General features: G+C 41.8%; 1 long non-coding RNA gene across 3 annotated transcripts; it reads right to left on the bottom strand.

The window, feature by feature from the left end:
- Positions 1 to 26,334: 26,334 nt before the first annotated feature.
- On the bottom strand, positions 26,335 to 37,313 carry LOC116550310. Of its 3 annotated transcripts, none has more exons than XR_004268324.1 (3): positions 36,906 to 37,313; positions 35,448 to 36,343; positions 26,335 to 26,768 (listed from the first exon to the last, which is right to left on the bottom strand). It is a non-coding gene; the product is annotated as an uncharacterized LOC116550310 (long non-coding RNA). The 3 variants fall into 3 exon arrangements; XR_004268328.1 differs by having other exon boundaries at positions 36,229 to 36,343; positions 36,906 to 37,303; XR_004268325.1 differs by lacking the exon at positions 26,335 to 26,768 and having other exon boundaries at positions 34,309 to 35,566; positions 36,229 to 36,343; positions 36,906 to 37,303.
- Positions 37,314 to 72,089: the final 34,776 nt, after the last annotated feature.

The following is a 72,089-nucleotide window of genomic DNA, read 5'->3' as shown; positions in this document are numbered from 1 at the left end:
AACAATTACTTTTTTTCTTTTTCTTTCTTTTAGAGACAACGTCTTGCTATGTTGCCCAGGCTGGTCTCAAACACCTGGGCTCAAGCGATCCTCCTTCCCCCTCTGACCTTCCAAAGGGGCTAGGATTGCAGGCATGAACCACCACAACTGATCTAAAAATTTCATAATAGACCCGCAGATTATTGGCCAATAAACTCCTTCTTCCCACCTACACAAAAGATGTAGAATACAAATATTTCAAACTTGTTTTCTAAATAAGTGAATTTATGAATGTAATAATGAGTTGATATTTTATGTGATCACTTTTAATTTTTTTCCTTTTATCTCATCAAATTCCTTTTTATCATAATTTTATTTTTAAAATGGTGATTTCAAAATGAAACAGTGCAGAGTGAGAGATTAGTGAGCATCATAATGGAACAATATAGGCCAACTACCCTGGAGTTACTGATGTTACTACTTGGGAATAGCGATGATTTTGAAAAAGTTCAAAGACTAACTTTGAAAGTATTTCAAAATGCCTATTTTTGGCTGGGTGTTGCTTCACCTTCAGAGATAGTGTGTTTAAGCCTGAAGGCTGGTGAAATAATTTTTTTTTTTCTTTTTTTGGTATAGCTCTTTGGGTAATTCTGACACAAAGTCACATTGGGGAAATATCACTCTGAAATAAAGAAAATTTATAGAAACTTGATTTTATTTTATAAACAAACTTCTAATTATTAAAAAAACAAAACAAACAAACAAAAAAAACACAGCTGGCCAGGTACAGGGGCGGACCCCTGTAATCCCAGCACCTTGGGAGGCCAAGGTAAGCAGATCCCTTTAGCCCAGGAGTTCGAGACCAGCCTGGGCAACATCTCGAAACCCTGTCTTACAAAAAATACAAAAATTATCCAGGCCTAATGGCACATGCCCGTAGCCCCAGCCACTCCAGAGGCTGAGGTGAGAGTATCAGCTGATCCTGGGGAGGGTGAGGCTAAAGTAAGCTGAGATCCCACCACTTCACTTTAAGCCTGGTGGAGAGAGTGAGACCATGTCTCACTATAAAAATAAAAAAGGAAGACGGTGAACATGGTGAAACCCCGTCTCTACTAAAAATACAAAAAATTAGCTGGGCATGGTGGCGCATGCCTGTAATCCCAGCTAGTCAGGAGGCTGAGACAGGAGAATTGCCTGAACCCAGGAGGTGGAGGTTGAGGTGAGCCGAGATCACGCCATTGCACTCCAGCCTGGGTAACAAGAGCGAAACTCCGTCTCAAAACAAACAAACAAACAAACAAAACAAAATTTAAAAAGGAAGAAATAGAAAAAGAAAGAGCCGAATGGTGTTGCACGCCTGTAGTGCTACCTACTGGAGAGACTGAGGCAGAAGGGTTCCTTGAGCCCAGCAGTTCGAAGCCAGCCTGGGCAACACAGCAAGAGTTTCTTTTTAAAGAAAAAAATAAAATAAAATAAAAACAAAGAAATGTGTCTATATTAATATACAGTTAAAGCAAATAATATATAAAAGCCAAATCTGGAAATATTTTTCCTTCCATCAAAACGTAAACATCAATTTTAGAACACAGTGCTCTAGATTGTAAGGAGTCCTAGAGTCTACGTAGTATAATGTCTCACATCCTCGTCCTCTTGCTAGTAGTTTTCAAACCTAGGTGTACCTAAGATTCACTGCTAGGTAGTTGGGTAGTTGGCTAATACGATGAATTATTTCTAGGCACCGCCCTGAGGACAGGTGCCTCCGTGCCCCCACCCTCCAGGACATTCCGAGTCTGTAATGGGACGTGAGCTTCAAGAATCTGCATTTTTTTTTTTTTTTTTTTTTTTTTCTACCGTGGCGCTTTTGATGCAGGCGACTCCTGGTAAAGTGGAAGAAATGCCGCTGTACTGCCGCGCTGCAGATTGAACTCCGGGGAAGAATAAATGAGCACGATCGCTCCTGAATACAGGTTTTAACAGTCAATCTAAATCTGTCTCTGGAACTTTCAAAGGGGCCTGGCAGACCGAAAATGAGCATGGCATCTAATCAGCAAGTGGGGTGGCAGATAAGAACGCCTTTATGAAGGCCCCAGTTTTTACAGTAAGTCCCTCACTGCCCGCACGCGATGATGCCAAGTTCCAACCTGATTTGCGTCAACACAGTTGTGGGTTTGCGCCAACGTTAGTTATCAAGCGTGGTGAGAAGATAAATTCACAAAATTAGGGACGAAAATAAGACGAGAGCTGCGTACAACGGAAGTAAAACCTGGGTGGAGGTCACCTCGAAGTCACAGTGGAAGGGCGATGTCAGGTATTTGTCCCAACACGCTTTTGATGAAAGAATTTGATAAGAGGACTATTGCACTCTTAAAGGCAAAGGAAACCCAGCAGGGCAGTGGCCCGCTCGGCCGGGATTCAAAAGCAGTGAAAGCTGGCTTGCTCTGTTTAGAGCGACGGGACTGCTCTGCTGTGCAGGGAGGACTAAGGAGGCAGCGCTCTCTGCGAAGTCCTGAGCGCTCCCGGCTACAGGCGGAGCGCGAGCAGCTGACGGGGGAAATCCACTGGCAGCGAGTCCGATGAGTCAGCGCTGAGTCACGCTCGCTCGGCGCTACGTGCCGGCCAGGGCGGCCGCGGCCCGGGGCCCGCAGCCGCGGAGGCAGCCGAGGTCCGCCGCTTCCTGGAAGACCCTCCCTGCGCCCGAGGGAGGGGGCGGCGCCGCTTTCTCGCGCCGCCAAGGCCCCCCGCAGTCACACACTTGCCCGCACGCACGGCCTCCGCGCTCCATCCTGGGGACGTCCAGGATTCACCCCGAGGGGAAGAGTCCCATGTGACAAATGGTTAGAGCTCAGGCGGATGCTTTCATCCCATGTGTTTCCTCAAAGCTGAGATTCCAGTTGCTCTTGCTTTTTTCGTGTTGTTGTTAGGTTTTCAACTTTTTTCCCCCGCTGTTTCCTGGCAGAGGGTTAACGCGCTGATCTTTTTATAGTTTCCAGTATTTTAAATGAAGCACAAGAAGAATGGATTAATAAAACGTGTTGAAACTTATGCATCAAATCGTCCCACTGCTCTGGGGTCTACAATGACCAGAAAGTGGCTGCAGTAGAAGCTTTGAATGTTGGGTAGCTGGGAACGAAAAGTAACGTGATTCTGATGTGCCGTTTGTTAATGAAAGGCAAATCTTTGCTATTTGTCCAATCACCTTTATGATAACTAAATTTGTCTAAAGACTGGAGACATATTTGGTAATAATTAGATAGTGAGTCACTAAAGAGCAGGGTAGCCATGTCTTTGTGTTTTTTGTGTCTTAACTAACATCCTGTTGTCCTGATATGCAAACAACACATTGTTGGTTTTTAAAAATATTATGGCAATGTTTATATCCATGCTGAAAGTTAATAGCAGATATTGTGTCACCAAGTACAGCTAGTTAGTGAGATAGTCCTGATACAGGTGGGGTAATTATTATTTAGGGACAACTTGAGGCTGTTTTTCAAGATAGACTGGGTCTTTAGAAGTTGTGCCAGCTGTTACCGGTGGTTCTGCTTCATTGGGAGAATTATTTCCCTCCTTATCCCTGTGTGCGTGTGAAATGATGCAAAACAAAAGAGTGTTCGTGTAGTTTGACTGCTGTTCTTGCAGGGAAGGAGACTGAAATAATTAGAGGTTGAACTGACTCACCAAGTTTACTGGAGAAGCATGACTACTCAATTTTGTAAAGGAGAGAAAAGCCGTCAAACAGATAAAATTAGGAAACATGAAAATAAGAGAGACGATCAGAGCCCAGGAAAGCAAAATGAGTAATATGAACCAGAAATGGAATCTCATTTACTTGAACTAGTTGTAATGGAAGGTATACTTAATATGCTAGCCTTAAAAAAAAAAAGTCAAATTATTGCATAAACATTTAAAATGTTAAGTAATTACATACATCATTCGATGTTTTAAAAGCTGTGCCTGATTCTGATTCATTATTCTTAGCATATCCATATTGATATTGCCTTGGCACTTACAGAGTTCAAAACCCAAGTTCATCTTATAACAGTGTGAACTTGGGCTTGACACCTAGCTTCTCTAAGCACATTTTCTCCTCTGTAAAGTAGAGATTATAATCACCATTTCAGTTGTTTGCAAAGCAGAATTAAATGAGATGATGCCTATAAAAGGTTTAGCACATTTCCAGGCAAAAAATTTATCAATAAACGAAGCTTGTATTGTGCTGTCAGTATTACTGAACTTGACTAAACTATCGATCAAGTCACAATGAGGTAGTACAGGTATTTTGTCCAGATCATAAAACTAATAAAAGCTTTGGGAATGTACATCACAAACGTGGTGGTTGTGGTTTGGCTCTGATGTGGTTTGGCTCTGTGTCCCCACCCAAATCTCATCTTCATTTGTAATCCCCAGTGTCAAGGAAGGGACCTATAATCCCCATGTGTTGAGGGAGGGAGGTGATTGGACCACAGAGACAGTTTCCCCCATGCTGTTCTTGTGATAGTGAGTGATTCTCATGAGATTTGATGATTTTATAGGTGTTTGGTAGTTCCTCCTTCATTCTTCTCTTTGGTGCCACTTTCTGAAGAAGGTGCTTGCTTCCCTTTCACTTTCCACCATGACTAAGTTTCCTGAGGCCTCCCCAGCCATGTGGAACTGCACGTCAATTAAAAAAAATTTTTTTAGCCAGGCACGGTGACTGACGCCTGTAATCTCAGCACTTTGGGAGGCCGAGGTGGGCGGATCATGAGGTCAAGAGATCGAGACCATCCTGACCAACGTGGTGAAAGCCCAACTCTACTAAAAAGTACAACAATTAGCTGGACGTGGTGGCGCACGCCTGTAGTCCCAGCTACTCGGGAAGCTGAGGCAGAAGAATTGCTTGAACCCAGGAGGCAGAGATTGCAGTGCGCTGAGACTGTGCCACTACACTCCAGCCTGGCGCCTGGAGACAGTGAGACTGTGTCTCAAAAAAAAACACAAAACTTGTTTTTTTCTTATAAATTACCCAGTCTCAAGTATTTATTTATAGCAGTGTGAAAACAGACTAATACACCTGGGCAAGTACCAATGTTCTTTGATTATAAGAAGAATGCTGAAAAAAATAAAGGAAATCTAAATCAAGGGAATGCCCTACAATCATCAGTTGGCCAGAAAAGTGGTAAGTGATGCAAAACAACCAGCCAAGAACCCTTTTATCCTATCCTCAGAGAGAGCTCTTTGACAAAGTAGCATAGCAGTCACTGGTCAGAGAGGATATACTTATTGTACTATTGCCCTTTAAGTTATGGATCAATCCCCTTGCCATACAGAAATACATTATTTCGCTGAGACAGAAATGAGGTCTGTGCAGGTATAAGGCTGATGAGCTTAGCTATTGATAGAGGTTAGTGACCAATCACCCATCAACTTCCCCAGGCAGCTCATAAGAAAGAAGTCACTAAGTCCCCTTTTTTTTTTCTGAGACAGTGTCTTGCTTTGTCATCCAGGCTGGAGTGCAGTGACACAATCTTGGCTCACTGCAACCTCTGTCTCCCAGGTTCAAGTAATTCTCCTGTCTCAGCCTCCCAAGTAGTTAGGACCACAGGCACACACCACCACACCCGCTAATTTTTTGTATTTTTAGTAGAGGCGGGGTTTCACCATGTTGGCCAGGCTGATCTTGAACTCCTGATCTCAAGTATCTGCCTGCCTCCACCTCCCAAAGTGTTGGAATTATAGGTGTGAGCCACCGCACCTGGTGATAAGTCACTTTCTTGAAATAGTATTTGTCTTAGTCAGCTTGGACTGCCATAACAAAGTATCACAGACTATGTAGCTTAAACAATAGAAATACACTTCTCACAGTTCTGGAGACTGGAAAGATCAGGGTGCCAGCAAGCTAGGTAGGTTTTATTCTGAGGCCTCTTCTCTTTGCTTGTAGGTAGATGCTCAAATGACTTCTTTGTACATACACAGGATGGTGAGGAGGGGGACAAGGGGTAAATATTAGGCTTCAATATATGAATTCTGAGGGTGTTAAAAGACAAAATTACAACAAATTTAGTTTAAAGATCAAAATGGCTTTTATTTGGGACTCTAGAATCGGGCAGCATTTCATTCTATAAAATAGTGAGTGCTCTACTGGGTTTAGCAAAACAGTTACTTTTTTGTTTTTCACTTTTTTTGAGACACGGTCTCACTCTGTTGTCCAGGCTGGAGTACAGAGGCATGATCAGGGCTCACTGCAACAGTTAGTTTTTATATGGGAACAAGGAAACAGAAATATTGAAAAAAAAGCGGAATGGTTAACATCAGGTTACTTCAGGCTACTTATAAAGTTTAAAGCAAAAGGAACTTCCTTATTAGGGTGACTCATGTTGACTGGACCTTTTCCAAGTGATGGCTGTAAACCTCTTGTTTTCAAGAAAAACTGGTGTGTTTGGGGATTTACCTGCTTCCTTAAAGTTTTAGCTTGTTTATGTGGTTTGGTCTACTGGGCCCAACTATGGGAGCTCAGTCCAAAACAATGGGCTCCCATAAATTTTATTTACCAGGAGGGACATGACTCAGGCCACAGCAATTTCTTTTTATTCTTTCTCTTATTTTATTCTCTCTTTTCTTTTCCATTCTCTAATGCGCTTCAGAGAAAGGGATTTCAGCTGGCACAGTGGCTCATGCATGTAATCCCAACACTTTGGAAGGCCAGGGCGGGAGAACCTCTTGTAGCCAGGAGGTTGAGGCTGCAGTCAGCCATGATAGCACCACAGCATACAAGCGTGGATGACATAGTGAGACCCTGACTCAAAACAAAACAAAGAAACAAAAAAACAACAGAGAAGATATTCCTTTCAAAATTATCCCCCTCCAAAAGAAAGCAACTCCTTTGTAAATGAAACAACAGACTGCATACATGATGATGGTTCCATAAAATTATAATGCAGTTGAACATTTTCTAATGATGTTATAGTCATTGTAAGGTTGTAGCACACTGTTACCTTTTCTATATATAGATAGCAAACACAACTGTGTTACAATTGCCTATAGTATTCAGTACAGTAACATGCTGTACAGCTTCATAGCCTAGGAGCAATAGGCTATGTAAACCAAAAAGTATCAGAAAAATCTCAATCAATTTAGAGGCTTATTTTGCTCAGATTGAAGATACACCAGGAAAAAGAGACACAAGTTACAGTAGAATCAGTGCACTGTGTTTTTTCTGAACAGTCTTGAGGACTTTAGCTTTTAAAGGGGAAAGAGCACACAGGTGGGGAAAGAGGAACAGTCAATTACACATTCCTTTTACGAAGTAAATCTGCATTTTACATAGTAAAAACATAGAGTAGAGAACAAAGTTGTATTAGTCAATTTTCATGCTGCTGATAAAGACATACCCAAGACTGGGTAATTTATACAGGAAAAAAGTTTAACGGACTTACAGTTCCACAATGGCTGGGGAAGCCTCACAATCATGGCAGAAGGCAAGGAGGAGGAAGTCATGCCTTACATGGACGGCAGCAGGCAAAAAAAGGAGCTTTTGCAGGGAAACTCTCTCTTCTAAAACTGTCAGTTCTCATGAGAGTTATTCACTATCATGAGAATGGCATGGGAAAGACCTGCCCCCATGATTCAATTACCTCCTATGGGGTCCTTCCTAGAACAGATAGGAATTCAAGATGAGATTTGGGTGGGGACACAGCCAGACAATATCAGAAGTCAAATATGCATTTGTCTCAGGGTGGGCAGAGGGATGATTTCCAATCTTGTCTTTGTCCAGTACCTGTGAGGTAAACTGTTAATTTACAGTATCAGGATGTACTGTACATCCTGATATATAGTACTGTGCAGTATCAGGATGATTCCGCAGAATTCTGTTTTAGGGTGAAGACTTTGGGGCCCACAAGGAATTTCCTTGTGAGCAAATTGTGAGGGAGGCCACGTGGGGAGATGTGTGGCCCTCTGTGTTGCAGCTATCTGTTTAGAAGCAAAAGGAAGGTAGTTTTTGCATGACTCATTTCCCAATCTTAACTTTTCCCTTTGGCATAGTGAGTTTGGTGTTCCAGGATTTTATTTTCCTTCCACAGCTATGCTATATAGCCTAGGTGTGAAGTAGGCTATACCATCTAGGTCTGTGTAAATACTCTGTGATGTTCACACAGTGACGAAATCACCTGTGGATCTGTTTCTCAGCAACAGATCTCCATCGTTAAGCAACGCATGACTACGTTGATAGACTCAGAAGGTAATGTGAGTACTAAAGTACTTTAAACTTTATTTCCTTTCATAAATTCATTCAGTAGTCTCTGCAGTTTTCAGTATTAAATCGTGGGACACTTAATGGTGACCATCTCTATCTCTGTACTTTTGCATTAGTTCAAGGCACATGATGTCTTCCCTTCTCCTGTCTGTATTCAAATCCAACTCAGCCTTAATGCATAGATAAAACTCCTCTTTTTTCTCTTTGAAGCCTGATCACTAACACCTCAAGCCAAATGGACCTCACTCTCTGCAGGACCTTGTGGCATACATTGCTGTTTATGTCTAATCCTTTTGACATTTGAACTTCAGCCATGCCAAGTGGTTATGTCACTGGTTTACATGTCTCATAAGTGTCTATATAAATGTCTCTCCAACTAAACTCTAAGCACTCTTGGGACAAGAGACAAGTTCTTACATGCATGTTATAGCATCCACAATAGGTAGCAACATTCTCTGAACAATAAATAGCAATACAATCTTTGGCATTTTTAGATGGATACAGAAACTTTGTGTTTATGTGGTTTAATATTTCATATATTTAGTAAGTAGGAGAACAGGTCACAAAGAGACCTATCCCAGACCATGGAACTCGTGAAAGCTTTGGGAATGTTCATCAGGAGCATGCTAACTCAGTGTCTGTGGACAAGATCCTTCACTGCTGGGGCTCCATTTTTCTTTTTGAAAAGTAAAAGGAGTCCATGCAGGAAGGGGTAGGGACACAAAAGAAAAGCAAAGAAGAGAAAAACGGTTTATATTTTGTGATCCCAAGTTCTTTCCAGATTTTTTTTAAACCACGGCTTAATGAATATTATTATGAGCCAGATAGATACTAAACTAAGCACTTTATCAACATTTTAAAATTTGATCCATGTAAATACAACTTTGTGAGGTGAGATGGTATCATTCCTATTTTCACAGATAAGGTAACTGAGAAATAAGAAGTTTAACTTTCCCAAGGACACTCAACTAATAAGCAGCAGAAAGGAACTGGATTGGAATCCAGGCCTGTCTTTGCAAAGGCTGAGATCTTATGCATTCTGCCTCATTTCTGCACTCTTCATATTTATAAAGAGACTGTAGCTGAAAAATGTTAAACATTTCACCCAGAATTTCACATCTAGGAATTGGTAGAAGTAGGACTAGATTCTTTTTTTCTTTTTTTTTTCTAAAAAAAAAAAAAAAAGAAGAAAGAAAGAAAAAAGAAAAGAATGAAGGAGAGGAAGAAAGAGAAAGAGGAAGAGGGAGAGAGAACGGGGGTGTTGCTTTATTGCCCGGGCTGGAATGCAGTCTAAAAATGGGTATGCCTATAATTGTGCTTAATAATAGAGACATGAAAAAAAAATGAGGGAAGAAAATAACAAACAAGCAGCCAACCAATATTTCATTGAAACCTGTAAATAGATGTGATGTGGTACTGATAAGAGTGTATATTTTGTGTATTTAAAGTGGAGAGTTCTACAAATGTTAATTAAGTTTACTTGTTCTGGATCCGAGTTGAAATCCTGGATATCATTGTTAATTGTCTGTCTCATTGATCTGTCTAATATTGATGTTGAAGTCTCCCACTATTATTGTGTGGGAGTCTAAGTCTCTTTATAAGTCTTATATATCTGGGTATTCCTGTATTGGGTGCATATATATTTAGGATCTTTAGCTCTTCTTGTTGCATTGATCCTTTTATCATTGTGTAATATCCTTCTTTGCTTCTTTTGATCTTTGTTGCTTTAAAGTCTATTTTATCAGCAAAATTTGCAACTCCTGCTTTTTATTTATTTATTTATTTTTGCTCTCCATTTAGTTGGTAAATCTTTCTCCATCCCTTTGTTTGAGTCTTTGTGTATCCTTCCATGTGAGATGGGTCTGGACACAGCATACCAATGGGTTTTGGCTTTTTTTGCCTGTCTGTGTCTTTGGATTGGTGGATTTAGTCAATTTAAATTTAGAATTAATAATAATATATGTGAGTTTAAGACTGCCATTTAATGTTAACTGGCTGTTTTGCCTATTAGTTGATGTAAATTCTTGATTATGTGGATGCTCTTTACTTTTTGGTATTTTTTAGAAAGGCTGATACTGGTTGTTCCTTTCTATGTGTAGTGGTTCTTCCAGAAGCTCTTGTAAAGCAGGCCTGGTGGTGATGAAATCTCTGAGTGCTTGCTTGTTCACAAAAGATTTTATTTTTCCTTCACTTATGAAGCTTAATTTGGCTGGATGTAAAATTCTGGGTTGAAAGTTCTTTTCTTTAAGGATATTGAATATTGGCCCACACTCTCTTCTAGCTTGTAGGGTTTCTGCTGAGAGATCTGCTGTGAGTCTGATAGGCTTCCCTTTATGGGTAACCTGACCTTTCTCTCTGGCTGCCCTCAGTATTTTCTCCTTCATTTCAACCCTGGTGAATCTGGCGATTATGTGCCTTGAGGTTGGTCTTCTTGAGGAATATCTTTGTGGTGTTCTCTGTATTACCTGGAGTTGAATATTGTCCTGTCTTGCTAGGTTGGGAAAGTTTTCCTGAATAATATCCTGAAGCGTATTTTCCACCTTGGATTGATTCTCTTCGTCACATTCAGGTACACCTATCAAGCATAGATTAGGTCTTTTCACATAGTCCCATATTTCTTGGAGACTTTGCTTGTTCCTTTTTATCCTTTTTTCTCTAATCTTGTCTTCTCGTTTTATTTCATTAAGTTGGTCTTCGACTTCCGATATCTTTTCTTCTGCTTGATCGATTCAGCAGTTAAAACTTGTGCATGGTTCGCGAAGTTCTCGTGTTGTGTTTTTCAGCTCCATTAATTCACTTATATTCCTCTCTAAATTGTGTATTCTTGTTGACATTTCGTCAAACCTTTTTACAAAGTTTTTAGTTTCTTTGCATTGGGTTAGAACAAGTTCTTTTAATTCACAGAAGTTTCTTATCATCCACCTTTTGAAGCCTGCTTCTGTTAATGGAACACACTCGTTCTCCATCAGGCCTTGTTCCATTGCTGATGAGGAACTGTGATCCCCTGTAGAGGGAGAGGTATTCTGATTTTGGCTATTCTCAGCCTTTTTAAGCTGTTTTCTTCCCTTCTTTATAGATTTATCCATCTGTGGTCTTTATAATTACTGTCTTTATAATTGGGTTTCTGAGTGGACGTCCAACTTGTTGATTCCCAGCGCTAAAATCTGAGCAACCCACTGCCCCGGCCAAAACAGCGGCGTTATGATTGATGGTGCTTTTCTGACTCTGCACCAAGAACCGCCGCACCAAGGCAGCGGAAAAACCTCCTCGCCGGCCACAAGAGTCACGCTGGCGACCCGTGGGGCTCCTCCGCTGGGAATCTCCTGGTGCGTGAGCAACAAAAATTCGTCTGAAAGTGTGGCGTCCTCTCGTTCCCTGCGCTTTCACTGGGAGTTACAATCCCAAGCTGCTAGTGATCAGCCATCTTGGATCTCTGTAGAAGTAGGACTGGATTCTAAGACTAGCTCTTTTTCTCTAATCATATGCTTCAGGTGTCTATTTTATCAGTAACAATTCAGAAGGGGAGTGTTTTAGTGATTTCAGTGAGTTAATTTATGTTGAATATAATTCAACAGTGAATGTAGTTGATTGTGTTTGTTGAATAAATAAATGAATTTATTTTCTAGTTTGGAAAAGTTTTCTGCCTGGGCACAGTGGCTCGTGCCTGCAATACCAGCACTATGAGAGGCTGAGGTGGGAGGATTGCTTGAGACCAGGATTTGGAGGTCAGCCTGGGCAACATGGCAAAACCCCATCTCTACAAAAAATTAAAAAATTAGCCAGGTGTGGTTGGGCATGCTTGTAGTCCCAGCTACTCGGGTAACTGAGGTACGTACAAGGATGGCTTGAGGTCAGTAGGTCAAGGCTGCAGTGAGCCATAAATGTGCCTGGGCAACAGAGCACTCCAGCCTGAGCAATAGAGTGAGATCCTGTCTAAAAAAAGAAAGAAAAGGAAGGAAGGATGGAGAAAAGAAAATTTTTCTGACATACCTTTTCTTCACCAATTCTAAGTAAAAGTTGGTGAGAAGGTTGTTAAAGATTTCAATAATATATATGTAGAAGCACACTAGGGTGTGAGGGGTGGCAATCACTACAATATATGAACCAGCCTTTGTAGGCATGTTGTTGAGAAAAGTAGAAGAATATAAAATATATTGTCTTTTAATCAAATCAAAAGAAATAACGACACAATTCACATCATCACTACCTCTGTCTTGAGTTCACATTATAATTTGAATCCTTGCAGAACCCAGTTTTCCTCAGGGAAGACTCTCTGGAGGTTTAGCCCATGAACTATGTAGAAGAATTGCCCTCGCCTCCTGTCTACAGGAGTTTGTTTTCTACTTTAAGGAACAAAGTCAAGAGAAATTCTAGGGCCCAGTGGGACAATCTTTGCATATGTTCTTTCCTTGAATAAGCCCCAGAAATGTCCTTGAGGGGCACCGTGTGGAGCCAGGCAGGCCTCGACCCATTAGGTGATAAGGGTTTTCCCGAGAGCCCTTTGTGGAAAAGAAAAAATATGGATGGGCAGGATCTACACTGGAAGGATGATGACGTTATCCTAATTATTTACCCCAACCAAGCTATTCCTAGATGTACCCTGGGATTTTCCACAGCCAGACCAGAGCATAAAGCTGGCATTCATCCCAGTAGATGAAAACTTAAGCAATTCCTCAGCAATTCCGTGGACCCTGAGGAAACAAGTAATAGAAAAAAAAAAAAAAAAGCCAGACACCAGACACTTTCCCATGGCTTCAAATATCAGAGACTTACCTTAAAGTGATTATTTACAACCTTGTATGTGTTTATTCCATGAATGTGCATAATGCATGTCTTTGTTAAGTGTGATGGGGTGAATGATTCACTAACATTTCTAGATAAGTTCTGCAGAATACAGGAACTTTTGGGTACTGTTAATACCATGTGTACTTGCCAAGGAACATTTCTTCTTTTTATATTAATAATTGTAAGAAAACACAGTATGCTTATTAATACTTGCCAAATGTTGATGTACATACTGCTTCTCTTTTCAACAAGATAATCAGATTAAGTAAAAGATCTGTGTGAACCAGGGCAGGCCTAATTCAGCTGAAATTTGGCCATGCGCATCTGGCCTTTTTAATCTAGCTAAGCCTGTGCCTGCCTCTAAACTGCCTTGTGGGAGAGAACTTCCTTCCTAATGGAAAAAAAGGATCTTTGCTTCAGGACCCAGGAATGAAAGACTCAGAGACCCAAATGAATTAAAGATGTATCTGGAGTCCAGGCATGGTGGCTCACCCCTATACTCCCAGCACTTTGGGAGGCTGAGGTGGGCAGATCACAAGTCAGGAGTTCGAGACCAGCCTGACCAACATGGTGAAACCCTGTCTCTACTAAAAATACAAACATTAGCTGGGTGTGGTGGTGGGCACCTGTAATCCTAGTTACTTAGGAGGCTGAGTCAGGAGAATTGCTTGAACCAGGGAGGCGGAGGTTGCAGTGAGCCAAGATCTTGCCACTACACTCCAACCTAGGCGACAGAGCAAGACTGCTTCTCGAAAAAAAAAAAAAAGATCTATGTAGAATAAAATCCAGGAGTTGCCAGCCATGGTGGCACCCACCTGTAGTCTCATCTACTTGAGAGACTGAGGTTGGAGGATTGCTTGAGCCCAGTTCTGGGCTGTAATGCCTATGTATGCCCATCAGTGTTGACACTGGAACTAGGGCCTACCTAAGGTTGCCTAAGGAGAAATGAACGCACCCAGATGGGAAACAGCAGGTAAAAAGTCTCATGCTGATTTGTAGTGGGATCGTGCCTGTGAATAGCCACTGCATTCCAGCCTGAGCAACATAGGGAGACCCATCTCTAAAAAATAAAAAGTAAAAATAAAAATCCAGAAGTTTACTGTTAAGATGCTACTATCCAGACATTATATTGATGTAGGGAATGGCTGTAGTAAACAACACACAAAGCAGTTAATGGTTTTATTCATATGATGAATTATTTACATTCAGTTAACCATTATCTGAATAATGATATTCACAGCATTTGCATAGTTTGCCCTTCAGCCTGTATTTTTATGTTTATTTTTTTGTAAAGTCAGGGTCTTACAATGTTATCCAGGCTGGGCTTCAACTCCCAGCCTCAAACCATCCTCCCATCTTGGCCTCCCAAAGTGCTTGGATTACAGGTGTGAGCCACCACATCTTGTCTCAACATATAATCTTTAGCTTTATGTAATATCACTTGAGGCAAACTATCACAGTATCACTATCCCCCTTATACAGATGGATTCTTTATTTTTTGGATGCTTTTCTGAGGCCACCCAGGAATCAGGAAAAGACTTTATGCCTCTTCTGCCAAATACAGCATAGATCACTAGAGCCTATGACTGAGTTTATCACCTGGGGATGGGGATTCCTGTAGGCTTTTCCCCTTGTTAGTATAGAGGGTGGAACTAGGATTGCCAAACCACCATTTAGGCCAGAAGTACCTTGGAATAATCAAAAGGAAGCCCCAGAGATTTTGCTGTAAATACTGCTATTGTATCAGAAATGTTCAAATATAATAACTACTTGGTTACTCCATAAGGGCTGTTGCATTAATAAACCACCTCAGGACCAGATGTACTACAGGAGCCTTGCATGAAGCATTGCTCTTCAATGAATGCTAGGTTAAGAACCAAGTGTGCAGCACCTCTGAAGACCTTGGCAAAGAGGAAAGAAACCTCCCTTACCCACCGATCCCAGTTCCACTTAAGTGATGAGAAGTGGGGCTGGGTAACAGATTTTACGCATTTAAAATTTAAGTTTATATTCTGGCTCAAAAGAAATTTTACCTTAAATTTCCCCAAATCTAGAGGTGCATATCCCTCCCTGAGAGCAAATTCTCAAAAATAAAGAATTAAACATATAAACAAAAATATAAAAGGGGATACATCTTAAACACTGACATTAAAGATCTCTCATGAATGTCCCCTTAGCCTCTAAGCATGTATAATATTGGTAGCTGAATGTGACATGCCATAAGCACAACAGGTAATTGTATCCTACCAGTCAAAAGTTCAGCCTCACTGTCAAAATAAGCAAACATACAATTATAATAATTATTATTTATTCTACAATTATAATAATCATGATCATAATAAATAACATATATTAATGGCTTACTATGTGCCATGTCATTGGGTAAACTCTGTATCTCATTTAATCTTTACAAAAACCCTCTGAGGCGCTATTCTCATACCAGTTTACAAAAGGAGAATCTTGGATTAAGAAGTTTGCCCAAAGCCATCCAGCTATTAACTGCATAAACCAAGATTTAAGCTAGGTCTGTTTGCCTCCAGGGATTATATTTTAAAAAGACACAGACACACTTAGTCATGCATGTATCTGTGTGTGTCTACACAGCAGGCATGGAAAGTCCAGACATAGACTCAGGTATCCGCATATGGCTCTGTTTCTCTTATCATCGACCTTAACCGAACTCTAAAGCCCAGTTTCCACTGCCAGTGGAAAACTGCATTTTACTGATTCAAAACTCATTCTCTTTTGGGTAATTCTCACTCAATTTGGGATTACCCTTTCTCTGCTTTCTTCCATCCCCCTTTTGAGGGATGAGATAATAGGGAGAAGAGGAGAGAGAGGATATGTGTATCATTCTGATAACAGGTGGAACGAGGCCCTTGGCCTTCCATCCTTCCTGATCCCTGCTGATCTCTGTTGAAGTAGAGGCAACACTTGGCCCTGCAGGCCTCCACTGCGCATGTCACAGTCCATACACTGCAGATGTAGATGGAACCTCCCTAGTGTACCCCAAACTCCTTTGGGTCCCTTAGCTACTCTCAGCTACCCTGGTGCTCCTCTTAAGAACGGTGGGATCTGAGATACCCTCCTGCCCTGTGAAGGTGTTACCGGAAAGAGGTCTCCATCAAGACATCAAGAGAGGGTTCTTGGACCTTGTGCAAGAAAGAACTGGGGACAAGTCCATGCAGTAAAGTGAAAGGAAGTTCATTAAGAGTAAAGGAATAAAAGAATAGCTACTCCATAGGCAGGCATGAGCTGCCCAGCTGCTTATGCTTATTGTAACTTCTTGATTATATGCTAAACAAGGGGTAGATTATTCCTGAGTTTTCTGGGAAATGGGTGAGCAATTCCTGGAACTGAGATCTCCTCCCCATCTTAGGCCATATGTGGTCAATGCCATGGCATTTGTAAAATGTCATGGTGCTGGTGGGAGTGTCTTTTAGCATGCTAATACTTTAAAATTAATGTATAATGAGCAGTGAGGACGACCAGAGGTCACTTTTGTTGCCATCTTGGGTTTGGTGGGAATTAGCGGCTTCTTTATCTCATGCTGTTTTATCAGCAAAGTCTTTATGACCTGTATTTTGTGCTTACCTCCTATCTCATTCTGTGAATTAAAATGTCTAACTTACTGGGAATGCAGCCCAGCAGCTCTCAGCCTTATTTTACCCAGTCCCAATTCAAGATGGAGTTGCTCTGGTTTAGACACCTCTGCCTCTGACACAGGGGTGAGGCTCCTCTCAGTTCCACCCACTCAGATATTTCCTCCTCCGCTATGCTGGACAAGGCATTTCTCTGAAACACTTGGAGTTTCCTCTGGCTATGCAATGGGAATAGAGACAAAACTCTCCAGATTCTCCATCTTCTTAAAGCTTTTTGGGGTTCCTGCTGCCCATCTCTGGGATGCAAGCAGCATGTAGGCACTAATCAGGTCTCTTTTGATCCCTCCTTCCTTTAAGCTGGAGAAACTTTTATCTCCCTTCTTAGTAGGTGTAAAAATTAACCATTTACCCACTCTATGATAGAAACTCTGGTATTCCAGCTGTTTCAGGTTCTTCTTAGTTTTATGCAACTTAAAAACCCTTTCTTCTCTTGTAAGTGTTGACTTTCAGGATGATTTTCTCTACCTTAGCCTTCGGAAAACCTATTGAGTGCTTTGATTTACTTCTTTAGCCCATATCCTCTTTCTTTGTGGAGCCATATTTTCTACCAACCTATGGGTCAATGAGGCTAAAAAAGAAATGTAGGAAAGTAAAACCTAAGACATTATCCTAAAATAGTAATTCACAATACTCCTGTACAGAAACGTGTGTATTTATGAGTGTGAACTATAATTTTTTATAATTATCTTCTCTAAGAGCAGGGTCTTAACCTCAACTTTTCCCATCAGTATGAGTTCTAAAGTCACTTTTCACCAATATTCAAGCTACATCATCTGCTGATGAAATAGAATGAACGTGTTAGAGGATGTTATAATTTTACGATTTGCTGTTACACTTTCTTTAGCAGAAAAGCAGTTAATGTGTGAAAGCACATCTTTTTATGTGTCAACAACTAATCAGGCTACCTTTTTCACACACATCATAATTTCCTTTTGTGCTAACCGCAGTGCAAATGTGAACCACAAAATTTCAGCCACTGGGAAGTTTCATTACAATTTCATGGCAGTTAAATCATTGAAATCTTCAGCTGGATCATGTATTACAAATGTATTCACTATCTGGTTAAAAATCAGTCTGACATTGGACTATGCCAGGCCCTGAAACCCAAGCACCTGTGTCTTGGCTGTACGACTTGTATTTGAAAACCGCAAGTTTGTTGTGTCAGCGGCCAGACCCCTGCTGCATTGCCTGAATGCCACAGAAAGCTCTCCTGTCATGAGGTCGCATGGAGCCAGAGCATGGGGCAAGCCTCGGAGCGGGGGTAGGGGGTAAATTTACATCTGGCATCTCTTCCAATTGTCATCTGCACACACATTTTGACAGGTAAAAAGAACATTAAAATCTCAGTTTTGTAAAAACAAAACAAAACAAAACAAAAAACCTAAAAAACTCAGACATACCTACATACCTAATATTTGCACATATTTAGAAAAAGTCCAAAAAAAAAATCACATACACATTAAATTGTTCACAGTAGGCCAGGTGTGGTGGCTCAAGCCTATAATAATCCCAGCACTTTGGGAGGCAGAGGTGGGTGGATTGCTTGAGCCCAAAAGTTTGAGACCAGCCTAGGCAACATAGTAAGCCCCCGTCTCTACAAAAATTTAAAAAATTCACTGGGCACGGCAGAACATGCCTGTCCCAGCTACTTGGGAAGCTGAAGTGGGAGGATCACTTGGCCAAGGAGGTCAGGGCTCCCAGGTTCAAGAGATTCTCCTACATCCTGAGTAGCTGGGATGACAGGTGTCTGCCACCACACCTGGCTAATTTTTATATTTTTTAATAGTGGCGAGGTTTCACCATGTTGGCCAGGCTGGTCTTGAACTCCTGACCTCAAGTGATCTGCCCATCTTGGCCTCCCAAAGTGCTGGGATTACAGTCATGAGCCACTGCACCCAGCCTGGTCATATAAGTGTTCTGTGTTGAGTGTGAGAGTAGAGAGAAAAAAACTGCTTTTCTTTTCCATTTACATCTATCATTATAGTTTTCTAAAAACTTATGTTTATTAAAGAGAACATCAAATGCCTGCATTATAAGGGAATAGATTATGTCAGAAGTAGAGATTGGGATGTGTTTGCCTCTTTCTGATGCAGTGTGGGAGCCACTGCTATGAAAGCGTTTGGTTATGAAAAAGAAGCAAAGGAAGAGGCCACTTGCTGTGGTTCACGCCTGTAATCCCAGCACTTTGGGAGGCCCAGGCGGGTGGATCACCTGAGATCAGGAGGTTGAGACCAGTCTGGCCAACATGGTGAAACCCCGTCTCTACTAAAAATACAAAAATTAGCTGGGCATGGTGGTACATGCCTGTAATCCCAGCTACTCTGGAGGCTGAGGCAGGAGAATCACTTGAACCTGAGAGGCGGAGATTGCAGTGAGCCAAGATTGCACCACTGCACTCCAGCCTGGACAACAGAGCAAGACTCTGTCTAAGAAAAGAAAAAAAAAGAAGCAAAGGGAAAAACATGAGCACATGAGCTCTTTATTCTGTTTTTTTGTTTGTTTGGTTTTTTTTTGTTTTTTTGGGGGACGGAGTTTCGCTCTTGTTACCCAGGCTGGAGTGCAATGGCGCGATCTCGGCTCACTGCAACCTCCGCCTCCTGGGTTCAGGCAATTCTCCTGCCTCAGCCTCCTGAGTACCTGGGATTACAGGCACGTGTCACCATGCCCAGCTAATTTTTTGTATTTTTAGTAGAGACGGGGTTTCACCATGTTGACCAGGATGGTCTCGATCTCTTGACCTCGTGATCCACCCGCCTCGGCCTCCCAAAGTGCTGGGATTACAGGCTTGAGCCACCGCGCCTGGCCCATATTCTTAAGAAAGATGAAACAAAAGGGTTCATTTCCAGGTACATGGAGACAGAGGCCTAAAATCTACAGGCCACAGCCTGACTTTTATCTAATATATGCCTCCCAAAGCTGAGATAATAGACCCAGCATATAAATCACATCTTGATTCTTTCTCAATGGTGTCTCTGCCCAGTCACCCAGAAATCCACTATATTAATGAAGTGAAGGATGTGTGGCAAGCCCAGCTCTGCGGTTGGGACACAGCCCTGGCACAGCTCCTGCTGACATGTGCCACTCCTGGAATGCTGGGCCACTCCACCCTCAAGCTAACTTCTGGCTGAACTGGGGGTAACCTTCAGCAGAGGAGAGGCGTCAGTCCTGGTTTTCACACTTGAACTTTTGGTTCAAGAGCAAAAGCCAAAAAATGCAACCTATCCCAAGCAACAGCCAGGATGTTGATGCTGCCAGGCAATTCCTGGCTCACTGGACCACCACCTCCTACTTTCTGGACCAAGAGGATACACCAGAGACCAACCTCCTGTGATTCAGACCTTGCTGACAAATCATTGATTCAGCCAGCTTTCTTTCTTTGCTTAAGTTACTACCTAGTAATGAGCTGTGCACTTTGCAAAGGGCATTAATACTTTTAGACTAGCAAGATATAGAAGAAATATTGCAGTATGTATGAAAAATGGTGGCCTTGGAGACTAGAAGAACTTTAGAGGAGGTAGGATTTTATTTTTAATACCATATCTGCTCTAATAAGTTTAACACTTCATATAATAAGATTCATCATATTGTCATCTATTGTCATCAAAATTCTAGTGTGATGTTCTTTCTCTATACAGAAGTGTTAAGTGCATAGGATTAAAAATGCTGTGATAGAGCTATAACCTGAAAAGGGTGTGATCCGGACCCCAAGAGAGGGTTCTTGGATCTCGTACAAGAAAGAATTTGAGGCAAATCCATAGCGTAAAGTGAAAGCAGCTTATTAAGAAAGTAAAAGGCTGGGCGCGGTGGCTCGTGCTTGTAATCCCAGCACTTTGGGACGCTGAGGCAAATGGATCACTTGAGGTCAGGAGTTCGAGACTAGCCTGGCCAACACAGTTGAAACCCCCATCTCTACTAAAAATACAAAAAATTAGTTGGGCGTGGTGGTGCATACCTGTAATCCCAGATACTCAGGAGGCTGAGGCAGGAGAATCAGTTGAACCTGGGAGGCAGAGGTTGCAGTGAGCCAAGATTGAGCCACTGCACTCCAGCCTGGTGACAGTGAGACTACGTCTCAAAAAAACAACAAAAAAGGTAAAGGAATAAAAGAATGGCTAGTCTATGGTTGCCCATATTTATGGTTATTTCTTGATGATATGCTAAACAAGGGGAGGATTATTCATGCCTCCTCTTTTTACATCATATAAGGTAACTTCCTGATGTTGCCATGGGATCTGTAAACTGTCATGGCACTGGTGGGAGTGTAGCAGTGAGGGCGACCAGAGGTCACTCTCATCACCATCTTGGTCCTGGTGGGATTTAGCTGGCTTCTTTCTCGCAACCTGTTTTATCAGGTGCTGACCTCCTATCTCATCCTGTAGCTTAGAATGCCTAACTGTCTGGGAATGCAGACCAGTAGTTTTTAGCCTCATTTTACACAGCTCCTATTCAAGATGGAATTGCTCTGGTTCAAACTCCCCTGACAAGGCCATAGCTGTATAGAAGAATAATTCATAATCTAGGTCCGGTGTTGTGGTTTATACCTGTAATTGCAGCACTTTGGGAGAGACCAAGGCAGGAGGATTGGACATAGTCCTGGCTACTCTAGGGGCTGAGGCAGGAGGATCACTTGACCCCAGGAGTTCCAGGCTGCAGTGAGCTAGCCAGACTTGGGGACAAAGCAAGGTGACCCTGTCTCAGAAGAAAAAAAAAAAGGATAATTCTTAATCTATATGGAAAAATTGACTATGACTCAAAGTAAATAAACATTTTGTTGCGCCCATTAATACAATGTAATATAGTAAAGATGAGAAAAATCTAAGAATATTGGGAGAATACATAGTGATGTGTACTACAATAATGAAGACTGTCTTAAAGGCTTGTTTCTGGAACTGGCAATTATACACTTAATTTGACTTTTATTTCTGTATAATCTATTTATACTACTTTGTATTTAATTGGCTAATTTACTTATTTAAATAGTTTTATTTTTAATTGCCAAATAATAATTGTACAGGTATATATTTATGGGGTAAAGTGTGATGTTTCCATATACATATATATGTGTGTGTATATATATATATATATATACATGAATGAGCAAATCAGGCTAATTAGCATATTCATCACCTCAAATATTTATCATTTCTTTGTGGTAAAAATATTTTAAATCCTCTCATTTAGCTATTTTGAAATATACAGTACATTTTTTTTTTCTTTTCTTCTTCTTTTTTTTAATAGAGACAGGGTCTCACTCTGTTGCCCAGGCTAGAGTGCAGTGGCACCATCTCGACGCACTGTAACTTTCATCTCCCAAGCGCAAATGATTCTCTTGACTCAGCTTCCCAAGTAGGCGGCACCACAGACATGCACCACCATGCCTGGTTAAGTTTTATATTTTTAGTAGAGATGGGGTTTCACCATGTTGCCCAGGCTGCTCTTGAACTCCTGACCTCAACTGATCTGCCTGCCTTGGCCCCCCAAAGTGCTGGTATTACAGGTGCGAGCCACCATGCCCGGCCTAATTATTTTTGGGAAAGAGTCTTGCTCTGTTGCCCAGGCTAGAGTACAGTGGCACAACCTTGGCTCACTACAACCTCCACGTTTCTGGTTCAAGTGACTCTCCTGCGCCAGCCTCCCAAGTAGGTGGGATTACAGGCACGTGCCACTACGCCCAGCTAATTTTTGTATTTTTAGCAGAGACAGGGTTTTGCCGCGTTGGCCTCAACTTATCTGCCCACCTTGGCCCCCAAAAGTGCTGGGATTACCGGAGTGAGCCTCCATGCATGTTTTATGTAAACAATCTGCCTCAAAGCCAGTCATTTCCAGACAATTCTGTTTTATCATTGATATTCTTTTTTTTGAGACGGAGTCTCACTCTGTCACCCAAGCTGGAATGCAGTAGCATGATCCCAGCTCACTGCAACTTCCGGCTCCCAGGTTGAAGCAGTTCTCTTGCCTCAGCCTTCTGAGTAGCTGGGACTACAGGCATGCACCACCACACCCAGCTAATTTTTGTATTGTTAGTAGAGATAGAGTTTCACCATGTTGTCCAGGCTGGTCTTGAACTCTTGACCTCAGGTGATCCACCCACCTCGGCCTCCCAAAATGCTGGGATTATAGGTGTGAGCCACCACGCCTGGACTTATTGCTGCTATTCTTAATGCCACTTCAGAACTTTCTTTTCTCCTTGACAATCTATTATTGCTTAACTATGTATACTGGACCAGAAATGCTCTTCAACAGAGGGTGGAAAACATACAGAATCTTGGAGACAGTGAGTGGGTTGACTGGTAAGTACCAGCGGAGATTCTCGTAGGTGCTCATTATAGGTGCTCAGATTGGTGAACATAAAAGAACAATAATCTTTTTTCTTATTCATAATTATGTTACCCGTTTCATAACATGAGAGCACATACTTTATATCTGGGACTATAAGAGATTAATAGCTTTATTTTTATATCTTTCAATCTAATTAGTTAATTCTTTTTTGTGGGGGGTGATGGGGTCTTGTTCTGTCACCCAGGTTGGAGTACAGTGGCCCAATCTTAGCTCAGTGCAACCTCCGCCTCCCCAGATAAAGCTATCCTCCCACCTCAGCCTCTTGAGCAGCTGGAATTACATGTGCATGCCAGCACACCTGTCTAATTTTTGTATTTTGGGAGAGATCGGGTATATTAGTTCATTTTCATACTGCTGTAAAGAACTACCACACAGCCAGGTGTGATGGCTCATGCCTGTAATCCCAGCACTTTGGGAGGCCAAGGCAGGGGGACTGCCTGAGGTAAGAAGTTTGAGGCCAGTCTGGCCAAACTGGTGAAACCCCGTCTCTACTAAAAATACAAAAAAATTAGCCGGGCATGGTGGCATGCACCTGTAATCCCAGATACTCAGGAGGCTGAGGCAGGGGAATTGCTTGAACCAGGGAGATGGAGGTTGCAGTGAGCCAAGATCATGCCACTGCACTCCAGCCTGGGCAACAGAGTGAGACTCCATCTCAAAAAAAAAAAAATATCAGCTGGGCATGGTGGCATACATCTACTAGTCCCAGCTATTTGGAAGATTGAGGCATGAGAATTGCTTGAACTCAGGAGGCAGAGGTTGTAGTGAGCTGAGATTGAGCCACTGCACGCCAGCCTGTGTCTGTGTGTGGGAGTTGAGGAAAACTGCCTGGGACTGGACAACTTATAACAGAAAGAGGTTTAATTGACTCATAGTTCAGCATTGCTGGGGAGGCCTCAGGAAACTTACAATCATGGCAGAAGGCAAAGGGGAAGCAAGGCGCCTTCTTTACAAGGCGGCAGGCAGGAGAAGTGAATGCAGGAGAAACTACCAACCACTTATAAAACTACCAGATCTCATGAGAACTCACTCATTATCACAAGAACAGCATGAGGGAAACTGCCCCCATGATTTAATTATCTCCACCTGGTGTCTCCCTTGACATGTGGAGATTATGGGGATTACAATTCAAAATGAGACTTTGAGTGGGGACATGGCCAAACCATATCATGAAGCTTCTCCATATTATACAGGCTGGTCAGCTCCTGGATTCAAGCTATCCACCCTCCTCGGCCTCCCAAAGTGCTGGAATTACAGGCATAAGCCACTGCACCTGACCAGTCTTTTCATGTTGAAAATGTGCTGCATCTTTTTACTAACTATAAAAGGTTTGCAGCTAGGCGCAGTGACTCAGGCCTATAATCCCAGCACTTTGGGAGCCGAAGCAGCTGGACCACTTGAGGTCAGGAGTTCGAGACCAGCCCGGCCAACATGGTGAAACCCTGTCTCTACTAAAAATACAAAAATTAGTTGGGAGTGGTGGCAGCCTCCTATAATTCCAGGTGCTGGTAAAGCTGTGGCAGGAGAATCGCTTAAAACTGGGAAGCAGAGGTTGCAGTGAGCCGAGGTCGTGCCATTGCACCCCAGCCTGGGCGACAGAGAGAGACACTCCGTCTCAACAACAGCAACAAAAAAAGTTTGCAGTCATCATGAGCACACTGACTACAAGAACTTTGAACACTGTCAAGCAAAGAAAATTCAATTTCCCTTCATTTCTTCCAAGTTTGACTTTGAAGGAAACAGAAAGTTTTATTAGGCATTGTTTTTGCTCATGTGCTCAGATAGAGCAAGCTAGTAAATCTGTCAGAGAAAACTACATTTCCCAAGAGATTCAACATTCACACCAGCCAGCAGTCCCATCAAAGAATATGAATACATCAATGTACATATACTTGAAACTCTACAGTTGTTGTTTCCAGTGTTTTAAGCTTTAGTTCATGTGCTTGGTGACATATGAGAGTGTTCCCTTTTGGAAGTCCAAACAGATTGAAAAACAAATTGTGAAACCACAGGACAGCACTAAGGAGTATTGCATCACTGTTCTCCCTGCCTCAACAGCCCTACTCCCATTTTCTGTCTGGAAAGATTTCCTAACATCTGAGAGCATCATCAGTGTAAGTTGGCATTTAAAAAGACGGAAATGTTTTTTAAGGCTTCCAAAGCATTTAGCCTTAAAAATCATATATGGTGCCAGGTGTGGAGGCTCACACCTGTAATCCCAGCATTTTGGGAGGCCGAGGTGGGTCGCAAGGTCAGGAGTTTGAGACCAGCCTGACCAAGAAGGTGAAACCCCATCGCTATTAAAAATACAAAAATTAGCCAGGTGTGGTGGCACGCACCTATATACCAGCTACTCAGGAGGCTGAGGCAGGAAAATCACTTGAACCTGGGAGGTGGAGGTTGCAGTGAGCCGAGATTGTGCCATTGCACTCCAGCCTGGGTGACAGAGCGAGACTCCATCTCAAAATAATAATAATACAAATAAAAATAAAATAAATTCATGGAACAAATTTACCACTGAAAGTTAATCTCAAATATGTTTGCGTCTTTTTTTTTTTTTTTTTTTTTTTTTTGACATAGTGTCTTGCTCCGTTGTCCAAGCTGGAGGGCAATGGCATGATCACGGCTCACTGCAGCTTCGAGCTTCTGGGCTCAAGAGATTCTCCCTCCTCCGCCTTAAAAGTAGCTGGGACCACAAGCACACACGACTACACTCGGCTAATTTTTAATTTTTTGTAGACACGGTCTTGCTATGTTGCCCAGGCGGGTCTCAACCTCCTGGCCTCAAACATTCCTCCCACCTTGGCCTCCCAAAGGGTTGGGATTACAGGTGTGAGCCACCATACCAAGCCTGTTTGTGTCTTACTCCATTTGAAGCACAACTGAAAGGAACACTGTTTTGTCATCAAAACAATATTAAGATGGCATTTCTTTTATGTTACATGTTGTTTTTACTATTTTGGTAAGTAGGAAACAAAGTAAAGTTGGTTCTAGTGATTTAAAACTACCACAGGAAAAGAAAATTGCAATGCTCTCAGTTCCAGCGGTCTTTACAGGAAAAGCGATCATAATTCATTCTCATTGGTGGGTGCATCGCCAACCAAAGGCAGGCCCAGCAACAGCTTCTTCTGTTAGAGAGGCCCAAAGCTGGAAAATTTCAGATAGATTAGCTATATTATAGTCAATGGATGCAGCCCCAAAGACAGTGCTGGTTCACACTGAATTTTGACATTTCACTCAACAAATAATTATCAGTACCTGCTATATTAGCTATTATTGTTATTACTATTGTCAACTTTGATGATTATTATATTTCCAATACAGAGATGAGTGTTCAACACATAGAAGGCAATCTGTAAGTATTTATTAAATGAACGAGTGGATGATTTAATCAAGAGTTAAAAATTACTAAAGAAGAGTAATTTTGCCTTTATTTACTATGTGAAAACAGCACTTGATAACTAACTATACTAAACGTATTTTCTTTCAGACCCTTCTTTACTAAAACTTTACTTTGCTTCTGTCTCTACTGCTTAGAGTCTGTGATGCCAGGCACTTAGGTTCAGGTTGATTTTCTTTCTATTTGTGGATGTCATCTATATATCTGCCTTTTCAGGCAGTGAAATCATTCCAAAAGTTCTTGTTGACTGCAAGAGCTTGAAGGCTGTTTATTTGTGAGGGGATGAGAAGACTGGCATCCATTGTGTCTTTTTTAGTGACTGAAATGTGTGACACTGGGAAAGGCCTTTATCCTTGGGTTGCCTCTGTTTATCCATCTGGAAAAGGAGAAGGACAATACTCACTTGTCTGGTATAGAAGTGATTGCCAAGGACTTTGTGATCCCCACAGAAAAGATGACATTTTGTGGCTGCGTATTACAAATGTTCTCCTTTCATTAATATGTGTTAGGATACTAGAATACTTTGAGATATTAAGCAAAAAATTAAAAAGTAGAGGTAGTCATATAGATTTTACTAATATGTGTGTGCTTTCTTTATGTGTTAATTTTACATTTGTTTATTATTTTTTTCTTTCTTTGAGACAGAGTCTTACTCTGTTGCCCAGGCTGGAGTGCAGTGGCGTGATCTCAGCTCACTGCAACCTCCTCCTCCCAGGTTCAAGCAATTCTCATGCCTCAGCCTCCCGAGTGGCTGGGACTCCAGATGTGCATCACCACACCTGGCTAATCTTCTGTATTTTTAGTACTGAGGGGGTTTTGCCATCTTGGCAAGCCTAGTCTCAGACTCCTGATCTCATGTGCTCTACACACCTCAGCCTCCCAAAGTTCTGGAATTACAGTTATGAGCCACCACGCCTGGCAAACACTTGATTATTCTTTAGTCTATGATCACAGATTAGAGGCCATTTAGTCCAGTATTTCTTAAACAGGCTGTGCCTACATTCCTTTGTGTAATTTTTAAGTCTGCACATGCCCTAGCCTCACTTTATTTTTTCCTGGTTAAGAACCAAGGATTAGAACCAACCTCTCTTTTTTTAAGAAGTAGAACACTGAGGGACAGCTGTTAAATGTAGCATCAGGACTAAAATCCTTATCTTCTGACATCTTCTGATGGGTTTTGTTCCTATATGATAGGAAAATCTAATTTATTTGTTTATATTGATATATTTTAAGGTAACATTTTTTTTTTTTTTTTTTTTTAGACAGAGTATTGCTCTTGTTGCCCAGGCTGAAGTGCAATGACACAATCTTGGCTCACTGCAGCCTCCGCCTCCTGGGTTCAAGCAATTCTCCTGCCTCAGCCTCCTGAGTAGCTAAGACTACAGGCATGCTCTACCACACCTGGCTAATTACGTTTTTAGTAGAGACAAGGATTCACCATGTTGTTCAGGCTGGTCTCAAACTCCTGACCTCTGGTGATCTGTCCCCCTCGGCCTTCCAAAGTGCTGGGATTACAGGCGTGAGCCACTTCACCCTGCCAAGGTAACTTTTAAAATTCACATTGACAGTAACCACTGAAAATTTGTCTGTCCTACTTTATAGTTCATAAGAATTTTTCCCCTTTCCATTTCTTCTCTAATCTATAAAGGCTGCCGGGTGCAGTGGCTCACGCCTGTAATCCTAACACTTTGGGAGGCCAAGGTGGGTGGATCACCTGAGGTCAGGAATTCAAGACCAGCCTGGCCATCATGGTGAAACTCCATCTTATAAAAAAAAAAAAAAAAAAATCTATAAAGGCTTCTGAGAGTCATCTTGCTGGAAATAAATTCAATGTTTTATAAATCGTCAAAGCACATTTAACCTGTATTATACTTAGGTATTCGCCAGTCAGTATTGTTCTGCATTAAATAATTTTTGTCTTTCTTTCCGTAGGTCTCCTAGTCATGAACTCCTGGAGACAGAAGTCAATATACGCATTGTCCTGAGAACAATAACAACAAAATAAAAGCTTATGTACCAGGCAATGTGTTAGACCAGTGGTTCTCAAACTTTGACAATCATTAGAATCACTTGGAGTGCTTGCTAAAGTACTTATTGCTGGGTTCCATCCCCAGAGTTTCTGATTCAGTGGGTCTGGCCCCAGGAACAGGAATTTGCATTTTTAACATATTATCAGGTGATGTCATTTTGAGAAACATTCTTCTGCATGGTCTAAATTTTAATATTTGCTACTACTCCAGTAAGTAAGTTTTATTATTCCCATTTTCTTTCTTTCTTTTTTGTTTTTGAGACAGAGTCTCGCTCTGTCACCCAGGCTGGAGTACAGTGGTGGAATCTCGGCTTACTGCAACCTCTGCCTCCCAGGTTCAAGCGATTCTCTTGCCTTAGTCTTCTGAGCAGCTGGGACTACAAGCACACACTGCCATGCCTGACTAATTTTTGTATTTTTAATTGAGATGGAGTTTTGTCATGTTGGCCAGGCTGGTCTTGAATTCCTAACCTCCAGTGATCTACCTGCCTTGGCCTCCCAAAGTGCTGGAATTGTAGGCAGGAGCCACTGCACCCGGCCTATTATTCCCATTTTCAAAAGAGTCACAGAGCTAGTCAATAAAAGAAGTAAGATTGAATGTCCACCTTTTGATAGTGCTGTCGTCTTCCCCTTAGCACGCCCTCCCCTTATTTTGGAGTTTCTCTTATATATCATAAGCTCTCAAGAAATGTACACAGAATAGCCGGGTGTGTTGTCAGGCATATAGTTCTAACCACTTGGGAGGCTGAGGCAGGAGCATCACTTGAGCCCAGGAGTTCAAGGCTACAGGAAGCCATGATCTCCATGATCAAGCCACTGTACTCCAGCCTGGGTGACACAGTGAGATTCCTACTCTAAAAAAAAGGAGAGAGAGAAATGTACACAGGAGGTCAATGAAATGTTAGAACTGGAGACAGGCCTTTGCCTAGGTTCAATTGTGATATTGGGCAAATTACTTAACCTCCCTCCCACCATATCCCTCAAGTTTCTCATCTGTGAATTGGAAATTCATAGTATATTACCTGTGGTACACATTGTAGTTGAATCCCTAAAATGTAGTCGACTCCCTAAAATGTAGTCTATTCCTCTTCCACTTTATAGCAATCAGTGTGGTTCAGGGAATTGCCGCAGCTCCAAGAGTAAATTCTAATTCATTCAAATCAATCCAGATAACACTATCCTTTGTATACGCCTTAGTTGATCACACAATAAAATTCCTTCCCACCTCCCAACAGCTACTTTCTTTGTTGTTTGTAGAGGCATTCTCTCTCCTTTGCTCAACATAAATAAGGAGGTAACGTCTGACGGCCCAACCTACAGAGAAGAATTGATGTAAAGAGGAATCGAGCATTGGATGTCAGGACAGAGGCAGAACCTGGAGACCTGGAGACAAGGCGGAGTTACAGGATCAGCCAAACCTGAGGCTGCCTTCTCTCTAGACTCTTAGTTATGTGAGCCTGTAAATGCCCCATTGTTTTAGTCAATTGAACTTTGCTTTTTTTTCTTCCTGTAACTTATAAACACTCTGATAACCTATGACAAAGGACTAGTATACAATTAAATGAAGTAATGCATACAGAGGTTGGGCATGTAATAAAGACTTACCTCGTGTGAGCTAAAATCACTATCAAGGCAATTTCTAGGCCCAAGAGCACAAGTGACCTTAAATGCCATTGAAAGCTCCCTTGGAAGTGTTCTCACCAGGAGGATTAGAGAAGCCAAAACAACCAGGTGAATATCTCTGTCAATGACAGACAACTTGGTATAACAGGAAAAGATTCTAGAATGTATGGGATTATGGAACAACGAATAGAGTTAACTTTAGAAAGGAGATTCACAAAATAAGTAGCAGGTAGGATATTGTTAGTCTGTAGCTGAAGAAATTAAGGTTCAGATGAAGTGAATTGCCCCCAGTCTCGTAGCAGACATGGGCCTCGTCCAAACTTGGAGCTCATATTACTTGCAGGGGCCGTCTGTTTTCTTGGCTGTCCAGCAGGCCACCTTTTCCTTCAGGGCACTGCTCTCCTGCTGCATTACACATGTGATTTGTTTGGGGCTGCCAAAATATATTTGGTTATCTTTTTTTTCTCAGTAAGCTCATACAAAATTATTGTTTCTTCAATAATTACTTTGCATTTATTGTCATCATTTCACTCCCAAATGTGTCAAAATTCAAGTTTAAAAGAAAAAAAAAAAGGATAATAGAAGATACTGATTATCTTTTGGTCATAGATAGTTTTATGATGTTATCTTTTAGGGTCTGGACTACACTGACCAGTGTATTAGACAAAAAATTTATGAGAATTGGTTAAAGATATAGGAAATAAATTCATTTGAAATAAAAACAAAACAAAACCCATTATTTTGCAAGTAAATACTAGGGGGGAAGAAGCTTGCAAGTCGCCAGAATACGGCTTGGACTCCGGTGTGCGTGTGCATGATGGGAAGTGCCTTGGTCGTGATATTGTGTCATTGCCTCACTTTTGGCACTCGGGAACTACTCAAGAAAACCAGATTGAAAATTTGGAATCTGTGCTTCAGTGGATTGAAACTGGCCTCCTGTCACTAAGGAAAAAATCAAAACAAAACACACAAGAATTTAGAGAGGATATTTTTCTGCCAAAAAATAATTTTTCCTTGATGCTATTTCTTATTTGGGCCAATACTCCAATGGAAAAAATAGATTGGGCAAGAGTTCAATATAATTTGCTGTGACATTTGACCTAAAGTAACATCATAAAAACTTAAACACAGGAAATTGTATCCTCTCCTGCTGATGCATGTGTGCCTATTTGTCTCTCTTAAAAGATAAAAGGAGAAAAAGAGAATTAATTGAATGGTATTTTGTTGTACTTGAAATGTTAACTCTCAAACTAATTTATTTATTCAGTAAATATTTCTTAAGCACCTACTATATGCCGGTACTATATGCCAGGTATAGATGCTTGGGATACAGTAATGAGCAAAACAAAACCAGTAGCAAACTTGTACACGCAGATAAGGGTTTAAAATATTGTTGGCATGGGCCAGGCGCAATTACTCACACCTGTAATCCTAGCACTTTGGGAGGCTAAGGTGTGAGGATCACTTGAGGTCAGGAGTTTGAAACCAACCTGGGCAACACAGCGAGACCCCATCTCTATTTAAAGACAAAAGAAAAAATATTGTTGGTACAGTTGTGAAAAGGGGAACAGTAGACACTGGGAAATATAAGAGTGGGGAAGGGGGTGAGGTAAGCATTGAAAAAAGCTATCTGTTGGGTACTATACTCACTACCTGGATGACAGATTTGATTCATGCATACTCCAAACCTCAGCATCATGCAGTATACCCTGCATGTGTATCCCCTGATTCTAAAATAAAAGTTCAAAACAACACTGCATATGTATCCCCTGATTGTAAAATAAAAGTTCAAAAAATAAAAAAATAAAAATCACTGAGCTTCTGAGACTCATTTGTGAACCAATTTATTTTCTTGCTATTATTGCTATCATAATTCTTGGCTAAACAACTGTTATAATTGCCTCAATTTTGAAAGTATCAGGGTATTTTTTTGTTTGTTTTTGCGATGGAGTTTGGCCTTGTCACCCAGGCTGGAGTGCAGTTGCAAGATCTCGGCTCACTGCAACCTCTGCCTCCCAGGTTCAAGCAATTCTCCTGCCTCAGCCCCCTGAGTAGCTGGGATTACAGGTGCCTGCCACCACGGCTGGCTAATTTTTGTACTTTTTGTATTTTTATTAGAGATGATATTTCACCATGTTGCCCAGGCTGGTCTTGAACTCCTGACCTCAGGTGATTCACACACCTCGGCCTCCCAAAATGCTATGATTATAGGCATGAGCCACTGTGCCCAGCCTCAAAATATCAATTAGAATCTAGCTTCCTGCCCTTTGTTGAGCCAAATGAAATGATAGTTGAGGAGAACTTAGAGGTTATATAGAGCTTTACAAAAACACAGGGGCTGACTCTGGGATAATTTAGACGATACTGGGGAAGAAAAGTATTATTCAAGTGAGGAAGAATCTACATAAAGGAAGAGATTGCGATTTCTTCTTTTTCTTCATTTTTTTTTCTTTTTTCTTTTCTTCATTTTTTTCTTCATTTTTTGAGACAGACTCTTGCTCTGTCACTCAAGCTGGAGTGCAGTGGTGCAGTCTTGACTCACTGCAACCTCTGCCCCGCCAGATTCAAGTGGTTCTCCTGCCTCAGCCTCCTGAGTAGCTGGGATTACAGGCATGGGCCACTATGTCTGGCTAATTTCTGTATTTTTAGTAAAGATGAGGTTTCACTGTGTTGGCCAGGCTGGTCTCGAACTCCCAACCTCAAGTGATCCTCCCACCTCAGCCTCCCAAAATGCTGGAATTACAGGCATGAGCCACTGCCCGTGACCAACAATATCTTCTTGTCAGAGGATTTCAACTGGAGGTCAGTTTAAGATTTTTACAATTGTCAAAAGAAGAGTGAGGTTTAGAAAGGCTGAGATACTCTGAGCCATAGAATTATATCATTAAATACCTGGCCATTGGTCATACCTTGGAAAAATTGCTGGTCTTATCAGGTGTAACCTAAGTTAGAGTAGTAGATGCTCTGTCATTAGGGATTCTGATCTATTCTGAGGAGAACAAAGAGCCTTTTACTCTTAGAATAAATTCTTAGGACCTCTACCTAGTTCAGAAGAGGCCTCCTCTGGTTAAGAGACCACATGCGGGCAGGGTGCGGTACTCACTCCTGTAATCCTAATGCTTTAAGATGCCAAAGCGAGAGAATTGCTTGAGTCCAGGATTTCAAGACCAGTCTGGCCAACAGAGTATCTACAAAAAAAAAAAAAAATTAAAATTAGCTGGGTGTGGTGGTGCACCCCAGTGCACACCTGTAGTCCCTAGCCTGGGAGGTCAAGGCTACGGTGAGCTGTGATCATGCCACTGCTCTCCAGCCTGAGCAACAGAGCAAGACCCTGTCTCAAAAAAACACAAACAGCTGGGAACGGTGGCTCACACCTGTAATCCCAGCACTTTGGGAGGCCGAGGCAGGCAGATCACCTGAGGTCAGAGACCAGCCTGACCAACATGGGAAAACCCCGTCTCTAAAAAAAAAAAAAAAAAAAAACCCAAACATATGTAAGCATATTCATTTACAAAAAATTATTTTAAAATAAAATCAAAAACATCAACATTAAAAAAAAAAAAATCAAGAGACCACATGTGTTCTGAGGTACTAGAGTCTCCAGACCCACCTAAGAACAGAAACTTTCAGTCTATTTGAAAATCTAATTACAGAAGAAAAAAAGTACGTTGGTGCTTTTTTCTTCACTTGCAAATACGAAAAAAAAATAATAATGGTTTTCTTTTTTTTTCTTTCTTTTTGAGACAGAGACTCACTCTCTCACCCAGACAGGTGTGCAGTGGCACAATCTCAGCTCACTGCAGCCTCCGTTTCTTAGGCTCTAGAGATTCTCCTGCCTCAGCCTCCCACGTAGCTAGGATTACAGGCATGTGCCACCACACCCAGCTGATTTTTGTGTTTTTAGTGGAGATGGGGTTTCACCATGTTGGCCAGGTTGGTCTCGAACTCCTGACCTCAGGTGATCAGCCCACCTTGGCCTCCCAAAGTGCTGGGATTACAGGCTTGAGCCACCGCGCCAGCTGTCACTTCTCTTCCTCTCTACTTCTTTCTTCCCTTCCTTTCTCCCTTCTTCCCTCCCTTCTTTCCTCCTCCTTCCTTCTTTCTTTTCATGTATCCATTCAACAAACAAGTATTTAGAGCAGGGATGTCCAAACTTTTGGCTTCCCTGGGCCACACAGGAAGAATTGTCTTGGGCCACACAGAAAATATACAAACATTAATGATAGCTGATGAACTAAAACACACACACACACACACACACACACACACACACACACACATCTTATAATGTTTTAAGAAATTTTACAAATTTGTGTTGGGCAGCATTCAAAGCCATCCTGGGCCACATGCGGCCCATGGCCTTGGGTTGAACAAGCTTGATTTAGAGGTTCTTTTATGCAAGGCCAAGTGCTAGATGTTGGGGCTGCATGGTGAACAGAGGAAGGCCCCTGCCCCGGGAACAGAGCGTAATTCCCTTACAGTGTAGAACACATGAGCCATGAGATCAGGAGCTGCAGGGTCTTGTTTATCACTGTATCCTCTACCCCTACCTAGCTCGGCACATGGCAATAAGCACATGCCCAAAAATACGTTGAGTGAGTGAATACAAGTTCAGTGTTGCTTCACCGACTAAAGGGTACTCTTGAACTCCCTCAGTTGGTTAATGCAACCCTGCAGACTGTCCATGTTGCCCTCAGTAAAAACAGAGCCAGTGTACATTCAGATCTTAAGACTGGTCATCCGGAATACATACCTTATGAGAAAGTAAGGATATTCAGGTTCAGTAATGATACACTTGGTTTGCAAATAACACATGTTCGTTTGCATGTTGCTAAAGACTCCTTGCTAGGAAACGAAACACTTGTAATTTAATATGCAATGTTCTCAAGAGTCTGAGGCCAAACCACCTCAAGCTGTGAATGCCTTGGCTCTGAAGAGCCCGCCAGGGTCAGGGCAGGGCAGCACTTGGCCTGATGCTCCTCCAGAATAAACCAAACAGCCACAGGAAGTGGTTTCTGTGATTCAGTAGGTGGCACACTTCCTTTTGAGTCAGAACTGAATCACAGCTGTGAGAGGCGAAAAAGACCTATTTCTTTATCCCATACTTTTTCCCTATTCCCAGTGGTAAATTTATCACGAACTGTCATATAATGTATCCTGTTTAGTTTAGTGTATTTAAGCAAAACAAAAAAACGAATGAGCAAATCAAGTATGAGGAAGCACGAAAGGAGGGGGAAACACGGCCAACTGAAATTAATCCAAACGTCATTACGTCGTCACAGGGCCATATCCTCGGAGGTGCTGAAAGAAATGCCGAGTGATTTTGCTGAAGTCATTGAGACCCCTGGTTTTCTCAACTGGAGTCTGACCCATTTTCAGTGAAAGCAGTTAGATCACACTTACATAAACAGTGTTGCTTCAAATGGGCCTGCCCTCCTCTTCACTCGCTGACCCTGGTTTGCTCCTTGCCATGTCTGCTGGAAGGCCGTGCTCTGTCTGTCCCAGGCATGGCCCTAGTTCAGCTGTGGGTGAAATGATCCTGTTCTGAATGTACTGAATGCTGCTGGCAATGCTGTAAATTGTTTTGAGGCTTAAGGAAAAACCCCATAGATATCAACAAGTCATAAAAACATGCGTATTTTCTTTCTCTTCGTCTGTTTCCCACTCTGTGTTTTATTCTTCGATATTAATAGTTCTGGGAATGTAAATATATTTAACCAAATTTTCCTCTGATGAATTAGATTTTAGTATAATTTGTGGCTTCCTTGCATACTAATTTGTTCAGATTGGTAGCATGCTTCAGAACAAAGCTTCAGAGACTCAGGCTATGCATCCTATAACACTCTTGGAAGACCCAATAATCAGACTGGAATAAGAAATCTTATTGCCATGTTAATATTTCATTTTCCTTCTGGGAAATATTCCAATAATGTAAAGAAAACAAGATTCAAAGTCGCATAGACCCATGTACGCATTCAATCTACACAACATTTGTGGAGCTGTGTGACCTTCAATAAGTCTCTTAACCTCTCTGAGCCATAATTTCCTCAGTCTAAAAAATGGGATGCTAACATAAGGCCAACATTACAGTGAGAACTAAATAAAACTTTTACATAGTGTCTAGGACAGCTCCTAGCTCATATTTAGTGTTTAAGCCTCTGACCTTTCTCTTTATTTACAATACCTTTCCTTTGGGAGGTAAGGACAGCATTTAGACACAACTGTACAGGCACGCTAAGTCTCATCCTTCCAAAGACGTCAGTCACATTCAGCTCCTTTAGCAGTTTCATCAACAGCACCTGGAGCACATAGGATACCAAAGAGCAAGTCAGATTCCTTAATAAAGTGGTAAAGAAGGCCAGCCAGGATGCAGGTTCTAAAGCCAAGGCCAGCTCTTCTGGGCTGGACAGTTGTGGCTGATAGATGACAGCCAAATGTAACAGGAGTCCTCATTTGACATATTGAAGGGAACACCTCCAGGATGGGCAGGAAAAAGAACTATCAACACTACTCACCGCCAGCAGTGAGTGCCCAGGTCAAACTGGACAAGGGCTGGCAGACAGGTGGAAATGCAAATATATTGTCAAATTTGAAAAACCCTTCTAAAATGTCCATCCTCCCCTATCCCTTTGATGCTTCCCACATCCCCCTAATTCCTCCCAAATGGCATATAAAAAGGGTGATAGCTTTCAGACAAGGTAATCCCCAAACAGTTAAGATCCAGAGCATCATCTTGTATATACCTGTCTTCAAGCTATCACGTTGTATATTGGGGTTTCCTGATTACTTGACAGACTCTTCTGCTAGACAAGTTCCTGAAGATAAGGAGTGGGTCTTATTCATCCTTTAGCCAAGCCTTACCTGTAGCTCACATGCAGCCCATGGTAGATGCTCAACCAATTTTGTCAACGTGAGAGAAATACAAGAAAGCCAAGTCAGAAATACCACTGTTGCTGTTAGAGAACTTCAAAGATGAATTGCTGTCTCTGGTGCCAAGGTCCCATAAGAGTGACAGGTGGATGAACTTCTTGTGAGAAAAGGAGTCAGAAGTCAGAACCCATAGTGTACCAACATGACAGAAAAGAAGATGAAAGCTGTTTTCAAATTGCACCTGTCTAAGGCAATCCGAGCTTGACACATGATTTCTGGAGGTCTGGGCATTGTCTGAGTGCAGTGTTGATTATATGTCTCCTGGAGGCTTCTGTTTAAATAACTGCCAGAGCAGGATGACTCAGCAGCGGGAGGATGAGATGCTCTTGAGCTGCCTCCCTCTTTAAGCAACAAATCACATTGCCCTGAGTGCCTGTGGCAATCTCTGATGCGACACACTCCTTCCTGCCAGCCCATCAGCCAGGGTGGCAAGTCACAGTTACTAATCTGGAGACTGACCAAAATTGCTGAGAGGCATAGTCTCATGCTCCAAGTGTGGAGAATGATCTTCAAAATGAACTCATATCAATACATTTTGTTTCTGTGATGGACTCTTATTCTGTTGCACAGGCTGGAGTGCAGTGGTGCCATCTCGGTTCACTGCAAACTCCACCTCCTGAGTTCAAGAGATTCTCCTGCTTCAGTTTCTCGAGTAGCTGGGATTACAGACACCCGCCACCACACCCAGCTAATTTTTGTATTTTTAGTAGAGACAGAGTTTCAGTATGTTGGCCAGGCTGGTCTCAAACTGCAGACCTCAGGTGATCTGCTCACCTCAGCCTCCCAAAGTGCTGGGATTCCAGGCATGAGCCACAGCACTCAGCCTTGTTTCTAAAATTTAGAGACTGATTTTAAATTTCTAGTCTGTCTCCATATCCGACACTCCTGACTGTCTTCAGGATAAGGAAATTCAATATCCTGGCCATTAGGGTGCTAGGGGAATTTATCTATACCTACCTTCCCAGCATGATAGAATCTTAATTTGTTTTGATTTTTTTTTTTTTCCTCCTTGACATTGGCTTACTTGTGTTTGTTTCTTTATTTTGTTCCTGGCAGATAAATGGTGACAGGACAAAGCTATAAGAATGTGGCCTAGAGGTCAGGTACAGTGGCTCACACCTGTAATCCTAGCATTTTAGGAGGCCGAGTCCTGCAGATTACTTGAGGTCAGGAGTTAGGGACCAGCTTGACCAATATGGTGAAACCCTGTCTCTAAAAAATTCCAAAAAATTCCAGGTGCGTTGGTCCATGCCTGTAATCCCAGCTACTCGGGAGGCTGAGGTAGGAGAATCGTTTGAACCTGGGAGATGGAGGTTGCAGAAAGCCGAGATCACCCCAGTGTACTCCAACCTGGGCAACAGAGCGAGACTCATTCTGGCAAAGCAGAAAAAGAGAGGAAAGGGTAGTGGAAGGGAGAGGAAAGGAGAGAAAAGTGACCTAGGAGGAAATCCTACCTAGCAGCTATTTCCTGAGAATTGCAGAAGTTACCGTTATTAAAATTTAGTAGGCTGGATATGGTGACTCATGCCTATAATCCCAGCACTTTGGGAGGCTGAGGTGGGAGGATCTCTTGAGCTCAGGCGTTCAAGACCAGCCCAGGCAAGAGTGATAACCTGCCCTTACAAAAATATCAAAAAATTAGCGGGACATGGTGTGTGCATCTTTGGTCCCAGCTACATGAGAGGCTGAGGCTGGATGATGACTTGAGCCTAGGAGATGGAGGCTGTGGTGAGCCATGATCATACCACTGCGCTCCAGCCTGGGTAACAGAAAGAGACCCTGTCTCAATCTAAATAAATAAATAAATAAATAAATAGCACAGCACTTTCATATTTGTCGTCAAAAATCAGTATTCTCTGGATTTTTTTGTTTGACAAATGTCGGTCAATTTTCAAGTAGGAATCCACGAATAGCTTAAATATAATAATCAAAAACTATACCTGTAGGAACAAATAACTGAAATTTGTGATTTGGATTAGTTGCTCTGTGCTATGCCTGAAATGAGCTAAATAGGTTTCTAATTTATTATTATTCTTTTTTTTTGAGATGGAGTCTGGCTCTGTTGCCCAGGCTGGAGTGCAGTGGCGCAATCTCAGCTCACTGCAACCTCCACCTCCCAGGTTCAAGTAATTCTCCTGCCTCCGCCTCCCAAGTAGCTGAGATTACAGGCACACGCCACCACACCCGGCTAATTTTTTATACTCTTTGGTAGAGACGCATTTTCACCCATGTTGGTCAGGCTGGTCTCCGACTCCTAACCTCAAGTGATCTGTTCACATCGGCCTCCCAAAGTGCTGGGATTACAGGTGTGAGCCACCACAACCAGCTGGTTTCTAACATGTTTTTAAGTATTATAAATGCTTTATCTTGTCTGCAGGGCTGATTCGATTTTCAGATTATGTTTTTGCAACCCCTGGTTCAGATCAAAGGAATGACAATCCACACTATCCACAACCCCACTATTCACCTCACACCATCCTTCCTACTCACTGCAAACCGATTTCTAACAGGAATTTCCTCGGCTACATTAGTGCTGTCTCTGGGGAGCAAGGACTTTGGGTCACACATTTTGTGTTTCCTCAGAGCTTAGTTCAGTGGGTCCTGTCCATGCTGTGGTGCTTAACACCACTGATTTGATTTGACTTTGAAAGAGGAGCTCTCCATTTACCTCCAACCTCTGCAGATTCCACTCAAGGATAATTGTGAATTGTGGTTTTTTAATTTACCCCCCAGGGTTTTCATTGTTAACCTAATTATTATTTGCAATATTAATTTCTTTTGGCAGGCAGTAGCAATTTTACAAATCTTTTCTGGAGCCCAGAGAAAAATGTTTCCACTTGAGATAAATGTTTGGGTAACAGTAATGAAGAGAGAAAATATTCAGACTTTTTATGATTCTAATTCACTTGCAAATTTCAGTTTTTCTGCTTTGAGATACTCTGTAGCTACAAGTCCTTAGGAAATCCACTTTGGTTTACTTATAATAATTTTAAACAGTGTTTTAAAATGAAACAAGTTAAACAACATGTTGTTTTATTAGTTTATTGTAAACATTTAAAAATACACAGATAAGGCTGGGCGCAGTGACTCATGCCATTGAACTCCAGCCTGGGCAATAGAGTGAGACTTTATCTCAAAAACAAAACAAAAAAACCTAGATAAGCACACAGAAGAAACTCTGAAACATCCATAATCTCACAACCAAGAAGTAACAATGATAGACATTCTGGAGTACACACTTTACAAAGTTGTTTGTTTTGGAGCTGGAGATGGGAAGGGGAGGGTGGGAAGGTGACGTGGTAGGCCAGGTCTTTTGTTTGTTTGTTTTTGTTGCTGCTGTTGTTTGAAGCAGGGCCTCACTCTGTCACCCAGGCTGGAGTGCAGGCTGCGATCTGGGCTCACTGCAGCCTCGACCTCCCTGGGTTCAAGTGATCCTTCCATTTCAGCCTCCTGAGTAGCTGGGACTATAGGCGCATGCAACCATGCCCAATTAAATTTTCTTTTCTTTCTTTCTTTCTTTTTTTTTTTTTTTCTGTATTTTGTAGAGATGGGTTTTCACCATGTGGCCTAGGCTGGTCTCAAATTCCTGAGCTCAAGTCATCTGCCTGCCTCAGCCTCCCAAATTGCTGGCATTACAGGAGTGAGCCACTGAGCCCAGTCAGGAAAGTTTTACCTTGTATAAGGAAAACTGATCATGCTAGTTTGTTACCTACTTTTCAAATTTAGTAACAGATGACACACCCTTTTCTATAGCCATTTAATTGCTGTAACAATTTTTTTTTTTTTTTTGAGATGAAGTTTCCCTCTTGTTGCCCAGGCCGGAGTGCAATGGCGTGATCTTGGCTCACCACAACCTCCATCTCCCGGTTCAAGCGATTCTCCTACCTCAGCCTCCAGAGTAGCTAGGATTACATGCATGTGCCACCACACCCAGCTAATTTTGTATTTTTAGTAGAGGCAGGGTTTCTCCATGTTGGTCATGCTGCTCTTGAACTCCCGACCTCAGGTGATCTGCCCTCCTCAGCCTCCTAAGATGCTGGGATTACAGGCGTGAGCCACTGCCCCCAGCCTAACAATTTTTTTGCTATAACCATTTATTATTTTATGGCTTCATAATATATTTAACCAAGCCTTATATTTCCCATTACTATATAATGCTACAAGGGCGCTTTTATAGATAAATATTTGTCTGAATCTCTATTCCGCCCTACAAGTAGACTTCCTGAATTGAATGTCATGATCTTTCTGAAGCTCTTTTTTTTTTTTAAAATAGATGATATCCAAATGCCGTGGCTCCCACCTGTAATCTCAGCACTTTAGGTGGCCCATGGGGCAGATCGTTTGAGGTCAGCAGCTTGAGACCAGCCTGGCCTACATGGCAAAACCCCATCTCTACTAACAGTACAAAAAAAAAAAGATGGTAACATTTCTCTTTAGAAAATTTGTATCGGCCGGGTGCACTCACACCTGTAATCCCAGCACTTTGGGAGATCCAGGTGGGCGGATCATGAGGTCAGCTTTTCAAGACCACCCTGACCAACATGGTGAAACTCTGTCTCTACTAAAAATACAAAAATTAGCCGGGTGTGGTGGTGGGCGCCTGTAATCCCAGCTTCTCAGGAGGCTAAGGCAGGAGAATCGCTTGAACCCGGGAGTCAGAGGTTGCAGTGAGCCTACGTCACAATATTGCACTCCAGCCTGGGTGACAGAGAGAGACTCTGTCTCAAAAGGAAAAAAAAAAAAAAGAAAAATCGTATCAACTTAAACTCTTATGAGTGCTACATATTTTTAGAATTATCATGATAATCTCTCTCTGCTGCCAAATACCTTAGTGTGTGTGTGTGTGTGTGTGTGTGTGTGTCTAAATTAGCAAACATTTATTGTGCACCTCCTAAGTTCTAGGCACAGGAAGAGTGGTAGAGAATGTATTTTTAATTTTTACTTACTTACTTACTTAATTAATTCCTTATTTTTCAGACACGGTCTGGCTCTGCCACCCAGGCTGGAGTGCAACCTCTGCCTTCCGGTTCAATCGATTCTTGGGTTGTGGTCTCCCAAGTAGCTGGGATTACAGGCACCTGCCACCATGCCCAGCTAATTTTTGTATTTTTAGTAGAAATGGAGTTTCACCATGTTGTCTAGGCTTGTCTTGAACTCCTGATCTCAAGTAATCACTGTGCCTTGGCCTCCCAAAGTGCTAGGATTACAGGCATGAGCCACCATGCCCAGCCTATTTTAATTTTTTTTATTTTAAGACTAGTCAAGTGCACTAGTGAGAAGTGGAGAAGAGCAGAACTTAAATCTTATTGATGGAATTGTGCAATGAACAAATTATGTAATTTTAGCTTGAGTTATATGCTATGAAGAACGGGAAAGCAGTATGTACATGCATTTGTGTGAAACTGGGGTGGGGAGTCAGGTATCATTTTTTTTTTTAATTTTTAAAATAGTGTGCTATTTTTATTTTATTTCAACAGTTTTTGAAAAACAAGTTGTTTTTGGTTACATGGGTAAGTGCTTTAGTGGTGATTTCTGAGATTTTGGTGCACCCATCACCCAAGCAGTGTGCACTGTACCCAGTGTGTAGTCTTTTATTTCTCGCCTCCCTCCCACCCTTCCCCTCAAGTCCCCAAAGTCCATTATATCATTCTTATGCCTTTGCATACTCACAGCTTACCTCTCACTTATGGGTGAGAACATGATATTTAGTTTTCCATTCCTGGGTTACTTCGCTTAGAATAATCATCTTCAACTCCATGCAGGTTGCTGTGAATGCCATTATTTCATTCCTTTTTATGGTTGAGTAGTATTCCATAGTGTACATGTATCATATTTTCTTTATCCAGTTGTTGGTAATTTGGCTGGTTCCATAGTTTTGCAATTGTGAATTATGCTGCCATAAACACGTGCACAAGCGTCTTTTTTATATAATGACCTATATTATGACTTATTTTCCTTTGGGTAGATACCTAGTAGCGGGATTGCTGGATCAAATTGTAGTTCTACTTTTAGTTCTTCAAGGAATGTTCATATTGTTTTCTGTAGTGGTTGTACTAGTTTACATTCCCACTGGCAGTGTAAAAGTGTCCCCTTGGGCCTGGTGTGGTGGCTCACGCCTGTAATCCCAGCACTTTGGGAGGCCAAGGTGAATGGATCACGAGCTCAGGAGATCAAGACCAGCCTAGCCAACATAATGAAACCCCATCTCTACTAAAAATACTACGCATAGCCAGGCATGATGATGTGCCTGTAGCCTGTAATCCCAGCTACTCCGGAGGGTAAGGCAGGAGAATCCCTTGAACCTGGAAGGCGCAGGTTGAAGTGAGTCAAGATCACACCACTGCACTCCAGCCTGGGTGACAGAGCGAGACTTCATCTCCAAGAAAAAAAAAGTGTCCCTGTTTTACCACATTCCATCCACATCTGCCCTTCCCTTCCCTTCCCTTCTCTGCCCTGATTTTCCTTGCCTTTTTTTTTTTTTTCTTTTAACAAGGTGGGGTTTCACCATGTTGGTCAGGCTGGTCTTAAACTCCCGACCTCAGGTGATCCGCCTGCCTTGGCCTCCAAAGTGCTTGGATTACAGCATGAGCCACCACGCCCGGCCTTGCCTTGCCTTTTTAAAAAAAATTTCTTTAGGCTGGGCGTGGTGGCTCATGCCTGTAAGCACTTTGGAGGCCAAGGCGGGTGGATCACCTGAGGTGGGGAGTTCAAGACCAGCCTGACCAACATCGTGAAACCCCATCTTTAAAAAAAAAAAAAAGAAGAGAAAAAAGAAAAAAAGAAAAAAATTTTTTAGAGATAGGGTCTCACCTTGTTGGTCATGCTGGTCTTGAACTCCTGACCTCAAATTATCTGCCTGCCTTAGCCTCCCAAAGTGCTGGGATTACGAGCATGAGCCACCACACCTGGCCCAAAATCTATTATTTTTTTGTTTTTAAATTATGGCTATTGTTACAGGAGTGAGGTGGTATATCACTGTGGTTTTAATTTTCATTTATCTGTAATTAGTAATGTTGAGCATTTTTTTCATGTTTGATTTTTTCATATGTTCGATTAAAACTGGGAGGCAGAGGTTGCACTCCAGCCTGGGTGACAGAGCCAGAACTTGTCTGAAAAATAAGGAATTAATTAATTAATTAAAAATTAAAAATAAGTTATCTACCTTGTTCACCCTTCCTTTGCCTAGAACTTGGGAGGCACACAATAAATTTACGTATCTTCTTTTGCCATTTACATGTCTTCTTTTGAAAATTGTCTATTCATGTCCTGTGCCCACTTTTTGATGGGATTATTTGGTTTTTTTCTTACTGGTTTGAGCTCTTTCTTTTGCTGTGCAAAATAAATTTAGTTTAATTTAATTAGTTCCCATCTATTTATTTTTGTTTTTGTTGCATTTGCTTTTGGGTTCTTGGTTTTGAACTCTTTGCCTAAGCCAATGTCTAGAAAAGTTTTTCTGATGTTATTTTCTAGAATTTTTAAGGTTTCAGATCTTAGATTTAAGTCTTTGATCCATCTTAATTTTTGTATAAAGTGAGAGGTGAGGGGATCCAGTTTCACTTTTCTATATGGGGTATGCCAATTATCTCAGCATCACTTGTTGAATGGGATGTCCTTCCCCACTTTGTTTTTGTTTGCTTTGCTGAAAGTCAGTTGGCTGTATTTAGCTTTACTTCTGGGTTCTCTATTCCATTCCATTGGTCCACATGCCTGTTTTTAGGGTATTACTATTTTAGATAGATGGTCAGGGAAGCCCACTTTCTAAAACTAATACCTATTTATTTCAGAAACCTTTGAATGTGGACAAGCGTATGGAGGAAACAAAAGTTACCTAATTAACTCATCTTTAACCCCGGCACTTTGGTTTCTTTAATCTTTTAATATGTTCAGTTTTTGTTTTCCTATACAGATATCGATATATTCTTAGAATACTACTGGGCCAGGTGTGATGGCTTACGCCTGTAATTGCAACACTTTGAGAGGGAGGCCGAGGTGGGTGGACCACTTCTCAGCAGTTGGAGACCAGCTTGGGCAACATAGTGACACCCCATCTTTTATCTCTTTTTTTTGAGATGAAGTCTTGCTCTGTCATCCAGGGTGGAGTGCAGTGGCTCAATCTTGACTTACTGCAATCTGCACCTCCCAATTTCAAGTGATTCTCTTGCCTTACCCTCTCAAGTAGCTGGGACTACAGGCACGTGCCAGTACACCCAACTAATTTTTGAAATTTTTTAAAATATATATTTTTCTTTTTTTATATATTTTTTTCTTTTTTTTAAGATGGGGTTTCACCATGTTGGTCAGGCTGGTGTTGAACTCCTGACCTCAGGTGATCCACCCACCTCAGCCTCCCAAAGTGCTGGGATTACAGGTGTGAGCCACTGAGCCCGGCCAAGATTCCATCTCTACCAGAAATACAAAAAATTAGCCTGGCCTGGTCGCAGGCGCCTGTGATCTCACCTTCTTGTGAAGCTGAGGTGGGAGGATAGCTTGAGCCCAGGAGGCGGGGGCTTTAGTGATCCAAGATCATGGTACTGCTCTCCAGTCTGGGTGACAGAGTGAGACCCCATCAAAAAAAAAAAAAAAAAAAAAAAAGAGGGAGAGATACTGTTGAACACACTGGCTCAGCATATGCACACCTTTTTAAATAATTTATTTCCATTTTTACTGCCCTTTCCCAAACATTCTGAAGATTATTACAATGGATTTTTTTAATTTTTTTGCTAGCTGACTCCTTCCCAAGAGGGTAAAGAGCCAGACCTGGTGTTCCATTCCACATATATTAATCAGTAAGTCAGTCACCTTTCCTGGAGGAGAGTGTCTGCAGACAGAAACACCAGAGGTGCTTAGAAATAATCTCTCTTTTTTTTTTTGAGCCGAAGTCACGCTCTGTCACCTAGGCTGGAGTGCAGTGGCACCTTCTTGGTTCACTGCAACCTCCACATCCCAGGTTCAAGTCATTCTCCTGCCTCAGCCTCCTAAGTAGCTGGGATTACAAGCGCATGCCACCACGCCTGGCTAATTTTTGTCTTTTTGGTAGAAACCGGGTTTCACTATTTTGATCAGGCTGGTCTCAAACTCTTGACCTCGTGATCTGCCCGCCTCGGCCTCCCAAAGTGCTGGGATTACAGGCATGAGCCACTTCACCCGGCCAGAAATAATCTCTCTTTAAAACCAGGCTGGGTTCGGTGGCTCACACCTGTAATCCCAGCACTTTAGGAGGCCGAGGTGGATAGATCACCTGAGGTCAGGAGTTGAGACCAGCCTGGCAAGCATGGTGAAACCCCTTTCTCTGCCAAAATATAAAAGTTAGCCAGGTGTGGTTGTGTGCGCCTGTATCCCAGCTACTCAGGAGGCTGAGGCAGGAGAATGGCTTGAACCTGCACATGGCCAGATTCTAATTGGCCTGCTTTTGTGCTTGCCTCTTCTCTGTACCCCTCACCCTAGGCCCCACATGTTCTCCCCTCAGTAATTTTGTCCTCACAGAACATCAAGAGCCACTATATCTATATCACTTAGAGTATAGACAGGAAAGAGATGCTCACAGAAACTGGCTAATTTGAAGACCGTTTAATAAAGGAACAATTTACAAAGGTAAGGACAGGTGTGAGGGAAGTAAAAAAGGAATAGAGCAATATCCCAGAGTGCAGGAAGTGGTTACAGGGAGTGTAGACGGGAAGATAACCAGGCCTTAGATCAGAGCTCTTTGATTGCCTTCTGACAGTTCAACCCATATTACCCTCATCCCTGGCACAGGGCAAGGGGAGGAAGGTAAAGAGTGGATCTGGGGGCAAATAGAAGAAACTTTTAAAATGTAAATCAGAGATGTTTCTTCCCTTTTCTGAATCCCCTAATGTACGCCCATTTCAGTGGTTAGAGAGATATACCTTATCTCCTCTTGTGGTTTTCTTTTTCTTTCTTTTTTTTTTTTTGAGATGCAGTTTTGTTCTTGTTGCCCAGGCTGGCGTGCGATGGCACAATCTTGGCTCACTGCAACCTCTGCCTCCCGGGTTCAAGCAATTCTCCTGCCTCAATCTCCCGAGTAGCTAGGATTACAGGCATGCATCACCATGCCCAGCGAATTTTGTGTTTTTAGTAGAGACAGGATTTCACCCTCGGCCTCCCAAAGTGCTGGGATTACAGGTGTGAGCCACTGCGCCTGGCCTGGTTTTCTTAAAGCGAGATTATTCCTGAGCACCTCCTGGTCTTTCTGTCTGCAGACACTCTGCTGCCAGAACGATACCTGACTTACTGATTGATAAATGTGGAATGGAACACCAGGACTGGCTCTTTACCTCTTGGGAAGGAGTCAGCTAGCAGAAAGCAAGCATTCTGTTTTGCTCTTCTGTCAGGTAAGCCTTCCTTGGGTTCTTTCTGCCTAATGTTGGGAGTTTAGGACTAGTAATTCCCCTTAGCTAACAACCTAAAGCAGCATGTAACAATCTGTAATAAAGTTGATGTGCTGGTTTCCATTTTTACTTTGAAATAGAACTTCATTCACTCACTCACAAATGCTTTTTTGAGAGCCTGCTATGTACCAGATACTGTTCTGCTGCTTGGGATACGAGGGGGAGACAAAGAAAAACAGACAAAAATCCCTTGTTTTGTTGTACTACTTATTTAAAACGTGGGTGGAGAACAAGGACACAATTTATTGGGGGATAGCTTCTGAAACCTTCAACTTTATTTATTTATTTATGAGATGGAGTCTCACTGTGTCACCCAGGCTGGAAGGCAGTGACGTGATCTTGGCTCACTGTAACCTCAGCCTCCCGGGTTCAAACGATCCTCCTGACTCAGCTGCCTGGGAAACTGTGACCACAGGCACCTGCCACCACCCCCGGCTAATTTTTGGGATTTGACTATGTTGCCCAAGCTGGTCTCAAACTCCTGAGCTCATGTGATCCGCCCACCTAAGCCTTCCCAAAGTACTGGGATTACAGGTGTGAGCCACCGCACCGGCTGCCTTCAACTTTATTCAGAGCAATGTGCTCATTAAAATACAAAATTCTGGCCTGGCACATTGGCTCACACCTGTAATCCCAGCACTTTGGGAGACCGAGGCGGGCGGATCACGAAGACAGGCATTCAAGAACAGTCTGGGCAACATGGCGAAACCCGTCACTACTAAAAATACAAAATTTAGCCGGGCATGATGGTGGGCACCTGTAATCCTAGCTACTCGGGAGGCTGAGGCAGAAGAATTGCTTGAACCTGGAAGACTGGAGATTGCGATGAGCCAAGATTCTGCCATTGCACACCAGCCTGGGCAACAGAGGGAGACTCCGTCTTGACAACACAAAACAAAAAAGTTCTGGCCAGGCGTGGTGGTGCTAGCCGTTGGTCCCAGCTACTCGGGAGGCTGAGGCACAAAGATCCCTTGAACCCAGGAGGTAGAGGTTTGCAGTAAACCGAGATCTTGCCACTAAACTCCAGCCTGAGCGACAGAGCCAGCTCTTGTCTCAAAAATAAGTAAAGAGAGAAAACAAAACAAAACAAAAGTAATTAAAACAAAATAAGTACTCCTCATAATCTACAAAGCTCTTCCTGGTATGATCCTTGCACCTTCTGTCCTCATCTCCGGTCACGCTCTGGCTCCCTTTCTGGTTGTGCTGGCCTTCATGCTGTTGTTTGGTCATGCCAGGCATATTCCCTCCCTTGTCCTTTGCACGCTGGTCCCTCTGCCTGGATGGCTCTTCCTTTACATAGCCACATGATCTGGTGCCTCCCTTCTGTCAGGTATCTGTTTACCTTCACAGAGAGGATTTTCCCGTGTACCTACAGAAAATGAACTCATCTCTGTCTTTGTCTAGTTCCCGTCCCCAGTTTCATTTTTCTTCATATCACTTACCACCACATATACGTATATGGGTTCCATGTTCCTCACTGTCTAGCACAGGTGAAACACTATCTGCTTGCTCTGTGTATCATGCTTATTTGTTAGCCAGACAAGGTTCTAAGTGTTTTACAATGGTTAACTCATTTAGTATTACATCATATCACTTCATATCAACCTTCTAAGGTAAGAACTGTTATCATCTGTACTTTATAGATAAAGAGGCTGAGGCAAAGAGAGACTTTTAAAATCTATCCAAGGTCACAGAGCTAGTAAGGGGTGGAGCAGATATTTAAACAGACCTCAGATTATATCCTTGAGGAGAATCACAAACAGTAGCAGAGCAAGGACTTGGTTTTGTTCACGTTCTACCCTCAGAGCTTAGAATAGTGCCTGGCACTTAGGATAAATGAATGAATAAATGAAAGAACGTTATCTGTTTCTTAGGGTTGTTTTGAAGATTAAAAGTAGTTATTCATGTAAAGGGCTTAAATCAGTGCATGGCACGTAGTCAGAACTCAATACAGGTTGAGAAAATCTGGAACTTCTGGTTAACCTTGGGCTGTATCAAACCTTTGTCCTAATGTTCTGAACAGAGTAAAGTAATTAGATATTGTAATGGATTCTCAACTTAAAATTTGAAGACTAGGCCAGCTGCTGTGGCTTATGCCTGTAATTACAGCACTTTGGGAGGCCAAGGGGGGTGGATCACAAGGTCAGGAGATCGAGACCATCCTGGCTAACACAGTGAAACCTGTCTCTATTAAAAATACAAAAAATTAGCCAGGTGTGGTGGCACGCGTCTGTAGTCCCAGCTACTCAGGAGGCTGAGACAGGAATCACTTGAACCCAGGAGGCAGAAGTTATAGTGAGCCGAGATCACGCCACTGCACTCCAGCTTGGCAACAAGAGTGAGAAACAGTCTAAAAAAAAAAAAGAAATTGAGAATACTTCTCACATTATGCTCAAAGCTATCAAATATATAATTGCTGGACCCTGAAATGGACTAATGTCTTCAGTACTAAAATCAAATAATGGGATTTTTCTTAACTCAGAAAACATATCAAACAAGTGAACAGAATTTTCTAAATTTTAGATGTTTCTCCCATGTATTTTTCTTTCTTTCTTTTTTTTTTCTTAAGATGGGGTTTCACCATGATGGCCACGCTGGTCTGGTCTTGAACTCCTGACCTCAGGTGATCCACCCACCTCGGCCTCCCAAAGTGCTAGGATTACAGGCGTGAGCCACCGCGCCCGGCCTCTCCCATGTATTTTTCTTAAAACATCAACTACTGCATTTTATCTGCTGGGTACAAGAGTGAGTGAACAAGTAGCAAATACTAACAGGAAAAGATGGAAAGAGCCCTAGTTGGAAATCAGGAAGCATCCATGGTTTATAAGTATGAGATCAAGGGAATGTGATTTACAACACCAACATTGGATATTCTCAAAAAAGAAATTAAATAAATGCATAAACATTTGTTTATCTGTCTAGGTATCTCCATTTAGATTTAGATATATAGACATGTCTTTTTGTACTAAATCAGAGTTTTTGGAATTTAAATAAATACATCCATATTTTATCATAACACAAAGAACACCTTGAATTTCAGGATATTCTGCTTCCTGAACAAGTTAAATAGCTATTGAACTAGGAAAGCAAAAACAAAAACCTGGCAAACTCAGTGTTAGAGATTTCCCACTGGCTCCCTCTTCACTTAAATGAGAAAACTCGCTAGAACTTTAGCAGAATTGTATTTGCAGTGTAACTTTGGTTTGAAGTTTCTTCTCCACCCAAGAGGAACTCACTCAGATATCTAGATTGCCAAAAAGTATTGTTCTATAATGGTTTTTTGTTTGTTTGTTTTTTGAGATGGAGTCTTGCTCTGTTGCCCAGGCTGGAGCGCAGTGGCGTGATCTCAGCCCACCGCAACCTCCGCCTCCTTGGTTCAAGTGATTCTCCTGCCTCAGCCTCCCCAGTATCTGGGATTACAGGCATAAGCCACCATACCTGGCCTAGTTCTATAGTGTTACTCAGAGACTGTAAAGATATTCACATAGATCAGTAATTTTTTAAGTATGATTATCAAGAAAATTATAATCTTTTGTTTTTAATTTATATCAGCTATAAAAGAAAAACCAACAAACATTTTTCAGAAGTTGTTCAGGAGCCTAGTGTTATCTTGCTTAGTTATTTTTGCAAAGTGGTAGTCTCAATGCAGGCACTGGATGGCAAGAAAAATTTGCAGCTTAAGAGTAAAAATATGAAAATCACATGTCATTTGAAGGGCCTAATTATACTTTTGGAAAAGTATTAAAAATAAATAAATAAATAAATAAAAGGCCAGGTGTGGTGGCTCACGCCTGTAATCTCAGCACTTTGGGAGGCCGAGGCAGGCGGATCACCTGAGGTCGGGAGTTCAAGACCAGCCTGGCCAACATGGTGAAACCCTGTCTTATTAAAAAATAAAAATAAAAAAAATAAAAAATGGAAAAGGCACTGAACTGTAGCTATTTTCATTAGTGGGCATTGACTGTGCAAATTCCCACTTCAGTAGAGCTTTGCTATTGCCCTCAAACCATGCCCTTCATGCAAATATTAATGCAATTTCTACTGCAAGCAAAAATCATAGGGATATTAACCAGATCTCCTTGAACGGTTTCACTGAGTTCCTCCTGGCTGTAATGAATCTCCCCTAGCAGCCAGCTGAAACATGTTTATTTAAACTATTTAAACATTCACTTGGTGGAAAATAAGGGAGCAGCAGCAGCAGCATATTTAACAAAATTTTCTTAGCAAAAAAGGGAGACACACACATATGCATTTATAACAACTCTTTCTTACTTTACAGAAAGATGATACATCCGGAATCTAAAAAAAAGAAAGATATTTTTCCCAAAAATCACTTCTCAAAAAATCAAAATGCAAACAAATAAACAAACCCCCCAAAAACTTGGAATGTCCTTGTTCGCTAGTTTTTCCTTCCTCTTCAGTGTTGAAATTTCATTTCTCTTTCCACTATATGTTTCATGTTGGTAAATCCCCTTAGATTAAAAAAAGAAGTTTTTTCTTTAGGCTATGTTATTAAAACCAGTCTAGTCTCACCTGCACGATTGAGGCAGCCATGGGAGTAATTTGTTTCTCTAACAGAATGAGTCTCTCTAGATCTAAGAATCAGCCTGGCTTTCACAAGCAAGCCACAAAAAACGTTATCAGGTCTATGGATCAGTCTGAGACCTGCCCTATCTTCCTAGAACAGTTTTCACATCTGATAAGAAGTGCTTAATATGCTTCAGAAAAATGTATATAGAGCTGGAGCTGGAGGACTCCCTGTTTAAAATGTGGATTCACATAGAAAAAAATCACAAGGAGGCCGGGCGTGGTGGCTCATGCCTGTAATCCAAGCACTTTGGAGGCCAAGGCGGGTGGATCACCTGAAGTCAGGAGTTCAAGACCAGCCTGACCAACACAGTGAAACCCCGTCTCATAAAAAAATAAATAATAATAATAATAATAATAAATAAAAGAAAAAGAAAAAAATCACAAGGAGTCATGTATTGTGATCACAAGATACAGCTGCTCCTCCCAGGTGCCCAGCCTCATGAAAGACACAACTCAGCTTCTGTTGCATTTTATTTTATTTTTTTAGATATTTGTTGTTTTGCATCCCCAGTAGAATGACTATTCTGTTGCATTTTAAACACATCTTGTCACATTACACAGTAAAATAAATAATTTCCATATCTCTTTCAGTTGTCTTGTTTATTTGTGGTTCATACACCAACTAGTCCATTTTGTGGTCCCTCGACTTTGCCTAGAATGTAACACAAATGTAAACCTCAATGTATTTGAAGAACTAATGCTTATATTTCACTTTTTCCTATATCTCCATTCACTATAACCTATGTTTTTTATAATCATGTAAAAATGATATTTATGTTTCTTCTAAAGTTGGAACATGTAGTTTATCATGTAATTAAAAGCTACAAATAATTGTTGCAAGTTAGGAAATTGTACTTGTAGCATGTAATTGGTATTGACAATAAATGCAAAGGTTTATAAAATTCAATTGCTATTCTATCACGTGGACCTCATCAGCCAGTTATAAACCAACCTCTAAAAATTTTCAGTACAAACTCATGTTCTGCACTTGTGAACCCTGAATCTCAATCACAAGGTGTATTTTAAATTCTAAACCCAAGAATAGTCTCAATTTTTTTTTTGAGACTGAGTCTCGGTTTGTCACCCAGGCTATAGTGCAGTGGCATGATCTCAGCTCACTGCAACCTCTGCCTCCCAGGTTCAAGCAATTCTCCTTGCTCAGCTGCCTGAGTAGCTGGGATTACAGGTGCCCACCACCACACCTGACTAATTTTTATATTTTTAGTAGAGACAGGGTTTCACCATGTTGGCCAGGCTGGTCTCAAACCCCTGACCTCAGGTGATCCACCCACTACGGCCTTCCAAAGTGCTGGGATTATAGGCGTGAGCCACTGAGTCTGGCTGTCAGTTTTTAATGGTGACATTATTTTTTGTTGAGATGCAGGTATTGCTATTCTGCCCAGGCTGGTCTTGAACTCCTGGACACAAGTCATCTTCCCATCTCAGCCTCCCCAGCAGGCTATTTCACTGTTAGAGTTTAAGACTGTTGCTACTGCCTTCATTATGTCTCACTGACTTTATGAATCCAGTTCATAAAATTTTGCAGTGAAGAACACAATCTAACATATGTGCTGGTATCCTCAAGCTTATGGGTGAAAATGAGGACCAGAAAGAGAAACAAGTGCACAGAAAAATATATGGGTAAATGATTTCTCTATTTCCACCACCCTCACAATCTACCATAAAGTCCTGCCTATCCTACATTAAAGATCTACCTCTCACTTTCCTTGTTACCATCCGTCAGACCTGGTTACCATTTTTTCTCACCTGGACTAGTGCAGAGCTTCCTGTCTTCCCACTTTTACTGTTGCTCCTGCTAATTTATTCTGCACACAACAGCCAAAGAGGTATTTAAAAATGTAAACCAAATTATCTGACCCCTTTCTCACAAAGGCATCCCTTTGCACCAAGAGAAAAATTTTTACCCCTTGGCATGGATCATATTACACTACATCCCCTGGCTCCGCTTGTCCTTCCACACTAGTTATTTTATTTTATTTTATTTTTTCCCGATGGAGTTTTGCTATTGCTGCCCAGACTGGAATGCAACGACACAATCTCGGCTCACTGCAACCTCTGCCTCCCAGGTCCAAGCGATTCTCCTGCCTCAGACTCCCAAGTAGCTGGGATTGTTTTTGTGCTTGGGTTACACCATTGGATATTGAAACTCCTAATCTTGCAAAGTAAATTTTTTTTTGTTTTGTTTTAAGTCCTGTGTTTTTCCTAAGACCATTAAATAGTAATTTAACATTTGAGCTTTGTTTTTCTTATTGATAAAAGGCAATGTTAGCAAAATTCTTGCTATTAGATTCAAGTTCATTATTTTTCGGTTAAGGTTTTAAATAAAAACAAAACAAAAACGAAAAACCTCTTTGCATGTCTTAGGAGGATATTTAGGCTTTGCAAGGTGGCTCATACCTGTGATCCTAGTACTTGGGGAGGCCAAGACAAGTGGATTGCTTAAGCCCAGGAGTCTGAGACCAGCCTGAGCAACAAGGCAAAACCCCTTCTCTACTAGAAGTACAAAAATTAGCTGGGTGTGGTGGTATGCATCTGTGGTCCCAGCTACTAAGGAGGCTGGGATGGGAGGATCACTGGAACCCTGCAGGTGGAGGTTGCAATGAGCCAGATAGTGCCACTGTACTCCTGGGTGACAGAGTGAGACCCTGCCTCAAATAAATAAATAAATACGTAAATAAATAAATAAGGTTTCATTTTAAAAAAGAAAAAGAAGAATATTTAAGTTGTCTTTTTTTTCAAAAAAATTTTTTTAAAGACAGGGTTTCACCATGTTGTCAGGCTGGTCTTGAACTCCCGACCTCAGGTGATCCACCCACCTTGGCCTCCAAAGTGCTTGGATACAGGCATGAGCCACCACTCCCAGCCTTAAATTGTCTTGAAATAAACTGTCAGTCCAATTGTGGTAGCTCACACCTGTAATCCCAGGACAGTTTGGGAGGCCAAGGCCGGAGGATCACTTGAGCACAGCAGTTTGAGATCAGCTTGGGCGACATGGCAAAACCCTATCTCTACAAAAAATACAAACATTAGCAGGTCGTGGTGGCAGGTACCTGTTGTCCCAGCTAGTCCAGAGGCTGAGGTGAGAAGATGGTTTGAGGCCTGGAGGCTGAGACTGCAACAAGCTGTGATCACTGTCACCGCACTCCAGCCTGGGTGACAGAGTGAAACCTTGTCTCAAGAAAACAAAACAAAAACCTGAATCCCCATTCTGATAGTTAAGAGTTCTGTGTTCTTGAGCAAATTAAAAACCTTACTAAATTCCAAATTCTTCAGCTGCAAATGTGGAATCATAATATTTATCTCCTAGAATTTTTTTAAGAATTAAGGCTGGGCGTGGTGACTCTCACCTGTAATACTCTTTGGAGGCGGAGTTGGGAGGATCACAAAGTCAGTAGTTTGAGGCCAGCCTGGCCAATATGATGAAACCCTGTCTCGATTAAAAATACAAAAATTAGCTGGGCATGGTGGTGAGCACCTGTAATCCCAGCTACTCGGGAGGCTGAGGCAGGAGAATTGCTTGAACCTGGGGGCAGAGTTTAGAGTGAGCAGAGATTGGGCCATTGCACTCCAGCCTGGGCAACAGAGCAAGACTCCATCTCAAAAAAAAAAAAAAAAAAAAAAAAGATTGAGTTAACCCTGGTGGCATTGACCATGACCCAGCAGGTGCTGCAGAACTACAACAATGAGCTGATAAAAAAAATTACTCAAAAAAAAAAGAAAGGTGAGTTATTAAATGTATTTTATACAATATAAACTCTCAAAAAAATGATAGCTATTAATATACTATTTGTAGCAGTGTATTAATTTTGAATGGAGTTGATCCTCATTATTCCAGGATTCTGTATTTGTGAATTTGGCTATTTGCAGAAATTTATTTATAACCTCAAACCCAACACTTCTGACACTTCACAGACATGCACACAGAGGATGAGGCTGAACAAGGCAACACTCTGCCTTCTCGTTTCTGTTGTCATACTATAATACACACAAATGCCCTTTTCACAGTCTATTTAGTGCCATACTTTATTTTTGAACTTTTTGTTTTGTTTTGTTTTAAGATAGAATCTCACTCTGTCACCCAGCCTGTAGTTCAGTGGCACAATCTCTGCTCACTGCAGCCCCCTGCCTCACAGGTTCAAGCAATTCTTGTGCCTTAGCCTCCCAAGTAGCTGTGATCGCAGGTGTGTGCCACCACACCCAGCGAATTTTTTGTGTTTTTGATAGAGACGGGGTTTCACCATGTTGCCCAGGCTAGCCTTGAACTCCTGACCTCAAGTGATCCACCTGCCTAGGCCTCCCAAAGCGCTGTGATTACAAGCGTGAGCCACCATATCTGGCCACATTTTTGAGCTTTTTGTTGAGGAATTCACTGTTTAAAATGGTTCCCAGTGTGGTGCCGAAGTGCTATTTTATGTTCCTAAACACAAGACACGTGTGATGTGTCTTACAGATAAATCTTTGTATTAGATAAGCTTCATTCAGGCATGAATTATAGTGCTGTTGGACATAAGCATATTAAGTAATTGTCTTCCTTTTTTTTCTTGTCTTTTCTTTGGAGACAGAGTCTTGCTCTGTCGCCCAGGGTGGAGTGCAGTGGTACAAACTTCGCTCACTGCAATCTCCGTCTCCCAGGTTCAAGCAATTTCTTGTGCCTCAGCTTCCCAAGTAGCAGGGACTACAGGCACCCATCACCACACCTGGCTAATTTTTGCTATTTTAGTAGAGTCAGGGTTTCACCATGTTGCCAAGGCTGGCTTTGAACTCCTGAGCTCAGGCAATCTGCCCACCTCTGCTTCCCCAAGTGCTGGGATTATAAGCATGAGCCACCAGGCCCAGTCAAGGGCCAAGTAATTGTCTTTGTAAACCAAAAATAAAATTCTAAGCTCCCCCAAGTATCTGAATGGATCTCTCCTCTCAGCCAAGGGCAGTCCAGAGTTAATCTGAAAATCTAGTTCAGGCTATGATGGAAGTGGGGGTTGTACAAAACTCATTATACTCCTCCAGCATCAACATCAATACAGCTTTTCAGTGTGATAAGATGCTTTTACAATCTATTGCTTCTGAAGCCTGCTATTTGGAGGCTTCGTCTGCATGATAAAACTGTGGTCTCCACAACCCTTTGTCTTATCCCAGACACTACTTTCTACTGTAAATAACTCTTACATTGACTCACGCCTGTAATCTCCGTACTTTGGGTGGCTGAGGCAGGCGGATCACAAGGTCAAGAGTTTGAGACCATACTGGCCAACATGGTGAAACCCTGTCTCTACTAAAAAATACAAAACTTAGTTGGGCATGGTGGCGCACACCTGTAGTCCCAGCTACTCGGAAGGCTGAGGCAGGAGAATCACTTGAACCTGGGAGTTGTGCCACTGCCCTCCAGCCTGGCGACAGAGTGAGTGAGATGCTGTCTCAAAAAAAAAAAAAAAAAAAAAAAATTTCAATCAATTGCCAATTAGAACATTAAAAAATCTTTCTATGACCTGGAAGCTCCTCTTCCCTTCGAGTTGTCCTATCCTTACAAGATCTAACTAATGTAAATCTTACATTTATTGATTGATGTTTTATGTGTCCCTAAAATGTATAAAAGCAAGCTGTACCCTAAAAACCTTGGGCACATGTTGTCAGCACCTCCTGAGGCTGTGTGATGAATGAATCCTTAACCTTGGCAACAGAAACTTTCTAAATTGATTGAGACCTGGATCAGATGCTTTTGGGTTCACATCTTTAAACAGAAAAACATAAAACAAGGTTGTGTATTGCTCGGTTGACAAAATGTTGTCACCAGGGGCTGTAGGAACCTAACCCTGTATTTTCCCTAGGAGCAATGAGTCATTATTCACTAATTCAGTGTTTGTGGAGACTTTACAGGACATAACTGTCATGAATAATGAGAATCAACTCATTGGAGACTTGCTTTAAAAGCACTTGCAAGAGGCCAGGCATGGTGGCTCACACCTGCAATCCCAGCACTTTGGGAGCCCGAGGGGGGTAAATCACTTGACCTCAGAAGTTCAAAACCGATCTGGGAAACATGGTGGAACCTTGTCTCTACAAAAAATAGAAAAATTAGCTGAGTGTGTTGGTGCACACCAGTAGTCCCAGCTACTGGGGAGGCTGAGGTGGGAGGATCAGATGGCTTGAGCCTGGGAGGCAGAGGTTGCAGTGAGCAGTAATTGTACCATTGCACTCCAGCCTGGGTGACAGAGTGAAACCCTGTCTCAAAAAAACAGAAAAACAAAAACAACCCACTTGGGCTCTAGTGGATTTTTTTTTTTTTTTTTTGAGATGGAGTCTCACTCTGTCACCCAGGCTGGGGTGTAGTGGCGCTATCTGGGCTCACTGCAATCTTTGCCTCCTGGGTTCAAGTGATTCTCCTGCCACAGTCTTCCTCCTGAGTAGCTGAGATTACAGACGTGCACCACCACACCCAGCTAATTTTTGTATGTTTAGTAGAGATGGGGTTTCACCATGTTAGCCAGGCTGGTCTCGAATTTCTGTCCTCATATGATCCGCCTGCCTCAGCCTCCCAATGTGCTGAAATTATAGGCTTGAGCCACTGCACCCAGCCTTTTTTTGTTTTAAGCCAGGGTCTCACTGTCTTGCCTAGGCTGTGTTCTCCAGCTGCTTGGCTCAAGTAATCCTCCCACCTCAACCTCCCAAATAGGACTACAGGCGTACACCAACATGCCTGGCTTCTTTAGTGGAATTCCATGCAAATAAGAACATTGGAAGAGTCAGAGTAACTTTATTTGTATTAATACCAGAATACCTACTATGTCAATATCTGACCTGTAACCCAGGAAATATTAACATAGATCCAAGGACAAATCTAATTTATACCACTCTAACTAGGGTTTTCTGGTTTTGTTTAGGTCAACCTGGTAGGTAGTGAAATCAAATGTAAACATGCTGTACAAAAGCATAGATTTATTTCCAAGCATATGACTTAGAAGATATTTTAGAAAAATAAATATTTTTTTCTTTGAAGAGAAAAGCATTCTTTCTCTGTCAATTTCGCATACAGGACAAGACCTTAAAAAAGAATTGCCTTAAAGGGAGAGAGATGTCAAGATGCTCTCCCCATGAGCCAGCAGGTATATGGATAGTCCTTACCACTGGTTACTAGTTTGTTTAAAGGTATTGAATGCAATTATGGAGAGGAGATCTTGGGAGCGAACATCAATAGTTATTGCCTGAACATCTCTCATATGATTAACTTTGGCAGATAATTGGGTACAAGAATGTGAGAATTGGCTTTATAGGCTCATGCCTATAATCCCAGCACTTCGAGAGGCCAAGGCAGGTATGTCCCTTGAGCTCAGGAGTTCAAGACCAGCTTGGGCAAATGTGGCGAAACCTCATCTGTATACAATTAGGTGAACATTACTCATGGGCCGGGCACAGTGGCTCATGCCTGTAATTCTAGCACTTTCAGAGGCCAAAGTGGGCGGATCACAAGATCAGGAGATGGAGAACATCGTGGCCAACATGGTGAAACCCTGTCTCTACTAAAAATACAAAAGTTAGCTGGGTGTGGTGACACGAACCTGTAATCCCAGCAACTCAGGAGGCTGAGCCAGAAGAATCACTTGAACCTGGGAGGCAGAGACTGCAGTGAGCTGAGATTGCACCACTCAGCCTGGTGACAGAGACTCCGTCTCAAAAAAAGAAAGATTATGCCAGAATTGAACTAAAATGCAAATGCCCAGTCCCCTCTCCAGAGAATCTCACCCAGTAAGAATAGCTGAAGTCCTGGAACTCTGCATTTTTACAAGTACCCCAGAAACCCTGATGTAGATTATCCTAGAGCATACTTTGAGGTGCCGATGGGATGGGCAGCCAGCTTCCAGGAGCTGGGGCACCTGCTGATAGTCCTTCCTGCCACTCACTCTGATGCAGGTCTATGCAGTGTTCTGAGGACATAATGCAGAGACGGTGTGACTCTGGGAGAAGACGACTTGCATGGATGTGCTGAGCGATTGGAAGTATGACAGGTTCTGAAAACAAAATTTGTCCATATTTGCATTTTCCCATAACTGTTCCTGTTCTTTTGGGAGCCTAGAGCCACTATTTTCAGAAGAAAATAAAAGGAGGGTATGTTGGTATTGTGTTGAAATGGGGACTTTCACAATGAAAGTGGTGATAATCATTGTTTCTAAATTTATATTTTAATGTTGGTGATTCTTAGGGAATGAAATTTTAGTCTTTAATATTCCAAATATCTACATGCCAAAGAATAAATTTGCCCAATAGTAATACATTTCATATACTTTTGTAGATAATTTTCTGACTTTAAAAGCCAGCTGCATTCATTCCTTAGGGTCACTATGACCACTTTTTCATTCATTCATTCGACAAATATGTATCAGCCCAGTGTGGGGGCTCATGCCTGTAATCCAAGCACTTTGAGAGGCTGAGGAGGGCGGATCACCTGAGGTCAGGAGTTTAAGACCGCCCTGGTCAACATGGTGAAACCCTGTCTCTACCAAAAATACAAAAATTAGCCAGGTGTGGTGGCGTGTGCCTGTAATCCCAGCTACTCTGGAGGCTGAGTCAGGAGAATTGATTAAACCCAGGAGGCATAGGTTGCGGTGAGCCAAGATCGTGCCATTGCATTCCAGCCTGGTTGACAGAGCGAGACTCCTTCTTAAAAAGCAAAGAAACAAAACAAACAAAAAAACACACATAAATATGTATGACACTTGAGATACCTTAGTGTTCACAAACTTGAATTCTAACAGAGAAGACAGAAAATACATATAATGAATAAGAAGTAGAATAAATTACATGTTATAAAGTATTAATGCTAATGGAGAATACATAAGGAGAGAGAAAGAAGAAAGAAATGAGGTTCAGTAAAAACTTGAGCAGTACCTGTATATATATATATATACTTTTTTTTTTTTTTTTGAGACAGGATTTCACTCGGACGTCCAGGCTGGAGTACAGTGGTGCGATTTCAACTCAGTGTATCCTCCATTTCCCAGGTTCAAGTGATTCTCCTGACTCAGCCTCCCAAGTAGCTGGGATTACAAGCACATTCCATCATGCCAGCTAATTTTTATATTTTTAGTAGAGACGGGGTTTCACCATGTTGACCAGACTGGTCTCAAACTCCTGACCTCAAGTGATCTGCCCGTCTTGGCCTCCCAAAGTGCTGGGATTACAGGCCTGAACCACCGCACCTGGCTCCTAATTTAAAATAAAGTTTTTAGGGAAGGCCTGTCATTTGAATAAAGACTCACAGAGAGTGAGGAGACTAGGTATACAGAATTCCAAGCAGCGGAAATGGCCAGTGCAAAAGCTCTAAGGCAGTAAACCTGCATGGAATATTTGAAAAAGTGTCTATAGTCGGGTGTAGCTGGAATGCTGTGTGCACCGCAGCAATGGTGATGAGGAAGGACGTACCAATAACAGAGGGCCTCATACACCATTGTAACAAATTTGACTTTCACTCTGAAAAAAATAGGAAGCCACTATTGTCAGAAGACACATGCCTTGATCCAGCTTTTCATTTTATTTTATTTATTTAATTATTTTTTTGAGACAGAGTTTTGCTCCGTCACCTAGGTTAGAGTCCAGTGACATGACCTTGGCTTACTGCAACATCTGTTTCCAGGGTTCAAGCGATTCTCCTGCCTCAGCTTCCTGAGTAACCGGGGCCATAGGCATGCACCACCATGCTTGACTGATTTTTATACTTTTAGTAGAGATGGGTTTTCACCATGTTGGCCAGGCTGGTCTCCAACTCCTGACTTCAAGTCATCCGCCTGCCCCGGCCTCCCAAAGTGCTGGGATTACAGATGTGAGCCACCGCACCCAGCCCTGGCTTTTCATTTTAAAGGATATCTCTGACTACTGTGTTGAGAATAGATTGTTTTTTTGTTTGTTTGTTTTTCTATTTCTTTTTTGCATCTGACTAGAGAATAGATTGTTAAAGGAGCAAGGGTGAAAGGTTAGATACAGTCTTTGGAGGTTAGTGCAATAATGCAATGTCAACATGACAGTAACAAAGACCAGAATAGAAGATGTGAAGATGGTGAGAAATGGTTAGAGTCTGAGTGTATTTTGAAAACAGAGTAATTTTAAGTTTCCTGACAACTTGGATATGGGATGTAAGAGAACAACAGAATTCAAGGATACTTCTTTGGATTGAGCAAACCAAGTACAGAGGTGGCATTCACTGAGATTGTCATCCTTTGTTGTATGTAACACTGTACTGTATTCAAAAGTCAACTAGTCAGTATGAAGTTAATCACACTGAGGCAGGAACGCACATTGTTTAGCCTCTGGAATGGGTAGCTTTCAGAGGCAAATTGCCTGTTTTCTAATCCTGGCTCACTGGTTACTAGCTGTGTTACTTACCCTCTTGAGCAAGTTACTTAATTTCTCTAAGCCTCAAATTCCTTCCCTGTGAAATGGGGATAATAACATACCACCTTGTGGAGTTGGTAATGTTTGGAGCATTGATATATGAAAGCACTTAAAAACAGAACCTGGAATATATTTCAGCTAACAGTACGATTTAAGTAGTAGATGAGAAGAGATTGTTAATTTTTTTTCCCACATTCCATTAGAGTTGGTTTTCCCCTTTTCTTTCCAGAATGAGTCACTTGGTGACTTTTAATTAAGTAGTTGCAAACATTTCTGGGAATTTTAGATAAAAGGTAAGTGTTATTTTCAGTTGTCTATCTGTCAGATGAATGTTAAAGAAACAAAAGAAGAAAAACACTTGGACATACAGGGGGAAATGTATATGCAAACATTAAAAATTAAAAGCAATTATTCTCAGATTTATGCTTAATGATGTTAGAATCAATAAAGAGAGCAAATTAAAAAAAAAAGAGAGAGAGAGAGAGACCTTAGATATCACGTGACTCAGTTTTTTCTTTATTCATTTTACATTGTTATGTAATCTGGATGCCAGTAACTGTCCCTGTTTGGAAGCAACTAGACCTCTAATATTTAAATTACTCATGCCCTTTTTACAACACAGTGGAAACTTGGCATCTAACCTAGTAATCCTTGAGGGGCTAACATTTTAGTCATTTTAGTCCAATTTACTGTTATCTATTGACATCTTAATCTCTGCCCACTTACTGATGTTTTTTTCCATCCTGTTCCCAACATATTTATTTATTTAGAGACAGAGTCTTGCTCTGTTGTCCAGGCTGGAGTATAGTGGCATGATCATGGCTTACTGCAATCTCCATCTCCTGGGTTCAAGTGATTCTTGTGCCTCAGCCTCCTGAGTAGCTGGAACCACAGGCATACATCAGTATGCCTGGCTAATTTTTTTTTTTTTTTTTTTGTAGAGATGGGGTTTTGCTATGTTGGCCAGGCTGGTCTCAAACTCCTGAACCTCAAGTGAACTACCTGCCTCGGCCTCCCAAAGTGCTGGGATTACAGGAGTGAGCTGCTGCACCAGGCCTCCTGTTCCCAACATTGGACACAACCTAAATTACTCCTATTTCACAAAGCACCATTAATACAAGGTCAAGTGTGTAAGTTTTACTGGAATTTGTGTTAGCTATAAAGGGATGCAGAGCTGAACAGTACAGAAAAAAGTTTGAAATCATTACTATGACTCTACTAAAGTCTGCTAATCGGTCCCTGTCATAGAGAATTTCTGTATCTCCTTAATAGATCACTTCCAGTTATATTTTTGCCCACAGGTCATGCCTCCCCAGCCACCACCCATTCCCAAGCCTTCTAATTCTTATTTTATTATGCAAAGCAGTTTAACAGTTTAAACTCTTCTTACTTATGGTTTTCAGTGTCTCCTCTTTAATGGCAAGCAGATTCATTAAGTTATGTTGATAAATGTAAGTGACATTTACTCCAATAAATGTCACTGTGAATAGCAACTGCACTCCAGCCCGGACAATGTAGCAAGACCCATCTCTAATAAAATAAAATAAAATAAAATGTATTTTAAAAAAAGAAAAGCACAGAGATAAGAGAGCTTAGAGCAGACTGGCCTTATCTAGTGATGATGGGTTAAGGAAGTCTTACTGGAATTAAGATAGATGTCAACGATAAGACGATAAAGACGAGGTCGAACATAGTGACTTATTCCTGTAATCCCAACACTTTGGGAGGCCAAGGTGGGTGGATCACTTGAGGTCAGGAGTTGGAGACCAGCCTGGCCTACATGGTGAAACCCCATCTCTACTAAAAATACAAAAATTAGCTGGACATCATGGCCAGCGCCTGTAATCCCAGCTACTCAGGAAGCCAAGGCATAAGAATTTCTTGAACCTCAGAGGTGGAGGTGGCAGTGAGATCCGTGATCATGCCTGAGCGATAAGAGCAAAACTCAGTCTCAAAAACAAAAACAAAAGAAAAGAACATAAAGAGCCAGATAAAGCTATTGAGTAACGTAAAGAAAGCCAATATGAGCCAGGCGTGGTGGCTCACGCCTGCAATCCCAGCACTTTGGGAGGCCAAGGTGGGCGGATCTCGAGGTCAAGAGATTGAGACCATCCTGGCCAACCTGGTGAAACCCTATCTCTACTAAAAATACAAAAATTAGCTGGGTGTGGTGGCAGGTGCCTGTAGTCCCAGCTACTCAGGAGGCTAAGGCAGGAGAATCACTTGAACCCAGGAGGTGGGGATTTCAGTGAGCTGAGATCGCGCCACTACACTCTAGCCCGGCGACAGAGCGAGACTCTCAAAAAGAAAGAAAGAAAGAAAGGAGAAAGCCAGTATAGCTCCAGGGTTCTTGGTTTGAGGCTTCAGAGGGCGGCAGGCAGGCAGCCTGGAGGGTCTCATAAGATAGGAAGTTTATCATGATCTAGACTAGGAATGGGAAACCCCCACTCTGGCTGCTCTAGGGGAGAAGAGACTAGAGAAGGCAGAAGCAGAAACAGGGAGGCCAGTGGAGAGGCTATTGGAGAAGTCCAGGCAAGAATTTATGGCAGCACAGTTGAGGGTTCCGGCCGTGGATATGGCAGAAAGGGTTTGTGCTGAGTTATTTTCTCTCCCTGTGCACTAAATTATGTCCCAAGGGTCCTGGGGCACATTGCATATTTCAAATAGAGAAATGAAGCAGCTGGGTGTGGTGGCTCACACCTGTAATTCCAGCACTCTGGGAGTCCGAGGCCAGTGGATCACCTGAGGTCAGGAGTTCAAGACCAGCCTGACCAACGTGGTGAAACCCCATCTTTAAAAAAAAAAAAGAGAGAGAAACAAAGCTATTTCTACATCAAGGTTTCTCAGCCTTGGCACTATTGACATTTTGGATGGGATAAATCTTTGCTATGCTGTGCACTGTAGGATATTTAGCAGCTTTTCTGATCTCTACCCATGGATGCCCATAGCAGCCCCTACCCCCAATATGACAATCAAAAATGTGTCTCAGGCATTACCAAATGTTCCCTGGGCCTGGGAGTAGAGAGTGAGGAGGGCAAAATTGCCCCTCTTGAGAATTATTGTTCTATTGGAACATAGATATTCATTTATTTGAAATTATCTGAGACAGCCAGGTGTGGTGGTTCATGCCTGTAATCCCAGCACTATAGGAGGCTGGAGTGAGAGGATCATTTGCCTAGGAGTTAGAAACCAACCTGGGCATCAGGGTGAGATGCCGTTTCTACAAAACATGTTAAAAAAAGTTAGCCAGGCATGGTGGCATGCGTCTATGTTCTCAGCTAATAGAGAGGCTTAGGCAGGAGATAGCTTCTGCCAGGACTGCCAAGTTACAATGAGCTATGAGTACACCACGGTACTTCAACCTGGGCGACAGAGCAAGAAACAATCTCTCTCTCTTTCTCTCTTTTTTTTTTTGAGACAGAGTCTCACTCTGTCACCCAGGCTGGAGTGCAGTAGCCTGATATCAGCTCACTGCAGTCTTGGCCTACTGGGTTCAAGTGATTCTCCTGCCTCAGCCTCCCAGGTAGCTGGGAATACAGGCTTGCACCACCTTGCCTGGCTAATTTTTGTATTTTTTAGTAGAGGCAGAGTTTCACCATGTTGCCCAGGCTGTTCTTGAATTACCGACCTCAAGTGATCTGGTGCCTCGGCCTCCCAAAGTGAGGGGATTACAGGTGTGAGCCACCATGTCCGGCCGAAAGAGAGATTTTTTTTCTCTTAAAAGAAATTATCTTCTTCTGTGTAAGAGCTTAAAATGAGAAAAAAAAGAAAAAAAATTATCAGATAAATGTTAACAATTAAAATTTCTAGAATGGCTTCTCTGAAAATAATTGAGATGCAAATTACCGCAAACAGGAATGTTTTTGGAAACATTCTATAATAAAATTTCAGTTTATATGGGTAATAAGAAAAAAAGAAACTGAATTGAAGAGGGGATTTTGTCCATTTATTCAGTCTTATGTTTCATTATGTCAAACTAGGTGTTCTACAAACCTAGTGTAAGTATAGAAAAAAATACCAAAATAAACTTCTTTTTGGAATAAACCTTTATAAGAAGATGTTTCTTGAGGTTTTCTTCTTTCAACTCTGGCATGATCTCCCAGAATGACCCAGATGTACTTCCGATTGTTTATACAACATTTCCTTAAGAGGAATCAGGCACATTGCAAAGGCAGATGATTGCTTTTTCGTCTTCTTGATCATAGGGCCTGAATATTTCAGACTCACACAAAAAATAATTTAGGTTTAAGCATATTAGAGGCTAAATTTAAGACTTTATTATTTAAAACTGGCAAAAAATTGTGTTGAATAAATTGCTATCTGAAAATCTCTAAATTTGACTAGCTGCTGAGATCACATTGGGAAAGAAAGCTGGCCCCAAATTAGTTTTTCTTTTAAATAGTCATAACTTGTTTTTAAAAAGGAAAAATTAAATCAGTGTAAGGATTTTCATATCTTTGGTCTTATTGGAAGCAGATCTGCTAGTATTGTTATAGAACGTAAAACCTTTTCTTGCCCCTCTACTTGTATCCCTAAGCCCCAACCCTCTTCCCAACCCACAGTCAGTAAAACTCATAAACTATCAGTCTGGCAGCCACTCCCAAAGGCCTCATGACAGGAAAAATTCTCTTGGATTTTATCTTTTCCCTTCTATAGACATGTTCATCTGAATGATATGTGATTTAGTTTCCAAATCATTATTTACAGATAAGTGGAGTTCAAAGAATTTATTGTTTTTAATTTAAAGCACTGCAGTCCAAAAACTTTGTGTGTGTGGAGACAGTCTTGCTGTGTTGCCCAGGCTGGAGTGCAGCAGCACCATCGTAGCTCACGGCTGCCTTGAGCTCCTGGCTTTAAGCGATCCTCCTACCTCGACATCCTAAAGTATTGGGATTACAGGCATGAGCCACTACACCCAGTCATAAGGCATTGAATTCTGAATGTATAAGTATAATCTTTGATAGGCTCCTTTATTAGACCCTAAGCACTTCAGCATAGGCACACAGGATTTTCTATATTGTTTCAAACTTTTCATGTAGGATCTTTTTTTTTTTTGAGATGGAGTCTTGCTGTGTTGCCCAGGCTGGAGTGCAGTGGTGCAATCTTCGCTCACTGCAATTTCTGTCTTCCGGGTTCAAGCAACTCTCCCTGCCTAAGCCTCCTAAGTAGCTGGGTTTATAAGTGCTTGCCACGCCTGGCTAATTTTTGTATTTTTAGTAGATACGGGGTTTTGCAAGTTGGCCAGGCTGGCCTCAAACTCCTAACTTCAGGTGATCTGCCTGCCTTGGCCTCCCAAAGTGTTGGGATTACAGGCATGAGCCACGGCGCCTGGCCAAGAAATGTTTACATGTGGTTGATCAAGGGCCTGTAAGGATCTGAGTTTATGGCCGGGCGTGGTGGGTCACGCCTGTAATCCCAGCACTTTGGAAGGCCGAGGTGGGTGGATCACCTGAGGTCAGGAGTTCAAAACCAGCCTGGCCATCATGGTGAAAACCCGTCTTTAAAAAAAATAAAAGAAGAAAAAAAAAAAGAATCTGAGTTTATAAACATTGTGGTGATATAAAACTAGAATTCCCTTTAGGCACTTTCAGATTTTAAAAACATGAAAGATTCTGATCACTTCTTTACACAATTATCACTGAGGTTAAACACTTAAATATAATCTAGAGATCAGAACATCTTCCACTGTGTGTCTTTTTAATATATACAATCTGGGTCTTTTAAAAATTTTATTTATTTATTTTTATTTTTATTTATTTATTTTTTAAAAAGAGATGGGGTCTTGCTTTGTTGCCCAGGCTGGAGTGCAGTGGCTATTCACAGGCGAGATCCCACTACTGATCTGCACGGGAGTTTTGACCTGCTCCGTTTCCGACCTGGGCCAGTTCACCCCCCCTTAGGCAACCTGGTGGTCCCCCACTCCCGGGAGGTTACCATATTGATGCCGGACTTAGTGTGGACACCCGATCGGCATAGTGCACTACAGCCCAGAACTCCTAGGCTCAAGCGATCCTCCCACCTCAGCCTCCCCAGTAGCTGGGACTACAGGCACGTGCGACTGCACCCAGCACAATCTGGGTCTTACATGACTGCAGTCCCTGCCTAAAATCTGGACAGCCAACTTTTATCATTACAGTGACTTACATTAAGCAAAAACACTATTCTTGCCATATCATTTTACATTTCATATACACTGAGTTTTAGAGAAAAAAAGAATCATAACTCCATGGATGGCAAAACTTCAAACTGAATCCTTGTATTAAAAGGACCCTTGGGAAACTGGTTCGCATATTAAAATTTACCAAAAGAAAGGCAAAATATTGCAGTGCAAAGAAAAGACCTGTGTTCCAGTCCCATGGAAAGTGTGTGTGTGTGCAAGTGTGTGCATATGTATGAGTGATTTAGCATTTCTGATCCTGTTTGCTTTTCTATGAGAATATTGTATTCCATAAACTTTAAGATGTCATTGATTGGAAGATGCACCATATTTAAGAAAGAAAAAAGGGCTGACAATTAGACTATGACAGAAGGCTTTTTGTCACTTGAATTTTCTTTTGTTCTTTCTTTTTTGTTAGTTGAAAGAGTTCTTTTGGGTTTAGATATAGTTTTAGGTATAGTTTTTCTTTTCTTTTTCTTTTTTTTCTGAGATGGAGGCTTGCTCTGTGGCCCAGGCTAGAGTGCAGTGGTGTGATCTCTGCAACCTCCGCCTTCTGAGCTCAAGCAATTCTCCTGCCTCAGCTTCCTGAGTAGTTGGGACTGCAGGTATGTACCACCATGCCCAGCTAATTTTTTGTATTTTTACTAGAGACACAGTTTTGTCATGTTGGTCAGGCTGGTTTCGAAATCCTGACTTCAAATGATCTGCCCACCTCAGCCTCCCAAAGTTCTGGGATTACAGGTGTGAACCACCGTGCAAAGCCAGCACAAATTAAATATATAAATGCTGTACGTGCTAACAGGTTGACGTGTCTACCTCTAATAAATGACTATCTTAACTGGCCTTAGAGGTCTTGAGATGGACAACTGATCCTAAAATGTTTTCCATTTCTACAATTCATATCCTCAGGGCATTTTAGAAGGTGATTATGTGTTCTTTAAAAATATGGCTATTGGTTGGGTATGGTGGCTCATGCCTGCAATCCCTGCACTTTGGGAGGCCAAGGCAGGTGGATCACTTGAGGTCAGGAGTTTAAGACTAGCCTGGCCCACATGGTGACACTCCATCTCTACTAAACACACACACACACACACACACACACACACACACACACACGCACGCCAGGCAAGGTGGAAGGCACCTGTAATCCCAGCAACTCGGGAGGCTGAGGCAGGAGAATCACTTGAACCCAGGAGGCAGAGGTTGCACTGAGCTGAAATCATGCCGCTGCATTCTAGCCTGGGCGACAGAGTAAGACTCTGTCTCAAAAATACATACATAAAAATGTGGTTATTATAGTATAGTGGATAAAGAATAGGCAACTCCCTGAGTGTGACTTTCGGGAATTTCTTGCGCTTGTTTAGGCCTTTTCTTCCCATCTGTAGTGAAGATGATAACCATACCTACTTGCATCCATGAGAATGCCTTTCACTTTGTTCTGTACTGGCCTCCTTCATTGTTTTCAAATTGCACTACAGTTTCTGGCATCACATGCAGACAGAGCAACATCCAGTGCAACAAGATAAGCTGTTTCTTCCTTTTATTTTACTTTAAGGGAGAGTGAACATTTCCCAGATGTCTCATGGTTCACTGGCCAGAACTGATTCATATCCTCATGTCTCTTTAACCAGGATTCATCTTCAAGTCACCTTTGAGGGATAGATGCCCTGAATAAATAGAAATAGAAATAGAAATTCTGTCAGCAAATAAGCGATACTTGTAAACTGGACCACCGAATCATTTTGCTATACTATCTTATATGATTATTAGACAACTAAATGATATAATGCCTGTGAAGTACTTAGTAAGGATGATCATGGCACTTGCTGTGTGCAATATATTGTCCTTTACACATACAGCTTTATATGTACTGCAATCCTTACAAAAGCCCCATTGGCTGTGTGTGTATTATTGTTGAGTCGGATGTGGAAGAATCATCACAATTCACTTAGAACTTGCCTGGTCACTGAAGGCACTTAAATTGGTGACCTCTGGGCAAAAAAAAAAAAAAAAAAAAAAAATCCCAGTTTTAAATTTTTTCCTGCAGATCTTAATCTGCTGGAGCCCAGGAGGATGAGGCTGTAGTGAGCCATATTACACACATAATAGTGTAATAATAATCATACTATTACACTCCAGTCTTAGGGAACAGAGAGAGAGATGCTGTCTCTAAAGAAAAAATCAAATTAAGTTAAATAATCAAATGAGTTCCCTTCCCTTCCTTTCCCTTCAAAAAAAATAATAATTAAATGATAAAAAGTAATAGGGTTTGGATATAAATTTAATAGAAGTGTTTTGCAAACTCTATATCATAAGCTTTTAAAAAATTTTTTTTGAGACAGAGTTTCACTTTGTTGCGCAGGCTGGTGTGCAGTGATGCAATCTTGACTCGCTGCAACCTCTGTCTCCCTGGTTCAAGCAAGTCTCAAGCCTCAGCCTCCTGAGTAGCTGGGATTACAGGTGTGCGCCACCACACCCAGCTAATTGTTGTATTTTTAGTAGACACAGGCTTTTACCATGTTGTTCAGGCTGATCTATATCATAAGCTATTAATGGGCCATAAAATCTATTTAGTGAGTCATGACCAACATTTGATAAATAAAATATAACATCATAGAATTGGGTAAAACAGTGGGACTGAATAAAAAACATCAGGGTACCCCATATAATGAAATAAGTTTTATCTTTTGAAATTTTTTGTTTCAATTATATGTGTAGATTTGTATATGGATTCTAGTTTGCCAAGTAAAATGCAGTGGTGGTCGAAAAAGTTTGAAAAATCTACTCTAAAATCTCGCTGCTCAAATTGTGAACCAACAGCATCACGCCTGAGAGCTCCTTGGACAACTCAGGCCCCACCCAGACCTGCCTGAGTGAGAAATTGCCTTTGACAAAATCCTCAGGTGATTTTCCTCTGCATACTGAAGGTAGCACTAGTCATTGCCTATTAATTCCACGTTCCCCCACAGGGTGTTCTGCAGGTGTTGAACACAGTGACTCTATAGTCACTATAGAGAAGTGACTATAGGTTGAAAATGATGCTATGGTGATGCGTCTGATCCTCAGGTTCCTTTACGATGACTTTGCTAAAGGAAAATTCTGAGAACATGGCTCATTGACTCACTGACTGTCTTTTTTCTTCTTTCCTTTTCTGCCCTGAACAATGATTTTTTTTTCTGATATCTCTTTCTTTCTCAGCACACACACATGCACGCACGCATGCGCGCACACACATTTCCAGCTTTTGAAACACATTGGAAAATCTAGCAACACAAGCTGATGTTTTTGGAGGGCCAATCAGCTGGAGTTGAGTAGCCACATTGGACAGAGGACAAATCCTCTGTTCTACCCCCTGCACGCAATTCAATTAGACAGAACCTGCAGGTCATTGAAAGCACTTAAGTTGGTGACTTCTGGGCTACATCATTCCAGTTTCAAACTTTTCTCATAGATCTTCATTAATCTGCAGTAATTAGATCCTCTTTGGATTTTCCCACTCAAAATGATTTGTTTTTTTTTTTAAATTAAGCTTCTCTGTAGGCCCCCCAGCTACTCAGGAGGCTG

This window comes from Sapajus apella, unplaced genomic scaffold, assembly GCF_009761245.1.
Source record: "Sapajus apella isolate SASKATOON/1434 unplaced genomic scaffold, GSC_monkey_1.0 scaffold1, whole genome shotgun sequence".
NCBI classification, from domain to species: Eukaryota; Metazoa; Chordata; class Mammalia; order Primates; family Cebidae; genus Sapajus; species Sapajus apella.
The sequence above is the reverse complement of the archived record's forward strand: the minus strand, read 5'-3'. Positions and strand labels throughout refer to the sequence as shown.